Source organism: Euprymna scolopes, chromosome 30, assembly GCF_053919585.1.
Source record: "Euprymna scolopes isolate OS-2025 chromosome 30, ASM5391958v1, whole genome shotgun sequence".
NCBI lineage: Eukaryota > Metazoa > Mollusca > Cephalopoda > Sepiida > Sepiolidae > Euprymna > Euprymna scolopes.
In genome coordinates, this window is record NC_136511.1 from 26,675,065 (window position 1) to 26,747,153 (window position 72,089).

Here is a 72,089-nt window from a genome sequence, read left to right on the forward strand (position 1 = left end):
TATTAAGGAAATAACGTAAACTTGGGATAAATAAATAAATAAATACACGGGTGTAGGTAATAATGCGAGGTAAAATTAGACGTATTGTAAGATATGCCCTAAAACATGTTGTTGGTTTAATATTTAGGGGTCTGTATTGATTTGCTTTGCTTATCGGATAGGGATTAAGTTATTGCAGCTAGAAAAAAATTAGGGATCTAGATAAAAGTAGGGATGAATTTATATATTGAGAGATTAAAAAAAGAGTATAAAAGTTTAAGGGTTAAATATTATGAGAGTTGTGATTAAGTTATAATGAGTCAGGGGTTCTTATAGTTCCGTTACTTTTATATATATAATATTTAACCCTTAAACTTTTATACTCTTTTTTTAATCTCTCAATCTATTAATTTATTATATCTCTATTCGTATCTTATATATATATATATATATATATATATATATATATATATATATATATATATATATATATATATATATATGGGCGGGCTCGTAACATGGTGCTATGGGCGGTGGTTTTGCTTGACTTTACTTTCAGTGTGAAATGAATTGTGGGTATAGGCAGATATATATATATATATACATACATACAAATACATACATATACATACATGTATATAAACTCAGACATAGCTATACCTGCATACATACGTTCACCCATGCATACACATACATATACATAAATATACAGACACTAAAACCCATACACGTACACACAGAAACATATACATAAACACATATAAGGATAAATATATATATATATACATATATATATATATATATATATATATATATATATAGACCCAATCATGCCGCACATACACATACATATGCATATGAAGATACATGTACGGATCTCCAGTAAGATGTAGATGCACATATACATCAATCCAATCGATCGATCGATCCATCCATACATACATGCATACATACATACATACATACATACGTATACACCTGCACCCACATACACGGATATGTTGTGATGTATCCTCAAGCCATACATAGCGTCCCCAGGATAAAAAGGGTCCCTTACCTCGTTCACACACCAGACGAGAAAAGGTATTTGAAAGTGTGAACCGTCTTACCTCAGATAATGCCACTACCATGACAGAGGTCCACTTGGATCAGCCAACAGATCGTGAATTAGATCCTGGCCCCTTACCATCATGTGCAACTACAGGAAAAGGAAACAGAAGAGACCTAAAAAACCCAACCCTGGACAGTTGCACAAAAGAAGGTATTATTATATTGCTACAATTATTCAAAGTTTGAAAAATGGATCAGAACGTCGAATGAGATCCTACAAGAGAAAATCAAGAATTCTGACCTCCCTAAAGACAAAAAGCAGACAACAGTTGCAAAACTGCGATCCCTTGTATCACAAATGAAGAGATACATAAGAGAAGAAGATGAAAATAATATAAAGCATAAATCCCTAAAAGATGCTGAAAATGATTACCTCCCTATTCAGGAAGAGGAGACTGAAAAAAGACTAAAGTCTAGATGGAGTAAAGATAAAAAGTGGACTTTAATTTGGGTTATTGAATACGCTAAGAGCAAATGTGTAAAACAAAAGCAAAGGGCAGAAACCTGGAGAGAAATCTTCTTCTATTTCTGTCCATGGAAGAAGAATGCCCCACGGAGTAATTTAACCTCTCTAAAATATAATATTCTAAAAGAACGAGTTTTTAATGAGGAAGAACTTAAATACATGAGAGATGAAATAACAGTCCTAATAAACACACAGGCTAACTCACTAGAGAAACCTATTCTGTATCCCACCGAATTTGATGAGACCGCAAATGTGAACCCGCAACACCACCACCTTAGATCAGTGCAACAGTTGTCCGTAGCTCCCCAGTGATAACCCTTACAGCACAAAGTCCAACAGAAGTGCATCGATCTATATCAGAAACTCAAATACCTACATAATCCTCTACACCAGCGCACTCTCACTATAAAGCAGGTAACACATCTGCATTTCCATCAACGTGTGAAATAACTCGTTCATCAGGAGTAACTCCATCTTGTGTTTTCTTTCCAGAACCAGATGATGAGCAATTGGAAATAGAAGAAGAACTCTGTAACACAATAGAACAAGTTAAAAATATGAGCATGGAAGAAAGGCCTAGGTTACCTAAAATACAAACCTCAAGATTCTTTAAGTCATTGATCATCAAAGTCAATATTGCTCTTATAAGGTTTGTTCCAGAAGAAATAGACTTTAGGCAGCTAAATAACGTCACATATGCAGTTGTGCTGTACATTAGCAACAAAATAATTCCTCTGAATAAACACCAAAATAGAAATAAAACACCTAATGTAACCAAAGCAACACCAAAATGGAAAGCCAAGCTGATAAAAAAATAAACACCTGTAGAAAGGAACTTAGCCAATTAAAGCAGTTCATGAATAATCCCACAGTGGAAGGTGGACTCAGAAACATCGTGAAAAGAATCTATGCGAAATTTAAAACAAATTGTAAAAATATCAGAAGCATAGTGAAGACACTAGAAGGCAACATACCAGCCATTGCCCAAAGAATTAAACATCGCATGGCAAAGATTAATGCAAATACACAGAATAAGCATTTTGCAAAAAATCCCAGAACTTTCTACAGGAATCTAATAAGAGCGGAAATTAAAATCAAAGATCCCCCATGTAAACAGGAATGAGACGATTACTGGAGACCCTTATTTGAAAAAGAGGAAGTACATAACGAAGAGGCCCAGTGGATTGGGGATATTATCAATGCAAATAAAAATAAAAGAGAAATGCCAGATCCAGAAATAACGCCAGATAAAATAAGATCAAAGCTGGCACGAGCTTCAAATCACAAGAAACCTGGCATCGACAACATATCTAACTTCTGGTTAAAATAGCTAACAGCATTGCATGATCATTATAGCAGATGTTTCACCAGAATGTTGAAATCTTATGAAGCAACACCATCATGGCTATTAAAAGGCGATACAAGCTTAATAGTTAAAAGCACATAAACCAAAAACCCTAGCAAATATCGCCCAATATGCTGCCTAACCACGACTTACAAGCTGTTCACTGGATTAATAGCTGACAGCATATATGAACAACTTTCATCCGGTGATTATCTTGAGGAGGAACAAACAGGATGTAGGAAAAACTGCCTGGGCACCCAAGATCAATTGCTCATCAATAAGACCATTTTGGAAGATTGCAGGAAAAGAAAAAGAAATCTAAATATGGCATGGATAGATTATCAGAAAGCATTTGATAGTGTACCCCATTCGTGGATACTAAAATGCCTTGAATTATATAAAATCCACCCGACCATACGAGAAATTTTAGCTGCCCAAATGAAGGAGTGGCAAACATCCATTACCTTAAATCATAACGGGGGAAGGATATCCATTCCAAATATAAGAATAAAAAAAGGAATCTTCCACGGAGACAGTTTATCTCCTCTACTATTTTGCTTGACAATTGATCCTCTAAGTAAGCTTTTAAAGAACTACCAAGGTGCTAATAACCTAATCTACAGCCGCCAAAGAGAATCCTCCAAGTTAATAAACCATTTATTTTTCATGGATGATCTTAAGCTGTATGCTATCTCGGATAAGAATTTAGATCATTTACTGAAAATTGTCCACACGTTTTTTAATGACATCAAAATGGGGCTCGGGCTGGATAAGTGTGCTATGTGTACTCTGAAAGCTGGCAAGTAGATATCTACGACAAAATATACAGCACGATGAAAATAATGTAATAAGAGAACTGGATGAGCAGGAAACATACAAATACCTCGGCATTGATGAAAATGAGTCCATCCAGCATTCCAAGATGAGAGAGAAACTTAGCCAAGAATATTTACAAAGAAAAATCTGCAAAACTGAAATCACAAATAAGAACAAAGTTACACCAATTAACCAATTTGCCATGCCAGTACTAACATATAGTTTTGGCATTATTGACTGGCCTCAGAAAGACATAAATTGGCTTGACACAAAGAAAAGGAAAATGTTAACCTTGTACCGAGTTATTTATCGAAATCAGTGCATGCCTCGTTTGTACCTACCCAGGCGAGAAGGAGGTATGGGACTCTCGGAAGTCAATCATCAACACAGAGCCACAATCGTCAGCATAGGTCAGTACATAATAAGTTCCTGTAACCCCAAGCTTATGAAAATTAAATACCATTATCAGAATCGAGCAAGTAGTACAACATCTATAACACAACTTGCCACTCATTTTGGAAAAGATTGCCTTACAAATGATACTGAGAACCCAAACAAGCCTGCCACTGACATAACCCATAAAAGTCGGAAAAATACACTAGCCAGTTCCATAGCGTTAAAACAGAAAGAATGGACCAACCATAAACGGGCAAAATACCTACCGACTGAAATATCCCTAGAATATATTGATAGGGATGGTTCCCTGGACTGGCTCAAAAGAGGATCCCTCCATTACGACCAAGAGAGGTTGATATTAGCTGCACAAGACCAGGGCCTCATGAGAAACGCCTTCAAAAAGATGTGTGGTCTAAGCAACATTAATAAATGCAGGTTCTGTACCACTGAGGTTGAGAGTGTGGACCACCTGATTTCTGGTTGTGAAGTCGTACTTGAAGATGGTTATTATACAGATCGCCATAACGGAGTTTGCAAATACCTTCACTGGAAGATATATAAGAAATTCAACATTCAGTGTAGTAAAAAAATCCTGGAAACATATACCCGAACGCACAGTTGGGAATGGCAACTACACTATTCACTATGACTACATAATCCCGACTACTACATATCTAGAAAACGCAGCTGTTAAACCAGATATAGTGATTTGGGACAGAGCAACCAAAAAAGTGACCGTAATAAAGGTCAGTGTACCCAATGATACAGGGCTTAACAGAGCTGAGAGGGAAAATATAAGAAAGTATCAAGGACTTATGTATGATATGAAACGAAATTGGAAATTAAAAGACGTTTCACTTATACCAGTAACAATAGGAGCAACTGGGCTTATGAAAAAGAACTTTTAAAAATACATAGCAAGCATACCAAGTGAACCAAGTGCTAGTAAAATACAAACGATTGCACTGAAAGGGACGGCTAGAATCCTGAAAAGATCTCTTGGTTTGACTCACTAAAATAGGGGTAAATGTCAGATATCTGGTTGGATGTCCCATCCCCTAGAAGAAAAAGTTTAAGAAAAATGAAAAAAAAAAGATATACAACTATATAAATATATATATATTCATAAAAATATGAATATACACACATATATAAAAATATGTGCATATTTACACTAAGTAAGTAAAGTAAAGTTAGGATAAATTAATAAATATACTCTCCTGACCTTGCCCCTCTGGATTTCATCTCTTCCCAGCCATGACGTTTTTTTTCCAGATGATGCAGCCTTGATTTCTGAAGTCTTGTCGTGGTTGGAGGACCAACCTGGGAAGGTCTATAAAAACGCTCTCCAGAGCTGCATCAAACGATGGAAGAAATGCATAAATGTGTGTGGTTCCTATGTAGAGAAAAATTAATAATTGTGCCAAGTTTCGTTGCTCTACTGCTATAGAAAGTGAGGCAAGGGCATTACTTATTGCACGCCCCTCGTTGGTTTCAATCTATTTCTCAATTTTTTTTTAAATATTGGCATCTTTACTGATAATACGACTCTCGCTTCTAATGCTTATTTTAGACAATATTTTCGAATCATTCAAATATACTGTTTTTTTTTTTTTACCGGGGAATCAAAGCCCGGAGGCCACTTGAGACTAATGCTTATTGAATTTAAAGTAGTCAATGGGAAAATATCGTAGTAATCGTTAGTAGTGAAAATTGATAAATCGGATTACTTAATGGGACGGTTAATCAAGAAGTTGTTTATGTTAGACTTGAAGACTACTAAATTGTAATTAGCTGGAAAACAGGCAAACGGGAGAGAGTTCCATAGGTGTGCAGTTCGAGGAAAGAAGTTTTGTTCATAGACTCTTGTTTTAGATTTAGGCACAGATAAAATGTAGGAAAATTATTGACAGTGGTTTAAGGTAGACGAGTATTTTACGTGAAAGTGTGACGAAGACGAACCATAGATTTAAGCTCAGACGAACACTTGGCATGAAAATAAGGATTTGGAAAAGCGGTTACAGCGAGGAAAAAGGGCATCCCCCAACAGGCTAAGAAGTATATTTTGAACTCTGTCAAGGTATTTGGTTGTAGATTAATCCTATGACATGACTACTTCAATTCTATGAAGATTTAGCTTGTGTCATTCAATCGTTGGCGTGTGTCTTTTGTTCCTGAGAATTTCATAGATGTTTTTTTTCTTGAACAGAAATCGACTTTTAACACTATCGTCTCTCTATCCCATCAAATATATCTTGGGGTTTCATATATTACACATATTATTATCACTATTGCTCTTACTAATTATGTATATCCGACGCTATTCGCTATCTCTACAAATCTGCTATTAGATTGCATATAGACTACTCCTGTCGTATTTGGCTGGTAAATATTTGTTTCATTTGAGAGTTACCTTGAAGATGCTGAAACACTTTCTCCTTCTCTGCAACGTCTTTCTCGCAGACATGATGTTGTTCATTTTAGTATTTTCTAATCTAAATACTGTTAGCGCATGTGTTCTTCAGAATCGTCGGCTCTGTTCACTAGTTCCGTTTCGTTTAATTTGACTCGATTTCTCTGACCTATAGTCTTTGTCTTCGCAAGACTAAAGCTAATAAGCATCATCCGTCGTTCATTCATTTTACTTCCGTACATGAAACACCTTTTAGGCTATAGCTGTTTCGACCTCTTAAAGAATACGTTCTATTAAATTAATTACGACATTGCTTTTATTCTATTTTACCCCCCCAAAAATACACAGTGCCACTTTGAAGTAGGGGACTATTATCTGGGAAATGACTTGCAGGGGTATTATGAAGGGAGATGAGTAGCAAGATGTATGTTCACGTTAAACTTGAACTTCTGCATGTCAGTACAGTTGGGAAAGCACACTCCCGGAAAGGAGTTTAAAATTGTAGCAGTTCTGGGGTAGAAACTATTGGAATAGAAGGCTTTCTCACACCTAGCTAGGGATCTCTATAGTGAAGGGGTGGGATTTAGCTGCTTATCACGTTTGTCGCGCGTATTAACGTTGAGGGAGTAAAAATGCTTGTAATTCGGCAGAGTATTCACCATTAAAGTACTTGCAGATCAGGCAGAGGAATGAAAAGTCGTCGATAGGGTAGAGGCTGAAGACGACGGGTCAGGACCTATCAAGTTGGCGACTCTTTTTAACTCTGGAGTGAAAACAAGGAGTGAAAGACAAGTAGCAGATGCACCAACCCAAATGTGACAACAGTACTCCATACACGCGCGGCATAACTGGGAATTAACTCTAGGCAATATATTTCCAGTAGCTTCCATATACAAACCCGTTTTTCTTCTTCTATTTATCTCTGATTCTGTTCTTTCACCTGTGTTTTGCCATCTTTAAATGTATTCCAGCGTGTTGGCTACTAGCATAATGGAAACATACAAGCGAACCAGAATTTGAAATCTATATTATAAATCCTGACAAGAATTGCACTTCGTGGTCTTTGGAACAAAATAACATTAATATGCCTTTAAAAGTACGTTGCCTGAGGGGTATAACTTTTTCTAGAAACGATCGATGTATTTTAAATTTAACCGAGCACAAAATATTTAAGCGCTTAACTTCTTGTTCGTTATAAACACACGCAGACGTTACATTCTTAACTAGTATAACATGTTATAAAATCACGGACATTTTTTCTTTCCTTTTTATTTTCTTTGTTTTTCGGTGTAGCTTGCTTGCTTAAAATCATATGTACACGAACACATAAAAAAGAAAATGATAAAAAAGAGAAAGAGAAAATATAATCGCTTTCCTTAAATACCGTTACAAATAACTGAGAGTGTCAAACAAAACATCTCATTAAAATTTTGACCTCTGTCTCTTTCTCTTACTAAGACATGTTAGATAGACGGGGAGATACGAAGAAAATACATAGATATGAAAAACATTTCAAAATACATAATTCGCAAAGCTAACGCACTTGATATTAGTGTATTTCTCGTGCGTGCCTAAATGCCGTCAGTTGTCTCTCTGTAATACTCATCTTTCTTGACTGAGACAATCCAAGAATTCGGAAGGATATCGATTATCCGTATCGCCTTATAGTTGAAAGCTTCTTATAAAGCTCATGGCATAAATTGAGCCGAATCAGTAATTTCATTTACAAGTTCCCAACCGTGAATTAATTCGAACATCTCACAAATGTGCTTTCATCCAGAAAAGCATAAGTTCTTTTGACTGCGTTCTGCGGGAATATGGTGTGAAAATTTAACTGCGATCAGAGACGAATATAACACGTCCTTGGGCAGTAAAGTCGAGTTTGGAAATAAAACGGCGCGGTTTTCTCGTTTCACAAGTGTATATAAAATGGGGAAAACCGTTCAAAGGGAACTCTTGATATGAAACTGTGTAAGTACTCAAGGTAATGCGAATTCCAACAGAGACAAGGTCGTGATAATCAATTATGGTGTAAAATCTAGAGTTTAATTATACGAGGACGGTTGATCAAGAAAATATTTCCATAGGACTTAAAAATAACCATCTTAGAGTAAGTTGGAAAGCAGACCCAGGTATTGTGTTTTACAGACGAACAGTTCGAGGAAAGAAATTTTGCTTGTGGAATTTTCCTTTCAAGTAGTATTTTTTGCGAATGATTTTCATAGGGAGGCACCGATATTTATTCTACAAAAAATCTATAAAAAACAGCTCTATCCTATTTAAGTTTAACACCTCTTGCTATTGACTAACTATCGTTTTTTAAGGTTTTGATGTAATTCTTTGTAAGAATTAGGTCAACATAGGAATTTAAAAGCCAAATTCACGCATACGAAAATAACCAATTTCCTGAAAAATCCTTAGAAATCGATATCGATTTTCTCTGACGCGTAATAATATTGGCTTTATTAGCTGCTAGCATCATATTTATCAGTTGCAATTTAGCATCATCGGTAAAATAAAAAAAATCTGATCAAATAGCCCATGAATTATGGGGGGGGGTGATCGAACGTGTACTACCATGCGAAAAGTGTTTTGCAATTGTACGCGGTTAGGCCAAGAAAGGATCAACGGTTATCACTGTAAAATGACGTCATGCCAAGATCAATGAAGCAAGATATGTTGAACAGAAGACTGTCGATAATGAACAAGAGCTTTTACAAGGTGGGGCATCATCATCATCATCATCATTTAGCCATAAGAATCGCATTACGGATTCATTTAAAACATTTATTGAAAACGTGATTTCAGGTATCTTGTATATGGAGTTGAACTGACATCTATTAAACGTAACAGCGTCCAGCCTCAATCACTGCCTCAATACGATTCCGGGACTGGGATCATGCCTTTTTGACAAGCGCCGGCTGGAGCTCGGCAAATACTCGACGGATGGCAACACTCAGACTGCCATTTGGTGTCGTGCGAGGTTATGTTGGTAATGTTCTCGACGTATAATCACAGAAAGTATTCAAACAAATACAGCTCGGGGGAGGAAGTGGCAGCATGAGAAGGGTATAAAACGTAGCACTCCTTCTGAAGCCAAGCCTGGGGCTCTTCGGATATGTGGGCCGGCGCGGAGGCCTGCTGCTACACTCAGGGTTTAACAGCGGCAACCTCATTGCACCAGGGGATTACCACACTCTACTACAAATACGCCTTATGATATGAATACCTAATTCTCATTCAGGTTCAAAGGAACAGCCACAGAGGGGTCAGAATATACCTTGCTAAAGTCTGATTGTGACAACTGGTGAATTTCAAAAATGCAATCTGAACGTGTGAACATCTTAAAATATTATCTGCAATGAAATTATGTTTTAAACTTGAAAGCAACGCCATGAACACGTATGAAATGCTTCAAATTGCTTTTAGATCATCTTGCTTAAAGTCAAAATCAGTTTGGAGTATCACAAAAGATTCAAGGACGGCAGGGAGTCTGTGACAGATGATGTGAGGTGTCGAACTCAACCCACTCTTGTGTCTATTCAGACAATAAATCACCAATTGGATATCAGTGTGGGAACTGTACACAATTATCCTCAAGAAACTGTAGGTGCAGAATATTTGCGCAAATCATCCAGTCCAGAACTCCATCCTTGCCACAGACTATTTATCAACATGAGCATCAAGTCAAGTTCTCATCTTCCTTTTAGGCCAAAACCTTGCTCATTTAAACTTTCGCTTATTCCTTAAGCACAAGGAAACCCCCAGAACAAGTCGTTATGAGAAAATTAAGAAAATGAAATGTGATGTGATGAGGGTTATTGACACGCTCACACAAATCACTTTCATGTGACCTATCATAAGTTTTGTAAACGGTACAAAATCTGCATCGCAGCTTCAGGAGTACTTAAAATGGGACTAGAATTTCATTTGTGTACTATCAAGAAAAATGTCCATACTACAAAAAGTCTGGAAAAGAATCCAAAGCATTTCGTATATTTCTGCTGATGGAACCTTGGTCGGTGAACGAGTAATTACAGCGGTGATCGAATGCATACTACAAGAAGTCTTCTACAGTTGTACTCAGTGAAGCCTATCCGTTTCCAAGGTATATCAGCTAGTCATTAGATCAGTGTGTTTCCTTGAGTCTTGAGCCAAAATATCTCTCCAGATTTTAAATTTTCTTCCGCAATATCGATTAACAGCGCAAAGAAGCTCCTCTCCCCACAACAATGATTTGCTATTGATTTTTTGCTGGTAGGAACAATTGGCCTACACTGGAATTTGTATAGCACAAAGTTTTAACCTGCCGCCAACAGTTTTTCTCCTGTTAGGCCTCTGTTATTTACTAGCTACTCGAAAGCTTACATTCAGTTGAGTTCAGCAGTCGAATTTCACACACATTTTTACCTTAAGTCAATTAAATGACGAAATAACTTATATATATATATATATATATATATATATATATATATATATATATATATATATATATATATATATATGTATATATATATAAATATATACATACAATGAAAAGCAAAAGTATTTAGCACATTTTTTCCAATTTCTCCAACAATATCAAGTTAATTTGAACCACATTTACAGTCACTCTTTATATAGATTTAATATATCTAAAAATAAAACGAAAAGGAGTATATATTTAGATGACAAATATTTATTTACAAAAACTCAAATCACCCATATGCAAAGTATTTAATATATTTAATAATATTTAGTTTTATATCCTTTGTTCTGCCTTACTGCCTCCAAAGACTTTCTATAACTGTCTACTAGTTTATTACAAGCATTTGTTGGTATTTTCAACACTTCCTCTCTGCAAATGTCTCCAAATGTTTGAATGCATGCACCCTTAACTTAAAAAAGTCTACTAATTTTCGATTGGATTTTGCTTGAATGACTTGCCAGGCAATTGTAGAACATCAATCTCATTTTTTACAACTATTTCATAGTTATTTTGGCTAGTGTCTTGGACAATTGTCTTGCTGAGAGATAAAGTCTTGGCCTAATCCTTACTCTGTGGAACTCTTAAACAGATGTGCTGTTAAAATCTTTGTGTATGTTGGTGCGTTCATTTTCCTTTCTATGGTTTCTATTCCTTCAACTACGTTTGCAGAAAAGCAGCCCCAAATACTCACCCCCAGGTTTTACAATAGGAATGATATTATATAGTTTAAATATTGTGCACTTTTTTCGCGATACAGGAGTCAGCATGTTACTTCCGAAAAGCTTAATTTTTGTTTCATCATTTATTCTAGAAGTCATCCAATTGATATTTATAAATAGATTTAAAACCATCCCTCGCATGTCTAGGACTAAACAATTTAGTCTTTCACGGTGATCAGAATACAGACCTGCACGATTCAATGAGGTCTTGATTATGTTCTTGCATATACCAATATCGTTTTCCTGCAAATCCTTTTGAATGTCTGAAAAAGTCAGAAATGTTTCTTTCTTCACATTACGAGCAATGTATCAAGAAGTAACATCATTTCATTTGCGTAACCGATCGCTTCTTAGAAGAGTTTTAGTATTACCACCCGTTGTTTTCCATTTTCTTACGACAATCTCAACTGTACTCACCACCAAATTTAGTTCTGAAATTATTTTCCTCTGTCGATCATTATACCTTGCTATGATTTCCTGGGGCATATCGTTAGTCAATTCCTTACTTTTATTAATTTTGAAGCAATAATGATAGAGGCAACCTGCGCAGTGTCTGAGAGCTGTTATCAACTAAATAATAAGAAGCCAGAACCTTGGGGTGCTTTTTAATTTGTCGAAATTTAATAGCAAGATTAAATGACTGCTGAAGAATGAACCCCTGATTAGTTGGTATTATAGCAAGATTAGATAACTGCTTAAGCATGCAATTTGACAGTGTGTTAAATACTTTTTCCTATGTGGAATTTCATTTTTGTTAATAAATATTTGTCAACTAAGTATATCCCTATTTCTATTTTATTTTAGATACATAATATCTGTTCAAAGATTGAGTGTAAATTTCATTCAAATTGACTTGATATGCATTGAGAAATACGAAAAAAAAAACAATGTGCTGAATACGTTTGTCACCCACTGAATATATATATATATATATATATATATATATATATATATATATATATATATATATATATATATATATATACAATAATAGTTACAATTTTATGAATAAGTGACTAATTGGTTTTGTAGTTAACTATTATAACGTTTATCTTTGTTACTGAGCAAATTAATCTTAGCCTAACAGAATGAATATGTAAATCGAGGCTTCCTATTTTAACACTATTTCCCCAAAAAAATTGTTTTATAACGTAAATATTGACAATTACACGTTTAAAATAACATAAAATCTTAATGCTATTTCATACATGTATCACATATTTCGAATTCTTACGATTACATCTTATTCGAAAAAAGAATAAAATTGATCTTTTCAGGTCATAGCATACTAAGTTATTTTAATTAAAAAATATTATTTTTAAAAATTCATTCTGTTCGTTCCAAATGACATATGGTCAGGAATGAATGAACACTTCGTTAATTGATAGAAAATATAAGAAGGGCACAAGCAAAAATTAAACGCACTCTGCGTGGCATCCGTCTACACTACCGAAAAAGTTGGATTAGATTGTAAATCTACTAAACGAAAACATTGCCATAGTATAAAGTACTTAATATTGTTAGGTCAACTTTAGATATATACAGACAACAGAATATCATGTAGAAGAACGAAATTTACACAGATGCATTGAAAAAGTACTTAAAACAAAGGGCAAAAGCGTCGATGAGAATGTGACCTCAACAACCAATCGAGACCGACAGAGCAACGCCCAGTTTGTAATGGACGCATGTGGCAAGAAAAGTAGGAGGGAAACGCTTAGCCTAAAGGATAACTAATACGCTGATGATGAAGACAGTGATGATCAACACTATCTTCATCCTAATTTTAATGATAACCAAAACAATGATCACGATGGTGATGGCGATGATGACAATAGTGATGATAATACCAATGATGCCGAAGATGATGGTAATAACGGAGATGATGACATGATGATGCTGATTCCCTGCAACTTTCTACGAACGTCTCTATTCAAATTAACAATAATCTGAAGTGAAGTGAAGAATATGCAGATAATACAATGATATTTAAACATCCCTCGAAATCGAACGCTGGTATTGATCTTTAATCTGCTTTTCCATTCAATGGGTTGTTTTCGAAAAGGTCAAGGTCGCTTTCAAATGCTGATTTTTATTCACTAACAAAAAAATTATGTGAACAAAAAGGTTGCTGTTTTCATAAAGCAAATCATATTGTGCAATATTCCTGAAACGCGGGTATGATATAATATATCCATGCAAACATCGTTCTTTCAAGAGTATAGCTGTATAAGGAAAAGAAGATACACACACAAATATATATATATATATATATATATATATATATATATATATATATATATATATATAATAGATACTCAATTCGAAATGACGTAGGGAAACATATTAAAGATATTTGCAGCTTCTCTCCTAATTTTAGGATTTTAATCATATCAAATTCCACTTAATTTCCTTTTGACGGGTTGATCGTTGTTTTTTCGTCTGATAAATTAAGGCCAAAGTAGATCCACTGATTGGTATATTTAGTAAGTGATTGATTTTTCGCTGCGAAACAGATACTGTCAAGAAGAGTAAACTTCAACTTAATAAAGGGAATAAATTATAAGATGGTCAACATCTACTTTATTTTAGTACTTTTACTTTTAGTACTCTTGCATAATTTGACCGATTTTTTAAGGAATTCCCGTCAAGCATAGATCGGGCGAGACCAGCAATCATCGATTTCAGCCGAGCGTTGTTCAAATGTTGAAACGCTACATCGACTTTTTATTTAAATCACAGCCAAGAGGGTATTTCGTGACCGTACCAAATCACAACGCTGAAATCCTGCTTCCAATATTAAACAAATATATTCTGCTGGAGACTACAGTCGTATATCCGACTGTTGGAAGGCTTATAACAAAGGAGAAGGAGTCCAGCAACCACCGTATAGTGAATCAAATGAATGCATTTTGTAGATCTAGCGACGAAGGTTACAATGAAGCACGTGGAAGGAATGTGAGAAGGAAGCAAAAAAGAGAAACAAGAAGAAAAAATGCGGGAGCAACTAATAGCTACTGGGTACATATTTATTGAATTTATGTGGAAATAAAGACTTCGGAAACGATCCCTTGTCTCCATCATAAATTACATTTCCGCAAATTAGCCGCTATTTGGGGAGCCTCCTTACATTTTCTCTCTCCATCATCTTCCCACCTCTTTACCGTCGATGTCCGTTAAACAGTCGAACAAAGTAAAAGAGCCCTAAGAAAATATCCACATCTCGGGAAAATTCTTATGCCGGCAATGAATAGCCGTAAAAAAATATATATATAAAGGTTTGTTTTGAAAAAAAACTGCATGTTTTCCTGTACTTTCATCTAACAGTTTACGTTTTCGTGAATACATTTTTATATATTCTATTTTCAAAAGAATATATACGAAATTTCTGTGTACCCGTCACACAAAAGAACTTGACTGAACAAAAAGTCTTAAAAAAACATAAAAACTTGTACTTACAGCCAACAATTTACGGTTAGAAATAGTAAAACTTCCATCTTTTAGTGAAGAAAAAAACTTTTTGTTGATAAAAATAAAAAAAAACAAATTAGAAATAAAATGAAATAAATAAAAATATTTCCAATCCATTAAAATTTGGTTTTTCTAAATTTTATTATTTGCATTTGTATCTTTTCCGGTTTGTTTGTTTTTTTAAATTAATCTGGTTGTTACAACGCTCGGCTTAAACACATTATTGCCGGTCTTGCCGATGCATGGCGGGAATTTCTGAAAATCCTGGTCAAATTATTCAAGAGCTCTATGCTTTTTAAATTTTAATCATCATGTTGGTATATTTAGCCAATCATATATATATATATATATATATATATATATATATATATATATATATATATATATATATATATATATATATATACAGATATATGCAGATATAGTGATTTTTTGGATACATATGAAAATAAGTTTTCGTTTAATATTCACACCTTGATTAGTAAGTAGTCTCTATTGTCACCGCTGTTTTATAACTGTTTTATATTTATAATTTTAAAGTCATATATGGTGGAAGATTATGCAAGATATCTTAAGGTTTTATAGGTTTAGTTTTTACATCGTAGAAATGCTTCTGTCATGATCATTTGATTACTCTTTTAGAAATAAGAGTAATAGACAATATTTGTATATATATCTATATCTATATATATATATATATACATACATATATATATATATATATATATATATATATATATGCATTAAAAACAATTACATATTCACCGGCATTTACCGCAGACACTCAACTACATTACATATTCACGGGCATTTACTCACAGACACTCGACAATATTCGCACTTTAAAAGTCATCGCCCCAAAAGTTCTTAAATCCATACTCTACTCCCTGGCACACAGAATCTGCAGCATAGTCAAAAGGCAGAATGTTCCATTTTTTCAGCTTCTGCCAATAAACATGGAGCAATCACCATTAGTGTAAGTGTTTTGTATCAAATTCGAATGCAATTAATAAACCATAATACTAAAAAAGGAGATTCATATTCTTGTTGCTAAGCTAAGCGATTTTGTATATCAAAAACTGCAAAAGTATAAGATATGTTATATCGCATAGGATAAACGAATCTCTTGGCAAAGGCTTCCTCTCTAGGGCAATTGCTCTTGACATATCAAAAGTCTTCGAACAGGTATGGCATAAGGACCTCCCTCACGAGATTTCCAGCTACGGTATAACTGGAAATGTTTTCTCAATCATAAAACCATTTCTCTTTGATAGACTCATAAGTGTAGTGGTTGATGGACAGAAATCGGAGGCCCTCAATATTAATGCTGGAACCCCTCTGGAGGCATGCTGGGCCCAACTCTCTTCCTGCTATACATTAATGGTCTCCCAAAAACACATGATTAAATCATTCGTTGACACGACCATCTATGGCAATACATCAAAGGCCGTAAATGACAAAGTTCTATCTGATTCCCTCCCCTCTGATCTTGGGCGAGTGGTACATTTGGGGAGAAGTTGGCTGGTTACTTTTAATGCATCTAAAACCAAGCTCCAATCTTTATATCATCAACGCTCTGATCCCAATCTGGCAGCAATTGAAATGGATGGCTCTCATCTAGAGGAAGCTCCATGTTTTGATAAGCTTCTGGGTTTGACCTTTACTCCTGCCCTTAAATAGAACACGTACATCAAGTCAGTTGCCAAGGTAGCTGGAAAAATCGTAGGACCCATCTACCGCTCCAGAAGATATCTCACCCCTGAGTCAATTCTCTATCCATTTAAAAGACAAGTACGTCCAAGGATGGAGTACTGCTGCCACATCTGGGCATGCCATACTAAAAACAGGCTATACTGCCTTGACAGTACAAAATAGACTTCGTGGTCTAGTGAGTAATGCCCTTTTCTCTTCCCTGCAACCTCTCTCCCACAGGAGAGACGTTGCGATCCTGTCTTTGTTTTTTCGTTACTACCACGACAGGTGTTCGTCTGAGCTCAAATCTCTAGTCCCCCCCTCGCCAATATTTCACGACAAACACCCGACTAACTGAAATCACTGTCAAATTTTTTTCCCACTCCTTATCTGTTCCAAACTCAAAACATATATTTCATGAACAAAGCTTATTTCTTAGAAATACTCGCCTGCGGAACTCTCTTCCGTTTGCCTGTTTCCCACCTGACTACAACCTGGATGTCTTCATGCCCAATATAAACAAATTCCTAATGAACCGCCCCTTGAATAAGACACTTTATCAAATCTCTAATACTAACGTACTGTACACACAATAACCCTTATCCCCGAGTGGGCTCCAGGCCTTGATAAGTGGAGACTACCAAGTAAAAAAGAAAATAAATAAATAATTATGAACGATATTCGATATTAGTTAAAACATATTTTCGATTGATTTTATCTAAATAAAAACAATATGTAAATACAATGATCGTAGTTATATTTCATGCCAGTACGTACCAGCAGTTTTTATTCCATTAATTTTCACAGATCTCTTTCTTGTTGCTATGGCGAGGTAGAATCTAGATATAATAAAATATTGATATGCCTACGTACTGTACTAACACAACTCATAAGCGACTATAAAGTAATTTGATAGTTTTGATTGAAATCTTTCACTACTTTCACTACTAATACTACTATTGCTACTACTACATATACTGCTACTACATCTTCCACTTTTGCTATCATTGTAATAATATAATACAACAAAGGGGGTAACAGATAACAGCAGTATAAACAGTCGATTAAAAACATTTCTAAAAACAGATTATAGCATTCAAACAATCCATCAGCTTACAAACGATAGTAATCTTCGTTATTTTGGTTCTGACTGAAATACAACTAATTTATTTTATCTGTATCACTTGGTGTTCTCCGAGTTTTGTAAGATCTGGTGTGACACACACTCGAGGGAGTTTTAAAAGAGTAAATTTATGGGTTAAATAAAATTCACAAATGGTGTCTTATCGCACATGAATCTTGCTTAGACGAGATAATATGAGGCGTTTTTTTTTTGGGGGGGGGTATATCTTCAGAGTGAGCGCCAATGTATGTAGTAACTGAATCGCGAACTAATTCATACGAATGCAAAAAATGCGAACGGTTACGATAGTATACGCTATTTTTCTCCGTTTTGATGGAGTCTGCTTTCTTTCTAATTCTCCAGAGCTTCAAAGCTTGAAAGAGACACATAAACTCGCGTATATTTTCAACTAATGAAAATGTGATTAACGACTCAAACACGCAAATGCGAAAGTAATAGCCCAGTTGAAGTTGGAAACTCTCATAATGGGAACGGAAACCCTATTCAGACATAACTATTGCACTTGCACGAAGGAATTCGAAGCTCTACTCAACACAGCAACAAGGTCCTTACGCCAGGGATAAGATCCTGAAAAGCTGCATTGCTCAGTATCCAGCTTCTCTCCGCAAGCCCATATATAAGCACAAAAGTAAACACCACACATACACAATGCTATACCTCGAAATACTCAAATACATACATATTCATACAATGAATATTCGGAGTTCTAATTTATATTCAATAAAAATTAGCCAAACGTCAGTTTTAATGTTGCAGAGGTTTTCTCTTTGATCATCCGGTTGTTTTTAGATCTGGGCATGAAAGTACCAGTCAAAAATCCGTTCTTGACAATCAGCCCGACAGTTGATGCGCTATTTATGTCGCACAGTACAAGTCGGCCTGAGGAACGCTGCCTAGGTATTACCAACAAGGGTTAATCTCGCAGGCTTTGCCAGCCAGTTTTCGGGTGAAGCAAGTTTAGTTTTTCTAATCTGGATGAATCTACGAAGCAGACTATTTTTTTTTAGGCAGAGCACCTCTTCTTTAGGGACACTGGCTTGATATCCAAACATTCCACCTTGACATCATTGTGAAGTGCGCAGCAAGTTAATCTCTACCCAAACATTATAAAACTTATTATTAACATGAATATAACATCAGGATGACTTATATAAAAACAGTCTCTTATAAACCTTCATATTTCTAATTATTTTAATCATACCCTTTTGCACGTGTTTTACGTAACTATTGTTATCTACGGTATCTTATATTTATGTTTACTTTTAGTATACATACATTTTTAAACAAACACACACACATTCATATATATATATATATATATATATATATATATATATATATATATATATATATATATGAATCATTCCACGGATTTCTGCCTATTGGATTAATTTGGACTATCTTACGCGATTCCCTTGAATTTTACTGGTGGAAATGGAAATTTAATCAACTTTTTTGGCTTTTACCGATAATATATGTATTACCTTTCACCTGAAATCACCTTTTTCTTCACTCTTTACTAAATAAGATTTATGACTTACTTGTAGTTTCATTAAATACTTTTGAAAGAACAATCCGATCCCGAATGTTGCTAAATCCTACGCTCTCCTACCCACCGGAGCTGGGTTTTGCCGATTATGGTGGTGATGGCATGGAGCCCCGCGCGCTTCAATACTTCTGTGTCAGGAATTCTGTCTTGCCTGCGGATGTTGAGAAGATTACGGAGGCATCTGAGGTGGAAGCCATTCAGCTGTTTTTCATGTCTTTTATATGTCGTCCAAGTTTCACAGCCGTAGGGTAGGGTTGTCAGGACAACTGTCGGTATACTTTCAGTTTGGTTGCGAGTGTAATGCCTCTCCTCTTCCACACATTGTCTCTAAGTCTTCCAAATGCATTGCTTGCTTGCTGTGGAGGTCCTATGGTTAACCTCAATGTCAATGTTGGCGGTGCGGGAGAGGATGCTGCCAGGGTAGGTGAATTGCTCGACAGCAGGAATCCTCTGCCCTTTGACAGTGATGCCGGGTTCGTGGTATGCATCTCCTGGGGTGGGTTGGTAAAAAACTTTTCTCTTCTTTGTATTGATGGAGAGACCAAAGTTTTCACAACTGGTGGAGAATCCGTCCATTTGATGTTGCATCTCTGTTTCATTTGGGGCGTTAAGGGCGCAGTCATCGGCAAAGAGAAGGTCTCTGATGATGGTTTCCCTCACTCTCGTGACTGCCTGACTTCGCCTGATGTTAAACAAGTTCCCCTCACATCTGTACATGATGCCAGAGTGACTGTCTTGTAAAGCGTCCTGAAGCATGGCAGAGAAAACCATGCTCAAGCGCGTCGGAGCTAAGACACAGCCCTGCTTGACACCGTATGCTATATATATACAAGAATAAAAAACATTGGAAATTCAAAAGGATATAGGGATGGTATGCCAAAAAGTATACAAACAAGATAGCTATGAATGGCTAGGCACATGGAAATAGAATTGCATCCAAAGTATAGCCCTATAGCTTTTCTTCAATCTTCATTCCGTGCATTCATTACGGTTGTAAAAAGCTATAGGGCTATACTTTGGATGCAATTCTATTTCCATGTGCCTAGCCATTCATAGCTATCTTGTTTGTATACTTTTTGGCATACCATCCCTATATCCTTTTGCGTTTCCAATACTTTTTTATTCTTGTTAATTAGTATTTTTACTTACAGTCTTATTTTTAAACTTACATTCATGATAGTATTGTCTTTTTTAGGAGGCGGCTCATTGCCGCTTGCATTAGTAGCAGGTCGCTTCCTGCTGAGTTTTAGGTATTCGGGTTTTGGGCCTTAGAAGTGGCCTCTTGGTCCTCCATCGGTTCTATATTACATAGAGAGTGCTACCGCCTCTCTGATAAAACAGTTAGAGAATTATAAAGTTCTAAAATGTTCATACCCTCACTATTAAATTTTTCTTGGTTCATTCTTTGGCGTTTTGGCAAAGATTTGGCAGTTTTTGATATTTATATTTATAATAGTTTGTGCATGAGGCAGCTTTTTCCCCCTTGGGATCCCTGTTATACCGTGCTTTTGAGTCAGCACGTGAGGCAGCCTTCTTTTTTCTGGGTCTTTGTTATAAAGAGCACGTGAAGCAGCTTTTTCCCTCGGAATCCCTGTTATACCGTGTTTTTGAGTCAGCACGTGAGGCAGCCTTCTTTTTTCTGGTTCATTGTTATAAAGAGCACGTGAGGCAGCTTTTCCCCCTCGGAATCCCTGTTATACCATGCTTTTGAGTCAGCACGTTAGGCAGCCTTCTTTGCCTCAGGATTTGCATGATACTTAATTTTTATTATTTCAGCATTTTTCTGATAGTATTATTTTTGCTCAGATAATACCTTTACTTTGTTTTTTTCATAGTCTATATTTCTCTGAGCTTTTTTACTACGTGCTGACTTTGGCAATTTTTATTAAATGTAAACATACAACACTTATGTGTATCTTACTATAATATCACTTATCTTATAGTAAGACAACTCTCGTAGAATTGAGATACTGCCCCGTCACCAATAGTTAGTGTGGAACGGTATATACACCAATAGTGTAGTTGTTATCTTTATATGAAGTCCTAATCAATGACAGTGTGAGGTTACTTGGTTAATTTATTGTAGTTCATTTTAGAAAACTTACTTGTTTATATTGGTAGATTGTGTATAGTAGCCACAATATCTAGTCATTTTTGTGGCTAGGGCATGGATTTTGATTCTTTTTGGTCAGCTTCCAGTGAGTTCTTAGAAGATGACTTTCTTGCAGTTACTTTTGCGGTTAATTTAACTTATTTCCTTTGGCGTTCGGTGAGTTCTTAGAAGAACTGGTCTGATCTACTTTTCTTAGCAAACGAAGAGATTCAGCTGCATTTAACAATGGTTGCTATAGTGTATTTTTGCGCATGCGTGAGAATTTCAAGTTTCCTTATTATTTTTCAATAGTTTGACAGTAGTCATGTGTATTTCTGCCAAGAGCGACAGACGTCAGTGTTAGATGTGATCGTCTAGAGGTTAGGACCCCACGTTGTGGCCGTGCTTACCTAGGTTAAAATCCTGGTCACAGCATTGACATTTTGTACATATTTTACAGTCCAAAATCTGAAGAATTATTTGTTTTTATAACATTGTTTTTTGACGTCGTACTTGCTGATAGGTTACTCTTATAACAATTTTGATCAACTGAGATAAAGATTTCGTGGTTTCATTAACGCTGGTGGGTTACTGTTTAAAAAAAAACCTTAACGTTCACCTCAAATATTCAGCGTCCAAGAAATATAGGCCACTGGCAAACTGGAACGTCTGTGAGCATCCGGTGTATTATTTGGAGCTGTCCATTTTGAGAGAAGTTTCGTGTTCGAAGTGGTCTGTCTCCATTGGGTATATAGTGTTTAAAACTTGTTATTGCACGTAATCTTATTTAATTATGGAGTTATCTAAAAAGCGATGGGTCACTGCACTTCTCCGTTTAAAGAGAAGTCGATTGATGCTTGAACTGTTGTCAGAGACCGTTCGTACACCGAGATACCTCGTCTCAAAAGAAAGAAGAAAGAAGAAGAATAAAGAAGAAAGAAGAACAATTGCCCATTTTTGTACCCTTTTTTGTGCTCTTTTTTGACATTTTAACCGACGTTCTCAGACTCGCTGGATTCGTAAGACGCTTCTCTGTAAGAATATATGCTTTTTTGAAACTTATAAGTTGATTTTAGTTGAGATTTGGATAGTTTTGTTTTGTAGGCGTATATAGGCGTGTACGGGCCATCCCTATATAGAGAGTGCTACCGCCTCTCTGATATAAACACTCACACACACACACACATATATATATATATATATATATATATATATATATATATATATGTGTGTGTGTGTGTGTGCGTATGTGTGTATACCACCCCTTTTACTTGACTGGTCTGGAGATGTTCTCATGTTTTTTTTTTTATTATTATTGGAATATGTCTGATTAGTCTCGTAAAGCGATAATTCCAAAATCCAATTAAAATGCCTGATAACATTTTGAATACCCAAAATTAGCGTCAATAAATTTTTAAGTCAGTAAATCCTTTTATTCATCCATCATCTTAATTTTAGAAATAAACAGTACATACTTAATTCAATTATAATTTTTGACCAGAAAACAAAGATAACACACTCTCTCTCTCTTTTTCTCTTTCTCCCTCTCTCTTTATTTATATATATATATATATATATATATATATATATATATATATATATATATATATATATATATATATAGTCACTCCATAAATTTAAACATTCATGACGTGTAATGTTGAAATTTTAATTCAAAAATTTTAATTAATCTACAGGGTGGGCCAAAATTAGGGCCCTATCTTTAAATTTGAATCCACAAAATAAAAGTTAAACTCACCAAACTTTATGTGTGTGTAGACTGACCCTTCCGAGATTTTTTTGAAATAAACAAAGCAAATTTTGGCCGAAAAACACTTCTTAAAACTTACATGAATTTATGAATTTTAAAAAACAGGGCCCTTATTTTGGCCCACCCTGTATGTCAGACAAAGAATACATTTGAATATTATAATATTTCAAATGCATTATTGGTCTTACATAGAATAATTAAATCTTTTGACTGATATTTAACCATTTCACGCAGGAAATCGTTCATTTTATTGAATGCTTGAAATTTGATTTGTTTGATCTATCTTGTATATCGAGCAATTTTTTTATTTAGATGGGAAAATACTTATAGAATATTACTGTCAATAATATAATCACAGGTTTCCATACCAGTTGATTGGTAGATAATTTTATTCTGAAGTATATATATATATATATATATATATATATATATACATATATATATATATGTATATATATATATATATATATATATATATATATAGAGAGAGAGAGAGAGAGAGATAGATATACTTATAAAACTCAAATGATCTTGTAACGATGTATGTAACCCACTTTACGACATCCGGTTGGGCATGCGCGCAAACCCTGCGCACTGAAATATTTAGGTTATTATTTCAAAATTTTTATCTAACATGGGAAGAGTGGGGTTTATAATAATTGAAACGTAATACAGAACTGAATGATCTAAAGAAAAAAGCAGACAGTATTAACAATTGTTTATTTGGATAACTTTAACGCGAAACAAAGTCCAATTGGGACGCTGACATATTAACGTTATTATTGCGAAATTATTATTTAACGTGGGAAACGTGGTGTTTAAAATAAACAAAAAACAAATGAACAATTGGGACGCTGAAATATTAACGTTATTATTTCGAAATTATTATCAAACGGTTGAAGAGTGTGGTTTAGAATAATTTTAACGTAATACAGAAACGAACGATGTAAAAAAATGTAGATATATCAAAATTTGAATTTGACTATAATAAATATTATTGTATCTGTTCAGTGCACATTTACGAATAAGTATGGCCAACCACTTATAATTCAGTAACTATAAATTACTTATTTAAAAAATAAGCAATTATAATAAACAGAACGACTCCTACAAATCTATGTATATGCTTTTTTCATTTTAATTTACTTTCATAGAAATGTTTCTGTTATGTAAAAAAAAGAACTATTTTATTCATGTCACAAGTGTCACGCTCATACATTAATTCATTAGCTAATATAACATACTGACCCAACGGGTCACGGGTAGTTTATATATATATATATATATATATATATATACATATACATATATATATATATATATATATATATATATAAGAGAAAGAAAATTGTAACTGTAAGTTGAACTTAACAATACAAATTTATTGTTCGACTGAATACTCCATAAAACGATTTACAATTGTAAATTATTTTTTTGAGTATTAAATCGAACAATAAATTTTGATTGTAAAGTTCAATTTACAGTTTTAATTTTCTTCCTCTCATAATAAGCGTTACTCTCTATTGTCTGTTGTGCTTTTTAAATTCGGTTAGGATAAAATTATCTATATATAAACCCTATTAATTATATTAGTTTGAAGTTTACCATTGCGCATATCAGGTAAACACTACATCCCTATAGTTTCTTTGATTTATATATATATATATATATATATATATATATATATATATATATATATATACATCCACTGCATTGTTCATGTACCAATAAATTAAGCCAAAAAAGGGTGACTTAAAAGGTAAGTTAAATGTATATATATATATATATATATATATATATATATATATATATATATATATAGATATACACATATATATACATATATATAAATATATATATATATATATGAAAGAAAAATAACAATTAAATTTACCAAAATTATCCAAGATAATAAAACAAAAGTATATTATAAATATTAAAGGATTAATATTTATAAAGTAATTTCAACCATCTTTAAAAGCTCGATAAAACCAAATAGGATATAGATCTTATAATAAGAGCAAACAGTTAATAAACCATGTTATAAAACACTTTTAAAAAGAGTTACAAACATATTTAATCTGAAAAGGAAACACTTAATAAGTGGATAGTCCTTAATCCGCGGAGTTACGAAGAAATAATTTCTCTTCTCATCAGAGGGTAGCAATTAGAAAAATGCGGGATCGGAATTAGCATACAAAAGTATTTGATGAAACTGTGAGTAAGTCAAAGATCTTCATGTATTTTTTGAAACATCTATTTTTATATGTATAAATTATATACACATACATATATACTTATACACATACACACATATACATGTGGATATGTGATCAAGATGCATTCATTTGTATTTTATGTGGGAACGAAGAGTGCTCTTCAGACCAACCCTGCTCTTACTCAATCTGTTGCAAAGGTCACACTTAAGCTGAGATTGAGGGATACCAACTGGTGCTGCTCTACTGTGATCGCTCATATGAGGCTTCAGGCCTCCACTCAGTTTACAGGCCACAGAGTAAACAGAACATCTGTGCCCTGCAATTTTTCCCCATGAAAGAAAGATTGATTTCCATGAGAAAGCTTGTGGCTAGCTAGGCCATCTCCGGATAAAGTCATTTTACCGCATAAATCACCGGTGTGGTAATGCACGAAATCTTCCGACAGACCTGATATATCTTACAGATTTTTTCTCCCGGATATCACGCTTCATTTTGCATGCTCATATTTTTTCTTCACAAAACTATCACAGCCATGATAGACCAAGGAGCGCCACTTTTTACGATCATTGGAAGCACTTTCCCAACTGAACACTTCAATACCAACAGCTTTAAGATTATCTTTAATGTTATCCTTAAAGCGTTCCCTTGTTGCGGACGCTTTCCTTGAGTAATTTCACCACAGAACAGGCGCTTTGGCAATCTATCATCGGCTATCCTTATCAGATGTCTTGCCTACCTCATCTGCTTGCGTAATATCAACTTCGAGATACAAAGTACGTCAGATCGCATGAGAACATCCATATCAGGTATAAAAGTGCTCAACCTGATGCCGATAAAGTGTCTCACGAATTTCTGGTGCACTCTCTCAATGACTTTTATGTTTCCAGGTCTCAGAAGGGTAAAGCAGCGATGGTAAATTACAAGATTGATAGACACTGATCATGGTATGAATAGATATAGCCCTGTCAGACCATATTCGCTTCTCTAAGCCACCAAAAGCCTTAGTGGCACGCTGTATCCTATAGTTGACCTCAGCATCCAGGATCCCATCTCTGGCGAGAGTACTACCTAAATACACAAATGTGTCAACCACGGCAAGTCTCTGGTTGGTGACAAAATATTTGGTTCCAAACTATCGGGTGGAGGTGTGAACATGACCTTAGTATTCTTGAGACTAATAGTAAGCCAAAAAGACGCACACGCCCCCGAATACAGATCCATGATACCCTGCGTATGCCTCTCACCATGGGCTACAAAATAGGCGTCATCCGCATAAAGCATTTCACGAACCAGGTGCTGAAAGGCACTTGTAGAAGCATGAAAACGACGAAGATCAAATACCCTACCTGTGGTTGTAAAACGCAAATACACACCTAGAGAACAATCCCTAAAAGCATATGATAACATAGTTGCAAAATAAATTGAAAAAAGTGTACATGCTTGGATATCACCCTGCTTCACACCATTGTCGACCGAAATGGGTTCCGATAGGACTCCGTTGAAGTTCAGGCAAACCGTCATATTAGTGTGGAGCTGCCTGAGTAATCGGAGAAAATTAGGTGGGCATCCCAACTTGCCCATAATTATCCATAGGGCACTTCTGTTCACGGTATCAAAAACCTTAGTCCACTCAGCAAAAACCTGATGAAGCGGAACATGTGTTTACTACGTTTCTCCTGCAACTGCTGAGCACAGAAGATCCTGTCCGTGGTTCCTCTGCCCGGATGAAAGCCACTTTGGCTTTCTGGAATGACGGATAACCAAATATACTTTAACAATCTATTGAGGAGCACTCTGGAAAATACTTTGCCAACTGCTTCCAACAAACTTATCCCACGATAACTTCCACAGTCGATCCTGGGCCACTTTCCCTTGTACAGTGATATAAGAATTGCATCAACCCAATCCTGATACACGGGAGCACTCTTTCCAGACATCAGTGATAATGTTACATGATAAGGGCTGTCCCCTTTTCATGTACGTATAAAAATGGAGAGATTAATAAAAATGAAAATAAAATGAGAGAAAGCAGAAATCGAACCCTGGATATAAGTTTTAAAGAACAATAGGTTTAAATGGATGTCCAGTAAATTGTTAATTCTGATGAAATAAATAATAAATAAACTATTCATTGTTAAAAGAATGTGATAACAAAATATGGGTTAAATGAATTAGATATGTGAAAACAACAAAGAAAAAATAGATTATTGGAAAATCATAATGTTCGGAAACGGGCAAGTCACGCATGTGGATGGCACGTGAGTTTGGTCATGTTGGCTGGGCATGCATAGATTTCTAAATATAGAAAGAGTTAGTTAGTTAGTAAGTGAGTCAGCGAGAAACTCAGAGGGAGTTTTAGAACGGCAGACGATAGTCTGGAGTTTGGAATTCGAACGTCTAGGAAGCGAGACGGTCACTTTTAAACTTAATATGTGAAGATTTGAATTCTTGATGATGAAAACCTCGGCCGGTCGTGAAGAAATACACCCAGCATGTGTTTTGATAAAGCTCGTCTTTGTGTTTTTATTCTATCAAAAAGGTAAAGTGAAAATTGTATTATATGTCTATATATCTGTGTTATAAAATGTCAAGTCTCGATATCTCATATCGACAATGTGAACTCTACATCTCATATCTACACTAAGACTGTCTGAACACTATCTCCTCACTCAAAGAGCTTCTCCTTCTTCAACACATCTAAGTATGAATATTTTAATATATATGAATCGTTATAAACGAACAATCTCTCTTACAACAACATCTCTCTCTCTTCAAGATACATCACTTGTAATAAGACTTTCTCTCAACGGCAAACACTCTAATAAGACTCTTTCTAAGCATCACTTATAATAAGACTCTCTTTTAATGAAACCCCTATATAAAAATAAGATGAAGAATTTCATGAAGAATTTCATCACCCCCATGTAAGAGGGCATCCAGAGGAATACCACCAAGCCCTAGAGCCCTGCCAACGTTCACTTCCTTGATTGCATCTTAAATTCCATTCTCAGAAGGAACCACATGCATGTTATGGATAAGCTTCTGTTGTGTTAAAAATTCATTGATGATGTCCTCATCAACATTAGAGGGGTTGTCAAAGAGATCAGAATAATGCTCGGTCCAACGAATGAGATTCTTGTTAGGATCCTTTATAAGGGTAATTTCATCACTTGCAAGTATGGGAGATATAGATAGTGTTTGAACACCAAAAGTTTTTTATGGAAATTGGACATGCGCGTGAGGTCTCTACAATCAAATGCTATCTGGATTTGATTGGCGAGTTTAGCCCACCACTGATTCTTCATTTTGACGTCGCTTTTGGAGAACACCCTTGTGCGCTTTAAGTGACTGTTGGAGGGACTCTCGACCTCCACTAGAGGCAGACAACCTCTAAAGGTGCAACTCATTTTTAGCAAACCAATCCTACTGTTTAGATTTGCGGAAGCCTAGGACATCCACACTTATTTTATGGATTGTATTTTTAAAATGTGCCCAGGACCCATCCAAATAATCAGAATTAACTCCGGATCGAAGCGTTTCACGTACACTTGAATCATCCACCTTGGACACATCAACCCGCCTGAGAATCCTAACACCACCCAACATACACTTCGTCCATATATAGATTTTCAACATCCCGCGTACCAAAAAGTGATCTGTGCCGCATTCATCTCCACGCATAACACGCACACTGCAGACGTCCCGCTAATCTGTTTTCCTGGAAATAATGTAATCAATCAAATGACCTTGTTTTGAACGAGGATGGGTCCAGGTAAACCTATGTACCTTTTTATGACCGAAGAAAGTGTTACAGATAGATATAAACTAAGTGCATAGATGGAGAAGATGCAGACCATTACTGTTGATCCTACTTACACCAAACCGGCCGAGTGAGTCCCAGGTATGATGATCCCTTCTAACCCTTGCATTGAGATCACCCATGAGTAAGACCTTCTCAGACAAAGGAATATAGGAAATGGTACGACTGAGATCTCGGTAAAACGTCGTGATGGTGTCTTCATCATGACCCATGATAGGGGCATACACAGATAAAATCGTCATATACCTCCTGTATGCAAGAGGGAAGCGCATCATCATAATTCTGTCACTTACACAGATTGGCTATTCAACCCTCGTCACCAAATCAGAACGCACAGCAAAGCCAATTCCACCTTCTTGTCTCAGCCACGATTGTTTTTCATTCCAAAAAAAGGTCTATCCCGAGCCCACTTCCACCAATTGATCCTCAGCACTAAATCGTGTTTCAGACGATGCCGCAATATCTATGCTGTACCTAGCGAGCTCTCTTTTTACAATAGCCGTCCTACGCTCAGGGCTTTCACTGTGCAGGACATCTAGCAAAGTTTTCACATTCCACGTAAGGTTATTCCTTTCTTGATAAAATGTTGATTTTCCCTTTTCATTATTTTTCTTCAACTTTATCTTGTTTCACATGGAAATATGGAGTAGCCGCCTACCGCAGGAAGCTGACTAGCTTATAAAAGGGTAGGAAATTTATAGGTCGCCTTTTCTAGACACTTCCAAAATTCATGGGTGAGCAGTGTATCCCTAGAAAAGGCTGCTCAGCCGCCAGATCATCCACCGAAGTTGCTTCCACCCTGTAAGCGATTTAGTCGACGATGTTAGATAAATCACTGGCCGCCTATGTGCAGATTTGCAGCTATGCACTTCCAGCCCGCTAAGCCTGCGCACGTCGCCACTCACCTATCGCCATAGGACTTTTACTATTTTTCTTCTTCTTGGAAATATATCTGCACATAACGATCGCGACACAACACGCTTGTGCTGCACATATTGTAACCTCTCGCACCCTACCACTGGTTGCACAGTGACAAACTGAAATAGTGAGATAACTGAGCAGTGGCATAGTGTGCATGTTTTATTATCACGGAGTTTTAACCTCTCCGGCAGCTGGACATATACACACATACATACATACATACGTACATACATATATCTCCATATATATATATATATATATATATATATATATATATATATATATATATAGTGACAATCTAAAACAATTATTGGTAACCCGTTCATCATAAAGATTCATTGACAAAATGCTAGTTTATGTTGGTATTTAATCTTATCCGCATTTGCGTTGATGAGGAGACAAGATTAAAAATTAAAAAAAACATTCATTGTCAATATAAATAAAATAACTATCGTTTCTGAAAGGATCGTACACTAAATTTGAGTTTGTTTTGTTTTTCCTTTTCAAACTGATATATTATTTACATATTAATATAGCTCTAGAATGAATATACAAATTGAGGTTATCATATATCTACAGTATGAGCAATTTTCCTTTAAAGTATGTGTACATTAAATTAAACTTTGCTCTTCTAGACTTCCGGTCTAATTCGTTTATATATATATATATATATATATATATATATATATATATATATATATATATATATATATAAATTTATTTTTATTATTTTCAAAACAGTAATCTACGTACAACCGTGTTTCGAGTTAATTAATTCTAAACAGCGTAGCTCAACTGTTTTTAGGGGTCGAACTTAAAACCATGTTTCCATAGTCCGGCGCCTTAACCGTACGGCCACGACCCCTAGATGTATTTACTGTTGATTTTTATCGCTTATAAATTTAGATTTTTTTGTTGTTGCTTTTTTGTAAACGATAGATTCTGTTTATATTGGCTTCGCCTCGAAGCACGGTTTTGTTGTGTATTTATTTTAGAAAGTCGCCCATAATTTTTGGGGGCGTATATATAACTTCTTTTTTTAAATTTATTGTTATTATTTTTAAACATTAATCAACACACACGCGTGTTTCGAGTTATTCATCTCTCATCAGCGAAGCTCAACTCTTTCTAGGGATTGAACTTCAGACCATGTTTCCATAGTCCGGCGCCTTAACCGTTAGGCCACGAACCATAGATAAATTTATTGTTTTTTTATCGCTTATAAATTAGAAATCTAAATTTCTTCTTCTTCTTCTTCTTCATCTTCTTCTTCTTCTTCTTCTTCTTCTTCTTATTATTATTATTATTATTATTATTATTATTATTATTAGTTCAACAACGTTCGTAAACCAACAAGATCCCAAATCTATAATATTTTGGCAGGAATGTTTTTATTATTAATATATCATATTATCTTGTATATATGTATTGATGATCAGAATAATCAGCTTTGTTGTTTTATTTTTTTCTCATGTTGCGGTTATCGCTCTAGAATGTAAAATGTTACGTCAGGTGTTCTTGACGGTTTTTTTTCATTTTTAAAATGTAAAATCACGAAATAATAATTTTTGTATGTAATTTGCTCCCTTGCAAATTGAAATTGGAATCGGGGATCCCGTGACACATCATCAAAATTCGACTACGATAGAACTAGGAAAAACGCTGGCGCAATGGGTAAAATACTTTAAGATGTCTCTTATGAAACAGATATAGTGTTTTATTATGTTTCTTTTTATTTTTTATTTTTATTTTTTGCAAAATTATTGCTTTCGATAAACATGCGAAGAATCTTACTGATGTAAATTATGAGCATGGTGAGTTAGTAGATTATTTTAGTGATGGAGACAGGTATTTGAGGGTATAGTTGTTACTAACTTTATTATAAACTAGCTCTACCTGCACAGCTTGCAGAACTTAGGTAATTGGAAAAATAATTCAAAAAATATTCATTGCTATCTGACATGTTATCAGACGGCTGTTAGAATATGAAAGGGTGGTAACACAGAAGGTTAAGAGGAAAAACGTTAAATAGACATGTAAAACATAACACTGTATTACAGTATTTTCCCGGCAATACTCTCTCTTATATAATCATCAGCATCATCATCATCATCATCATCATCATCATCACCATCATCATCATCCTCATCCTCATCATCATCATCATCATCACCACCACCACCGACATCATCATTATCATCCTCATCATGGCGTCACCTTGCCCGGATCAATGCCACTCTTCCTCTGCAGCATTCCCTGTATTCCACTAGCTGGCTAAGATCGTCAGGTTCACAGTTGGTGTCGTGAGCTATACGCTGGATATACATGGATTTTAGTCGTCCATTGCTTGCGCGTCTGTGTCGTGGATTCCATGGCAATACATCAATCACCAAGTCATGCTTGCCACTCAGACAATGACCGGCAAATCGTAGGTGTCTCTCCCTGATGGCATTAGATATGTCAGGTAGGTGGTCATAAAGTTCCTGCTTCGAGAGATGATTTTGCCAAGATATATTTAATACTGTTCGTAGCACACGGGGGTATGTGCTGTTTAGTTTTCTTTCTAATTTCTTGGTTAGTGTCCAGGCTGTAGCACCGTAATTAAGGACAGACTCTAACATCACCCTGAAGTCTCACTTAATTAAACAAGTATACATATTTGTAAATAAAACAGTAGATATAACTATGTTCGCGTGTCTGTATGGAATTATTCAAGGGACAAACTCTTAAATCCTTGATCACATATCATTGCAGTGACCCTTAAAGTTTACATAAACGCTTCATTATATTTTAAAGCAGAATGAACCTTGCTAACAAATCACTTTATCTAAACTAAAATGGTATCCAGATTTATTGTTCGTTCACGTCTTCGCATTTTTATAGGCGGTTTAGTCAGCGGCCGTGCGGGCTGTCCACAAAGTTCGTTGAGCACGTATCTTCGATAAAAAATGACATCATTAACCTTGCTACAAAAATGTTATCAATGACTTACATTTTATAAACGATTAATAAAAAGGTTATTTTCATTTTGATTGCGGTATGGTCTTGTCCCGAGGTAATTCAAGACTCGGCCTTTTTTTTCCTTTTGAAAAGATATTACTATATTGCTATTCGTCCGGGAAAATACAGAAAGGGCTACTTCGACATTTTTGAGGAGAGGAATAATCGCGTTTTTAGTATATTCTTTGTTCAATCCCACTATCCGAGTTTTGTATCATAACAAATACATTTTCAAAGTAAAAAAAATATAATTCGGGACCCGTCCGATTTTGACCGGTCGAATAAATACGAAATCTGCCTGAATTAAAATATAGTGAACTATATTTTAATCCAGACAAATTTCATTTTTTATTCTTACGGAAGACATACACTATTATATATTATATTATACCTTATATATACTACTGATTACAATATATTACAAAAATAAATTAGGGACCGCTAGCTAGAATCGAAACAGAAATATCTAGCGCCAAATCCAAGTGTCCTACCGCTTGAGCTATCTAAAGAAAAATGAGAAATATTTAAAATTAAACCACCTCAAGTTATAAGTGATTTTCTGCATGCGCAATATAATAGAAGTATTTCAAGTTAAACTGATCATTTTGCAATTAAACTTGCCGACATGTTTTTGTGCGCATTGTTAATTCACATCGGTGTGCGGTTATTATCTCCTCTTTATTTTAGTATTAAGTCACCAGTAGTCTTAGAGTTTATCGATTACATATTTTACACAGAGATACGCAAAAACATGTACTGTTTTATTTATACATACATAACGTCATAATCGCCAATAATATTTCTTCCCTCTACGTTGGTGCATCGTTACCGTTGTAATAAAAATATACAGATAACAAAGGAAAATACGTATACATGTTATATAAACCCGCCATTAAATAAAGGGGGGAAATCGTAATTGTTTTAAAACAATCAAAAAGAATTGGATAGAACGAAAAACGCTTTAGAAAATATATAAAGTAAAGGTATTATAACGAAATCTCCTGGGAAAACACATCATTTGAAAGGAAATTACAATTTTCCGCAAGAACTTTCTTGCCAACGTAATATTTAGATTGGAATACGCTTTACTGGTGGACACTTTATGTTACACCGGCCAAGGGAAATAATAAAATAATAGAATATTTCACACACACACACGCATCCCCCCACACACACATACAAACAGCTACTTGTTTATTTATATAGATAACGTTATAATCGCCATCGTTGTTAAGCACTTCTTTAAACTATGTTGGTTCATCGTTATCATTGTAATAAGAATATACCAATAAACATAGATAATAACGTTTACATCTTACGTAAACGGCCATTAAACAATATATTTAAAAAGAACAAATGAACCGTGCAAACAATTCATCTTATCTATACGAAAATGTCAGCAAGATTCATTGTTTGTTCGCGTTTTAAATACCAGGCGTAGATTAAGTAATTCTTGCCACGGCTTGATTTCAGTGTTCGCTTTTATTAATGAGCTTACTAGCTGACCACCGCGCGTTGCCCGGCGTTTCGCGGTGTTGGCCGGTACAATGCGCTTAAATAGTGTATCTTAATTTATGCAGATTACGGTATTAATATTACAGAATCAATCCTTTATTGATTACTATATATTAGGAGGCTAATAAAAACTAATTTGCAAAATAACAACAAAAAACAACAACAACAATAATAATAATAGTAGTAGTAGTAGTAGTAGTAGTAGTAATAATGTAAATAATAATATCAATAATAATAACAATAATAAAAACAATAATAATAAGAAGAATAATAACAATAATAATAATAATTATAATAATAACAGCAACAACAATAACAACAACAACAATAATAATAATAATAATAATCATAATAATAATAATAATAATAATAATGATAATAATAATAATATTCATCAAATTGCGTCTGTGTTTGTTTACAATATCACATCAGTGTATATTTGGGTTCGACGTTGAATGCAATAAAAAGACACTACTTATTAATGTTTCGTTTTTAGATCTGTAAAAAAGAAATGATTTGCAGCGATATTAAATGGTCCCTCTTTATTATTCGTTAAAATAACTCATGAGTAAGAAAAAATAAAACACAATAGTGAGGTACATCCGAGCTCGAACAGGGGATTATTCGACCATTAGTCGAATACTCTACAATTAAGATATACCATTAGATGGCAATAATTCTATATTTTAAAGAAGAAATAGCTGACATTTTATAGATTCTATTGATTAGTGTAACGGAAAATGTTCCTCTGTTAAAATTCTTCTTCTCTTTTTGTCAAAAAGAGAGGAAGGCTATATTTAAAATCAGATTATTTCGATTTTCGAAAATTATTTGCTGAGATATTATCAGTTCCCTTGAGTTGTGTAACGTAAAATATTCCCCCGCAAATAATCTGTTTTTTTCTATAAGAAAGAAAGACTATTTTTTGAATCAGACTCTTTCTATTTTCTAAAATGATATGCTGAGATTGTATTATTTCCAATGGACGGTGAAATATAAAATATTCCCCGTAAAAATCCTTTTTTTTTTCTATCTATAAAACAGAAACCCTATTTTTAAGATCAGATAGAGGATTTTCAAAAATGAATTGTTGAGAATTTGATTTCTCTTGTTTGGTGTAACGTACAATATTCCCCTGTAAAAGAAATCTTCTCTTTTATCTATAAGAGAGTAAAGACTATTTTTAAGATTAGAATGTTTCGATTTTCGAAAATGATTTGCTGAGATTTTATTATTTCTCTAGGTAAGTTTTACGTAAAATATTTCCCTGTAAAAACTTTCTTTTTTATCAATGAGACAAAATACTATTTTTACGATCGGATGAATTTCTGTAGTTAGAGATCTTGCAGAAACCAATTGTACAAATGGTATTCTGCTGAATATGGAAGGTTCTATTCACAGTGTGTGCGACCGAAAACTAAAATTGGGAATTACTTAGCCCATCTATCCAATCATGACTGACGGAACGAGAACATGCTATTCTTGTGAAGTAAATAAAGGTTCCATTCGAAATTCGGACCAAATTCCCGAGTTCGACAGAAACATTCCCGAATTCGACAAAATACACCTGAAGAAGGTCCGAGGTTACATCACCTGAATTGCTGTGAAAATTATACTCCGGATGAAAACAGTAGTCTGATATATCAAAATAGCACAGTCATTGTTGCTGTCTAAAAAATATACGCAACAGGCAAACAATCCATCTTTTCCAAACCAAAATCTCAGCAAGATACACTGTTTGTTCGTATCCTTAGTACGACGTGTACATTGAATCAGTAACCCTTGCCACGGCTCGTTTAATTTTTAAACTTATTCACTACGTTATTTCACTCCTTAGTGTTATCTCATTTTTTTCGCGTGCGTAATGGCTTATATATCAAATAAGCTATTTGCTTCCGGCGTTATGTCTTTTCGTTATTTCAAAAAAGCTAAAGCTAAATATACACAGTTTTATAAACTTTTTTTTTTCTGAGGCTCATACATCATCATTAATGCGTAGTGTTTCTTTCAAAGTTGGAAAACTAACTTAAGCGCACCAAAGACAGTCAAATCAAATAAGTAACACACACTGTATCGAAACAATGACAAAACTTTCAAGTAGATGCATTTAACTTTTTAGCCATTTAGCAATGTTCTCGTATTATTTTTAGCTTCTGACTTCTTTAGTAATCTTGGTTGTTATTAGCACCAGGAATCGGACGTAGTAATATCTCCGTCTATCACGTTGGGGAAAAAAATCATTTCCATGCATTTCATCATGTATTAGGTTGTTGCCTAAGCGCCCGCCGTTGGCTACTTCACTCGCCTTTTACCTCGATTAAGGCGAAAAGAGGGGGGCGTTGAATATGTATTTTAAAATAATCTATTAAGTAATCCATTTAACGGTTCTGAAGAATCACGAAGGCATTATATGAGCAAATAACGAAAAACATTACCTTGTAGAATAGAATACGTGCTTTCTAATGATATATAATCTAATTTTTTATTTACTTGACAATGCATTTGACGGTTCTGAAAAAGAATTTAAAAATTATATTAGCAAAAAACGATAACCATTATCTTGTAGAACCAAATTCGTGATTTCTAATGATATATACCACGTTGGAAAATATCAAAACATGTTTTAGAACCAATATTTTATTAAATAGCTGGAGCTTATGCAACAAGCTTATATATGTATGTATATATATATATATATATATGAACAAATGATTAATAAAATATGTTAAAAGATATCTTTTAATGATTTGGAATTCATTCCATTTGCGCTTTTTTCCAAGGAACTCTGCCTTTTGGATGATTTTGGACCATTTGGAATTTACCCAGTGGATTGAAATTTTAAATTCGACCGTTTTGGATTTTACCATTTTTGGATTTTTTCCCTTCACCGGACTATCCATTCATGTGAAATCTTTTTATTATTTTTTCTTTTGCCTCCGGTTCCCCTTACCTCACCCTTTTTTAACCAAGTAAGATCTTTGACTTACTTGTAGTTTCATTAAATACTTTTATATGCAAAATCCGATCATGCATTTTGCTAATTCCTGCCCTCTGATTAGAAGGAGAGTATTTCTTCGAAACTCCGCGGATTAAGGGCTATCCACTTATATTGTGCTTTCTTTTTTTTTTTTAATTAAATATGTCTTTAACTCTTTTTCAAGATGTCTTTTAACATATTTTATTAATCATTTGTTCATATTATAAGCTCTATTTTCTTTTTCGGTTTTATTGAGCTTTTTATATCTGACTGAGTTTATTTTACTTGTAAATATTAACTCTTTAATATTTATAATGTATTTAAAGTTTACCATTTGGATTACCTTAGTACACTTATTGTAACTTTTATTATATATATATATATATATATATATATATATATATATATATATATATATATATATATATAGAGAGAGAGAGAGAGAGAGAGAGAGAGAAATAGAGATAGAGAGAAAGAGAGAGAGACAGAGACAGAGAGAGACACACACAAACAGACAGGCAGACATAGAGAAATAGTCAATACAGCGGAAACAAAATGTTTACCAAATATAATCCAAATTAAACTTCAATATAATATAAATATTAATATTTATATATTAATGAATTGATTTCAAACCAAAGAAAATGATAAATACAGACACAATAGAAAGTGGAGATTATTATAAGATAAAAGAAATTAAAACTGCCGATCTAAATTTACATATAAATGTATTATTCGACATAATATTCCAAAAACAATTTTCTTAATTCCGCGTACTTTCAAAGAATGTCACGGTTGCTCTTCTCATCAGAGGAAAGTGAGTAATTGGCGAATTATAAGTGTAACAAAGCTAGAATTTGCTGGGTGATATTTATGCTATTATTTAAATTGTAATTCATTATTGAGAAGACTATTATTTGTTATGTTTTATTTATTGCGGACAAGTATCCTCATCTTTTATTAGTTGTTTAACGACATGTCATCCAACTTTTCCTCTGGTCTTCGTCAGGTGGTAACCGCGACGGATAGGAACTCTGAATATCCTAACTGCATTTACTGCTATTACTGCCTTCCATAGTTGTTTTATTTATTGCACCCCTCACGCAGTTGATAGAGGTTGATTCACCACGGTCCCAGGTGAGAATTGTCTGAAGATAACGGTTTCAATCATAACCAAAATCGTCTAGGCGTTTATTTTGCTAAAACATAGTGAGACGACAACAACAACTGAAGGCAGTAATTGCAGTGAATGCAGTCAGGATATTCAGAGTTCCTATCAGTCGCGGTTACCACCTGACGAAGGCCAGAGAAATAGTTGGTCGATACGTCGGAAAACGACCCAGAAAAGATGAAGATAATTGTCCGCAATGAATAAAATTAATATTAATGGAATATAGTTATAAATTGCAAAAATTGTTTGTCAGTTAAAAATATATACATGAAAAAATAGAAAAAGACAAACCAGGAATAACTTTTTAGCGTGGATAATGCTTCCTTAATTTGTGATCAGAGAGGCGAAAGAAGTATCCTTTAAAAACAAATAGCTAGAATATTACATCCAATTGTTTAAAGTTCAAAGTGCGAAAAATCCGGTTGGAATGATGTGTGTTCAATGTAGCTAAATGTTCATAAAAGAAATTGAGTTTGTAGAGAAAGCAAAAAGTTAATATTCAATGAAAGAAAATAAAACAATTAGATAGAAAACTAACAAACATCCACTTTTATCGTTGCCTAAAAAAGCAATGGATAGTTCTGAAATTGATAATTGAAGTTTAGGTAAGTTAAAATTAGAATTGCACAAATTATAGGTGTAAATCTAGAAATAGGAAGAAAGACAAAGGCAATCATTTGTTTTCATTTGCCTTTTGCCCGATATGGTGGCTGCGGGTTATTATATTTAGATCGAAAATTATTTATTTATTGATTTATTTATTTTTCAAATGTGAACTTATTATTTACTATGCATATATGTATATATATATATATATATATATATATATATATATATATATATATATATATATATATATATACAAAGGTACCCCCAAAATAGAGGACATTCAATTGTTTTTCTGAGTATTTTACAGTAAACAGGGGGAAAAAGGCCAAATACCCTAGCGTGTTTATGTGATATTTTGAATATAATATACTAGTTATGACAAAGGTTTCATTTCCTTCGGACAAAACACTAAGAAACGGGGCCTAATTAGAGTTGGGGCCGTTTTGTTGCTCACGCTCTATATATATGAAACTGTATGAAAAAATTATACAAGTTTGTAACTTTTTTTATAATTTTTCTATTGAAAACGTACAGGGATACAAAATAATAATATTATGAAAAAACTTAAACTTGCTTTACAAGTACATATTTTAAACCAATCCTTTAATCTTCATCAGTACAAATATATATATATATATATATATATATATATATATATATATATATATATATATATATATATATATATATACTATAGTTACTTAAGGATATGTAAGCAGAACACAGAAGATAATCACTTTTAAAAGACTAGAGAACCAGATGGCAAAATCAGAAATTACATAACAGTAATTTAGGTATATAGTCATCACTCCTCTAACAGTTATTATAGTTTAAAGACATAGCAAACATATTAGTAAAATAATATTAAAAATGAGTGTTTAAGTTGGAAACGGCACAATCTAAATCCTCTGAATTCCAAGCACGCGAAAAAAACATTTATATCATAAAAATATGTAATTAAAAATGTTAAATTTATATTAGGTTGGTGCAAAAATAATGTCGTTTTTTTTACATGTACTTAGACGTCAAAATTCCACATTATTTTTTTCCAACCTAAAATATTATAATAGACTTTCGATCTACTTTGGAGTAATAATTATTTATATTTGCTTGTTGTTTTTGCTTTTGCAATCTTTTGAGATAAGGCTTCATTATGTGTGCGTTTATGCTTTTTGCGGACGGTATACTCGCATCTTTATAGTTCTTAGGAAAAAGCATTAGTTAGAACCTCAAATTCAACCTTCATCGACCCAGAGGCCCGTGACACGGTGGACTGACGCGTTAATAGTTTACAGTTCTATGTAAACATTGTTTGAAGAAAGCGGTTCAATTTTAACCACACAGGCAGATGATTAGTTTGCCAAAACCTGATTACAACTATTAAATGCAGTAATTACTAAGAATAAGTTACATGTTCAGCATCCCTATCCCGTCGCAATTACTCCCCCGAAGAAGGCCAGAGGATGTGTCGTCCGAGACGTCGTGAAACGACTAGGGAGATGAGGGTAACTGTTTTCCAAAAAAGTTTTTAGAGATATATGTCCGCAAACCTACGTCTGTCTTGTAAAGTATAACAATATTATATGGCTGACTTGGATTGCGTCAGGACGATATATATGATATAAATCTGCATCTAATCTATAATGAAAACGCGGCTTTTGTTTATCCGGATTGATAGACTGATTAATTAAAGGTATAAACTGTTCATATCCTTCAGGAAACGCCAAAAAATTCAACTAGTAGTGGTTCGTTAAAGGATGGGCGGCTGCTATTGCGCACAAAACTACTATCTCCATTGCTTCTAACGCACTCACAAAAGAAAAAAGCTGAAAAAGAGTAATGTTGAACGCGAGAGACCTTTATGCTCAGTCTCACAAGTAAAACGTTTTAACCCTTATTTTCAACACAATTAGAAGTATTTCGTGTTCCAGAATAATGAATGTTGTGTGTTGAACGTTTACGACGCTGATGAAGATTATGTCAGCACAGTTAAGAGATTGGTTCGTCCACTTCAAGATGTCAATAACGATATGAGTGGCAAAGTGATATGAGTGGCAAAGTTCGTCCACTTCAAGATGTCATTAAAGATATGAGTGGCAAAGTTCGTCCACTTCAAGATGTCAATAAAGATATGAGTGGCAAAGTTCGTCCACTTCAAGATGTCATTAAAGATATGAGTGGCAAAGTGATATGAGTGGCACAGTTCGTCCACTTCAAGATGTCAATAAAGACATGAGTGGCAAAGTGATATGAGTGCCAAAGTTCGTCCACTTCAAGATGTCAATAAAGATATGAGTGTGCTTATGCACAGTAAACACAAAAAAGTATTGAGACTGTAGCAAAAATAAATATAAAACATAAAATCTACATCGTTTGCTTGGTTTCATTATCGTCGTTGTGGGCTTTAAACGTTTTAGTTTTTGAATTTAAAAAATAAGAGACATTCATTTTAGAACGGGTTTCGTATTTACTATGACACTTTTAAAACAGCAGAAACGATTTTCCATTTGATTGTTTCATTATCACTTTACGAATTCCATGTCAGATGCATTTTCTATTATCTAACAGGTTCTGTTCCCATGCTCTGCAACCAATTTCGTTTTCATCTATATCATTTGGATTTGTTAATGGACGCCGAATTATTCTTTCTATTGGCGATGCATTAATCTGTTAAAAGCTCTTAAAACTTTCTCCGACACAATTACACTTGGTTTGCTTCCCAGAATAAGGAGTTCAGCCTCTAGAGTGAAATACTTTTATTTCGTCAAATGTAGAGTCATTTTCAAGAAATATGCTACGATTGTATTGCATACATGGCCGCGCTTTCGTTGTTTCCGGAAGTTTGTAATGAGTTTGAGCACGTCGTCATTTCATTGCCAAAAATGAAACTAGAAATAGCAAAATAGTAATCTGCACTGACCAGGGTTTTCCATGCAATTACGTTCCTGAATGTTGGATATTTGTGTTATTTATTCGTATTATTTGAGTTTTACGTATTCTTGTTCTCATCTTAAGTGTAATTTTCACAACGTTTTGGTCACAGTAACCTCCGATTTTCTTAGTCCGTATCTTACCGAACTCATAATTTTTTGTGTCCAACTTTGATATCTGCATAGTATTTCTAGCGGAGCCTTTTTATTTAATTCATGGTCGTAGTAGCATGTATAAAACGTGACTCTATTAGCATTATATTGAAAGCCTTAGAAAATTACAGTCTTTTTTTTTACATAAGAATCCCCACTTATCAAGGCGCGGATGCAACCAGACGATAAGAGTTAATAGGTATACATTAGTCAATGTGATTGTAGCTTAGTAAACATAAGTAGTTGAAATTTAGTAAATTGGATTAATTGGGATTGTAGTCAGTTGGAAAGCAGGCAAACGGGGAGTTCCACATGCGTGCCGTTCCAAGAAAGAATCTTTGTTCATAGAATCTACATTTAGGTTTAGGAACACATGAATATTGTGGGAAAATATTAATAGGTTAGACGACTATTTTTCACAAGATCAACCTTTTTACTGAATACACTATCTGGTCGTCTGTTGACTAAGTTCTATTTTATTTATAATGAGTCAAATTTTAGCACGATTGGAACTAATATTTTCCTCCAACAACGCATTTGTATTGTCGACAGGAAAGTAGTTTTACATTGGCTAAAATTGTCGCTACAATCTGACGGTTTACGTATTTTAACTTCAGCAATCAGGGAAGAATGGCGGAGAACAATAAAAAGAGTAGTTGTTTTATTTTCAATAACATTATTCATTTTAATTTATGCCTTTTCATTGACGTGTGCTTATTGATTTGATTTGTCGTAAAACTATCAGTTAGCATCGATTTCACTATGATTGATTTTGCTATTGCATTTCAAATGCACTTTCTATTATCAAATATGCACAATTCTTTGCCGCGCAATTCTATCATTGTGTTTTTATCTTCTTCCGAATTCGCTGTTGCTGGTTGAACAAAATGCGTTTGCTCAGGCTCTAAAATTGTTAACATCTATTTCTGTCGCGGTTAAGAGATATATACATGTTGACAGTACATCTGTAAAAAGATATTGATTTTATTTCACATTGACAAATAGGCTGTTGATTATAAACGATTAGTAGTGTTTTGACATTTCCGAAAATTGCCTGGTGTGGTGCGAGTTTAGCTTGTTACTGTGCGATGAACACTGTCACCCTTTTCTTTTGTGACGATTTTATTTAGAAAACAATGATTTTCCTATCAGAATAGTTAATGTTTTCTTTTATCTATGGTTTAAAACGTTTGACCGATATACTCTCACATATTCTGGATTAAATTAGTCATTCTGCTAGACAATGATGAAACGTTCCGCTTATACACATATAAATCCATTTGTGTGTGTGTGCAAGCAGGCAATTTTATTCTGATCTCTTACAATAAGGTTTATGAATTCGGTATAAAAATAACACAAACGCTCCCTCATAAAAAACACACACTAAAATTCACGAATACCATATGGCTATCGTATCTACAAACATAACACATAAAGATGGCAGTCTTCTTGCAAAGTTTCATCATTTTTGGTTGAAGTGCATGTTGTGAGTCTATACTTAAGCGTCCGTTCATGTTTGCACTAAACCTTATTTAAACTACCAGATTATGTCGAACGTCGCCGAGAATATTTTACAATAGTTACGAAACAAGAAATAGAAACCTTTTTCTGATACAATCTCTAAGAATCAGATTTGTGAAAGTATGCTTATCTTTCTTTTTTTTCTGAAGTTGTAAAATATATCTGATGTATCTGGCCCTGTCGGTGGGGCATTAGAATACACCGACTTGCTCCCTGCAAAGGGTAAAAGTCCCTCAATGGGGGTCCTGGATATGATCTTAAACTATATCCAGTGGTGAGGCCCCAGCTTGCGGGCTTTGGGGAGTGTGGGGCCACCCTTTAATTACCATTGCTCCCAGGTCCACTCTGACCCGGCGTGGTAGTACCTGTTAGGGTTCCAACTATGGGTTAAATAGAAACCGACTTGAAAACAACAAATATATTCTACTAAAAAATTTTTGGATTCGGCATTAAATAACCCGAAAAGGGTTGATATGCCGTAAAATAAAAACAACCAAAACAAAACCAAATCTGATGTATCTTCTGGCTTGCTTTCTCTTAAAAACAAACACCGGTGATATAACAGCGCGCTTACTATTTTTTCACATCGTAACTCATTTGCCTATTTTTCTGATGTATGTATGGTTAAGGTGATACAATTATTTTAAAACATATTTCATTTGCTAAATCTTTTATAAGTTCCGGCTTCAACCATATATAAATTAAAATTTAAGAAACATCAAACAAATAAAAGACATTATAATTATTCAATACATTATATAAAAAACAAAATAGGAAAAAATAATATTTTAACAAAACGGAATTTACTTAACGTCTTAATGCCACTCGCACCATTACAGGGCGAAAGTAAGAATTGTTGATTGCATTATCTATTGCTCCTCTATGTCAGTCATACAAAGAGGATTAGTTAAGTTTATATTTTCGTATTGATCATGATCATTAAGCTTCGTTGTTGGCTTCATAGTTACGGCTATCAACTGCTGAGAAATGTTTCGAATCAGCTTTGTATATACATATATATATATATATATATATATATATATATATATATATATATATATATATATGTATATATATTTAGTAAACACCTTATTGTAATGCAAAGACTTACATTTTTTTTTACTTTTTGTATCTTTTATTTATTTTATCTTGGATTTCTTCATTACAGGCGTTTCGTAAATAAGATTGCAATTTTATGGATTTATGTATTCATTAGATTCTCCTAATCCCATCAACTCATCAGACGTCATTTCCATTCGATGTTACCAACAAAAAGTAAATGTTGTACATGATAAACACCTGGTGTTTTTGTTTGGGGAGAAGAAGTTCTATCCCCACGTTGTTACAAGTCTGATATATATATATATATATATATATATGTGTGTGTGTGTGTGTGTGTGTGTGTGTGTGTGTGTGTGTGTGTGTGTGGGTGTGAGAGAGAGAAAGAGACAGACAGACAAAAGTCTGATATATATATATATATGTGTGTGTGTGTGAGAGAGAGAGAGAGAGAAAGAGACAGACAGACAAAATTATGTAGATAGAGATATTGATAAATATATTCCTTTATATTGATTACACCAAAATCTCGAGTCAAACGTAAAGAAGAAAAAACTTATAAACAATAAAAGGAAAGCAATGAAATAATATCAGATATACTCTTTCGAAACGAACTATAATTAAATATTGTAACGCACACACACAATATATATATATATATATATATATATATATATATATGTGTATGTATATATATAACCAGAGAGAGAGAAAGAGAGAGAGAGATTAGATTGAAGAGTTTAAGTTTAGTAACTAAAGTGAGCAGACGTGCTTCAAAGTCAGAAACCGAGTCTGGAAGGAACATTCATGTACACACATAATGCAGACTCCTTGTGAATACCATTAAGGCAGCTAAAATAAATGCATATTTTAAAAACATAAAGTGTTGTTCTCTTGTTTCACAAGAGAAGACAGTGCAGGTGTCTATAATCGTTTATGGTGTTTGTCGTTGCATGTTTATTACAGAGCCCAGCAGTGAAAATAGAAGATCTCATGAATAAGGAAAAAGTATAAAGCATCATAATTTTATCATTTTCTACTAAAACATATCATCTTCTCTTTGCAATATGACTCAATTTATACGTCAATATCCTCCACTGGTTATGTAACATTGTGCTTTCGCAATATTGCAGGCCCCATCATAAGGAGCAGAAAGCAGACCAAGAATAGTTTTAGCACGTCTTGATAATCGCGTATGGTGGTGATACAGCCAATACCTATGACCAGTTTGTCACTCGACAACACCTTCTAGATGAGACGACCGATAAGCTTTTTCGCTGAACTGCAGGAAGTTTGGTTGAAAAAAGGCATACTACTGAGATGAATATTTTCAGCAGATTGTTTAAGTAATTACGAGAAACTGTAGGCGAAAAAAGATTAGAAACTGTATTAAAACTATTTTTTTTAAAAAAGAGCGACACCGACAAAAAAGACTGTGCAAAATTACGGCTTAAATTTTTAACATGACCTCGGGGTATTTTTTGAAAAACCCTCACTGGAATTTTATAACAATTGTTTTCAAACCTTATTAAAATACTGGAAATTATTTTATCAAATTAGAAAAAAAGAAGAAAACTCAAATAAAGTAAAATGAATAGAAAATGGGGCGCAAAACGGAACGAATGAATAAAAACAACAAAAAAAAAAGGGAAGAAAAAGATTAGAAAAACTTCCTAGGCACGAGGTAGACTTTTTGGGTCCTTCCTCCGTATGTCAGTTCCAGTGGCTATTTTCATAATTTTTCAAACCTTTTTACATATAGCTTTATTAATAATATATTTATTTATGCGTGTATGAAGAGGGTTGTGTCTTGGTTCTATTTTCAATATTTACAAAGACACTTCTTCGGCAACCGGTCAGCATAACCCATTAAGAGTTCCAGTCTTCTATGCACACACATATTTCTCACCCGACCACTTACACACATTATCTTTTGCTCAATTTTTGATATATTGGACATCTTTATTGTAGGTAAACACACACATCAATTTGATAAAGGGAAAATCATTCCAAACTCTCATTTAGGTAAACACATGCACTTTTGTAAAAAAATGAATCCATTAAAAACATATCACACAAACATAAAGAAATAACATCTAAGTAAATCGCGATATATTTAAACAGTCGTGCAAAATTAACGAGTGGTAAGGATTAGGCTCCTTACCATGGGGTGCCGATTTTGAATCTCGCCAGATTCAGCCACTCTAATGAGTCGTGCACGACGAAACACGTGTCAGTGGATAATTATATTTTAAAAACAATATATATGCCGCTGTAAAAAATGCACTTTCGTAAATAATTGAGTTCATTAAAAACGTAACGCAAAAATAAAAACAAAAAAGAACATCTTAGTAAATCGCGATATATCCAAACAGACGTGCGAGATGAGCGAGCAGTAAAGGGCAAGGCTCCTTATGCTGGGGTCCCTAGATTCAGCCAATCTGCTAAATCGTAGACGACGAAACACGTGTCAGTGGATAATTGTGTTTTAAAAACAATATATATATATATATATATATATATATATATATATATATATATATATATATATGTTCTTATTAAGGTTTGAGGTTTTCGAAAGTCAGGAATAATGAAGACAACCATGTTGTTAGATAGTGCTTAAAAAGCGCAAAATGTTTTTGTAATGTTTGAAGGTAAACAGTTTAATATGTTCGCTGTAAATAGCCATCTCTTTTAGTCAATTAGACTTTCCCATGCAACCCGGAATCTCTCGATGCCACAAACTAAAAAATGTTTTTTCTTTGTGGCGTCGAGAGGTTCCGAGTCACCTAAGGAAGTCTCATTGACTGAAACAGATAACTATTGGTAGTAACCATATGTAACTGTTTACCCTCATATATATATATATATATATATATATATATATATATATATATATATATATATATATATATATATATATATGCATAAATGTGCATATATGCGTGGGTGGGTTTCTAATTTTTGTAACGCAAATAATAATATATATTGCGCTCTGAGTTTTGATGTCTTTAAATTAACATAAACACATTTATTTATTTATTGGCGGACGGTTTCGATGTTTTTGCCAAACTATTTTCTGAGCTTCAGCTAGGTTACTGCGACCGGATAAGGATACTGAGTCTCTAAATTGTATCCCCAGTAAAAGGCAAACTGGAGCACTATTAGCACGTTTATCAGCAAGATATATGTACGTATAACACTTAAATTTCTGCACAGAAATTAAGCTTACGTGATATTCTTATGGAATTTTAAGATACGGGATCGTACTTGATATTGAGTTGATTTCATAACGATTAAATGTATTACCCGCATATCCTTGACTAACAAAAGTATACATACTTTTTCAAATCAAAATGTATTCACGTAACTTTTTCGATTAATCAGATCCCAATTTTAGATAGAGCAGTCTGATTTGCTTAGAACAGAGTGGAATTTGTAACAGCCTGTATACATTCAAAGCAAACTGATATAAATCTAGTAAAAGCAACAATTTATGTATCTGGAATAGATATTAGACATGCAAGCGCCAATACCCACGTCTAAACTTTTTGGACACTCTGACTCCGGGTTTTTTCTTCAAATTTTACATCATAACTTTTTTTCTTTACAACCTTTTCATACATGATTTTTGTTTGCAGAAAACTTTCTTTTTTTTTTCATTTAACAGCGTCTAGTGATTGTACAATGGAAAACGATAGAATTAGTTTTTACAATTCTTTGTCAAGATTTGCTGCAGGCATCGGCCCATTTTTAAGATAGATATAGCAGCTACTACTAAAATCAGGTCAGTATTTAACTGTAGCTTGAAGGTCGGTGAGTCTGCTTCTCTTACCGAGGCTGCCTACTCTGGTGTGAATATGACAGAAGACATATTGGACTTGTTGTTGTCTTTTAGATCGAATGAATTTGTATCGCTTGCTGGCTCGCCTTGAACTAGAGGACAAAAATAACAGGTCCTGTTTTTTTGTTAAGGATGGTAATCGCCTTCAATGTTTCCGCCATGTCACTTTGATTTTCGGATTTACCTCGAGTCCCTTTATATTGGGGAGTATCCTGAAGTTTCATAGCGCTGTATCCTTTTAATGAATGTCGAGTTGCGATGGAGAACCACTTTTATGTTAACAACCTGGTGGTAACTGAGTCTCATCCAGCAAAGCTTGTAAAGCTGTATTCTCGGGTTAGGAAGCAAGAAAGGTGGATTTGAGGTGCAGTCATGTAATTCAAACTGCGACAGCCTTAGTAATGAGATGGGAAAAGATGGTGCATGGTACACTGAGTACTCATGAGGTCGGATGGGAGATGGTGCTCGGGTACCGGTACGATCCTATTTCATAAAAGCTCCCCACTTCCTCTGTTAAGTGTGATGCGAGTGCATCTACTAAGAGGCAAATCATTTCGGAATAGGCAAGAGTATTCGATCCTTTATCTCTTTGCCTGCCCGTGACTATAAGGAGTAGGATTTTGGTGGGAGAATTGTGGAAGCGAGGTGTAAAATGGGATGAGGAAGCCCCCCCCCCCGAGTTTCAGACTTCTTGAAGGAAGCTTGCAAAAGACAACAAAATTGAGTGATATTCATTTCTGCAGACAGGCCCATGACGGAAACCGATCTGGAGAATTGTATCTGTTTTGTGACGCTTCTACAGAAGCATATGTCTTTGCAGCCTACTATGTTCAGGACAACAATTCTGCATTGATCTTCGCCAAAGAATGATTTGCTCCAGTGAAGGATAAGACATTACCAACTTTAGAACAAATGGCTGTATTTCTTGCCCTGAAGTGTTTACCCACTATCTTGGTTGGATGCAAGGGTGTCGGCCCTTCTAGGATGTGTGTGGTAACAGATGCATCAAGTAGTACTCTCATGGATTTTGTCAGAAACGATGACTAGTAAAAGTTTCTTTGCTAGAAATAGGCTGAAGAATGTTTTGCTAATGAGCCTGGATTTGGAAACCAACTACGGCATTAGGCCAAACTTCAGATATGCTTCTACCACAGAAAACCCGACAGACTTAATCGTGGATAAACGATGAAAAAGTTCCGGGACAACTTCGACTTTTGGAACCATGCCCCTTCTTGTTTGCTCAGGTGGGTCTTGACTTGGCCGGAGCAGGAGTTGCCCTGTCTTGATGATAGATGCCAGCAGATTGTTCGTTCGTCTACAAATTTAGCTGTGATTGTGGATGAGGAGTGTACTTCGGTGGTCTCCGATGCGGCGATTTTCAACGTTGATCGAGTCGATTGGATTACGAGATGAATTGTTGCCAAGATTTAGAGCACTGTGGTACAAGGAGTACCTCCTTGATCTTAAAGGAAGGATGTCAGGAAGATCTTAGATACCATTATAGAATCGCATTAAAAGAAATGATGTAGTCTTGGTCAATAACTCACGGCCCTTTTTGATGTTGGTACTATACTTGAGGTTCTCCCAGAACAATATGGAGTGGTGAGGACAACTCGTGTCAGAAAGGTCGATGGTTTGGTGAACGTTCATTCGCTAAAGAATTTATATCCGATAGAAAGTTCGCAATCTGATGGTGATCTTGAGACAAGTGAACCGAATCAAGCAGCTGCATCCTCGCCTGTTGCTTCAGGTAGCAATCAAAACCAGGAATCCTCTGGTTCATTTTCGGAAGGAGATGGGACCATTTGGTTGTGTCCTGCCTGCAATAGACCTCCAGGGGGCCAAGATATGATATACTGCGATTCATGTGATAAGTGGTATCATTTTGAATGTGTTGAGATTGACTTGGCTACAGCCGCTAGACAGAAATGGCACTGCAGTGATTGTGCACCTCGAAAGAGATGAAGGGGTAGACCTAGTCTATTCCCTGCTCAATAGGAGTAGTCTTGGGTATGAAAATAAACTACAACCGACAGCGGAGCCTTAGCTAAGGGGCACAATGAGGGTACCATTAACCACTATTACCTCCAGGTGGCCCTTGACTGAGTTGTAGCGCCTGTTATTCCCCCTGCAGGGTCCTGCCAACTTAAAGTTTTTTTTTCTATGGAGATATATAGATATAAAACACACTTTTTTTCTTTTTTTTCTTTTGTAAGGAGAGTGTAGTAAATAATGCATAACTTACCTGGGTGTAGTGGCCGGGGGTGAGGATGCTCTTCCAACAGCCAAGAAGAGCAATAACCTTGTGGATATGTATATTTATAGAGTAAGGTAATTGTTATTAAAACCTTCCTCCTTTGCGAAGAGTAACTTCATTCTTTTTTTTATGTTACTGTGGTTACAAGACCTGAGAAGAAGGTCGCGAATAAGATTGTATTTTTTTCGCAACCGCACTTTAGGTTAGCTGCTCTCAGTTATATGATTTTTTCCAACAAGATAAAGCGGGGGAAATATCCAGATATAATATTTGCATTAAACATTCTCATAAATCATAAATAATAAAAACAGACGTATATCCAAACTACCTTTGTATAAGCGCTTGAAAATAGCTTATGAACAAAAAAAAAACAGTACCTACTGCATATTTAAGCAGATGAATCGATCATTGAAGTTGAGGACTGAAGGGCAAATTAGTAAAAGAAAGAGATGTGGCTCAACAAAAGTATGTTAACCTTTCACTTACTAGTAGCTGTATGAACTGCTAGCTGTCCGTCCGGCACTGTCAGGGTGTAAAATATGTTTAAATATGATATTTTGATTAATGCGGATTTCGTATTCATTGAATTGTGACCTCATATATAGTAATGATGTATTTTTTTTTGTTAAATGACTTGTTCGCTACCAGCGAGAATCGAAACCCAAACTTGTAGCTTTTAATATACTTTTTCCTTTGACGTTAATGCCCGAGACAGGTTTGCTGCAAGTCTAAAAAATTTAACTCCATAACTATTACGTTAGTCGTGCAGATTCGTAAAGCCGTCGTTCGACCTTCACTTGACAATTTTTTTTCACAATTTTGGACCGATTTTCCCCGACTAAAGCCCAACTATAGAGTTTCGCATACCCTACGCGAGTTCGAATAATCTATATATTAAGTATCCTCTGTGTAGACCAACGAAAGAAAGGAGGATATTGTTAGGAATATATATATATATATACATATATATATATATATGTACGCATATGTAAAAATATATAGACATAAGTTTGTGCTTACTTTTAGCTTTTTCTCAAATATTGCGCAAGTATAAATGCAATAGAATAGTTGCATGAATATAATTACACGCAATAATTAACTAAAGATGATCATTTCATGAGAAAACTGTAACAGCTTATAACGAATTAATACAAATGAATGTTTATAAGAATATGCAAATTAGCTCTGATTATTTACAGATGGATGCAATTTCACGACTGTAATATATCAAAATTGTATTTTAGTTTTAAATAAATAGAAAAAAGTTGTTTTTTTAATATGAATTTCAATACCCACAAAAACTAATTTATAGGAGTATATATATATATATATATATATATATATATATATATATATATATATATATATATATAAAGAGAGAGAGAGAGGAGAGAAAGAGGGAGAGAGATTATACATTCATCTTGGCGTTATCTTAGGTTCTGTTTGGTTGCTGATAAACTCAACTCGACATTGTTTTTTATATAAAATGTTTATTTATAAAGAAACAGAAAAAAGAACATTCAATACACAGAGTGTGTAGGCGTGGGTGGCCGGTATAAAGCGAGGAAGAGAAAGAAGAACAGAAGATGCTTCATCTCGCTTCATCAACCACAGAAAATCGATGATGGCTTAGTTGTTAACTGGCAACCTTAATGTGCCATTTTCGAATCCAGTCCATTTCACGGAAACATTCGCTTAGAACTGTTGAAGACTTCACGTGGTCGTGTCACATGGAAAGGGCTGGCCCCTTCACATGTAAATAGAAGAATACTAGATAATAAAAACGAGATTAGGATAAGCCTAGAATCGAACCCTGCAGGCAAGATTAAGAAAAAAATGTTATGAATCAAGTTCACTGTTTATTATTTTCGAAATCTGAATATTAAATATGTCAATAAAAGAATGGACAATGCAAATTAAAATACATTGTTTAAAAAATAAGTTAAATATTGAGGATTATTGAGGATCAATATTATATTGATAAAAAATAAGTTAAATATTGAGGATTATTTTGTTTGCCAAAAGTGTGTTTGGACAAACATATGTAAAGCCACGTGAAAATTATTCACGTTTGAAAACACACTTGTAAAGTCATAATCAAAGGAAATGTCTAAATATAGGATTATATATATATATATATATATATATATATATATATATATATATATATTACTAGTTCATTTAATCAAATAAATTAATATACGAAAGTATAATTTTATACGGAAACTAAGTATTTAGTTCAACAGTTCTCAATACATAAATAGAGATTGGCAGGGAGTTATAAATATGCCATACATATTTTTATAACTTACTATCTCTTTCTCTCTTGCTCTCCCCCTCTCTGTCTCAATATATATATATATATATATATATATATATATTTATATATATATATATATATATATATATATATATATATAGTGTAAAACTTTGTTGAAATTCAAAGACTAACATTTTTCTGTTTTGTAACATTTGTTTATTTCATCTTGGATTCCTTTATTACGGTCGTTGCGTTAATGGTATGGAAGTTTTATGATTCTATGTGTTCATAAAAAATTCCTGTTCTCACCAACTCAGGTGATGTTCCCATTCGATGTTGCCAACAAAAGCTTGATTTTGTACATGAGAAACTTGGTGTTTGGGGAACAGAAATTCCACCCCAACGTTGTTACACGTCGGCCATCTTGGATATATATATATATATATATATATATAATTATGTTTTTACTATAATAATTATTAAATACCTACAGACATTAGTGGTTTATCCTTTCAGGAATCTTCAGTGCAGGGTGTCACGATTAATACCAGTTGAACGATTCGAACCCCGCCTCATGAGACATAACTGGCTCGATTTAGTGAAGACCTAATCCATTCGGCTACCATCGGCCGCATGAAATGACGTCGAATTTAAACATTTTAATTTTAAATATTCATTTACGTCAGTCAGAGAGTGATCTAATCGTTATACGATGATCTATGCATATATATATATATATATATATATTATTATTATTATTATTATTATTATTATTATTATATCTCCATCATTCCAAATAATGCTTCACATCGACGTGTATAAATCGAATTGATTATAGAGGCAGCATCGATTTTCATGTGATTGTGTTTGTGAATTCCCATGCATGTAGCTTCCAAGCGTTAAATTCACTTTCCATGCGCAAATATGCTATTGTCTTAAATGTGGGTCTATTATTTCTTCACGTGTGACATTCGGATTTCTTAATGGACGCATAATTGTAATAACTTTACGAAAACATGACTTAATACTAAATTCTCCTAACATTATAAAAGTTATTTTGTATATTGATCATCACAACTTCTATAATAAGGAATAGTGTTTCTGGACGTATACGATTTCCAAATACACAATTTGTGACGTGGTGCCTCGCTTGCGAAGAGGCCACTTTAAATAGTCTTTAGATCAGAAAAGAAACACAATGACACTTAATATGAATTTTGTATAAAATGTATTGTTTTGTTTGCATGTGAAGCTTACAAGCTCTGGAGATTGAGAAAAAAAGCAGATTTTATTAAAAGTGTGTAAATATTTAAAAATCCTAATTAACTAGCGGATGGGTGGGGGTCGCTTTCTCCGGCCGTAGATTCCGCTTATAAATAATATTTGAATTTGCCCAGATTTCTTTATTATAGAGTTGTGAGTTCTAAAGTTATATAGAAGAATTTCGGCGGCATCAGCTAGAATCGAAACTGAATACCAAACAGTAGCATTTAAAGCTGGTGACGTTAATACAGTACTAAAGGGAAAGGAATATGAGCTGATTAAAAACAAAGAAAAATGTACACCACTCATAATGTTTTTTTATTTTCAATTTTAGCCCGTTTTGGACCCTTTAAAACTATTATAACCGCTTAATAACCCATAAAAGCACGGTCGGCAAAAAATCCAATTATTCGTGGCCCCTAGCGTCGTTCTTCTACTTTTAGTTACGGGAGAAATGGACTTTGAAAATATTGAGAAAAACACGTAGACATATAGACATAATGAGCTTTGAGAATATTATGGAAGTTCCATAATATTAAAGTGAAGGATTAGAAAAATTTAACATAAAAATCACCTCGCTTTTTATCCTCCTCAATATATATATATATATATATATATATATATATATATATATGGGGGGCATGTGTGTGTGTTTGTGTGTGTAGCATATATATATATATAGATATATATATATACATATATATATATATATATATATATATATATTTGTTTTGAGAAAAATAGAAAAACCGAATGAAATTATTAAAATAATCAACGTTTCGTCCTTATTTCAGAGGACATCTTCAGGATAAAAAATGCAAGAAAAGCAAAATTCATAGATCATACGAAAAAGAGAATAGTTTTTGAATCCTACCCATGGCGGGAAGGACACATGTGTACGTATGAGAAGGTTAGGTTGTTCAATGTCTATATATACACTTTTAAAAATGCTTAAGTAAATATGTACATTTTTTTTTTGTAAACTTATTCATTTTGTTGAAATATTTAAGGAAAAACGGTTAGCCAGGATCTGTTTTGATATTTTGTTCTCTGCTTTTTCTTTTCCCTATGCTAGGGGCTAAATGGTAGAATCCTTTTCTTTGCGTAATAGTATTAGTATTTAATATTAGTGCTGATTCTAAAAGTCTTCTTTTAGCTCAATCTATCACGTATTTAATAATTTTCCCATGATCTTAATTAAACGAGTGATCGTGTTCTGCACAATGGCAAAAAAGTGCATTTAGGGTGTTACCATTCCTTATATCTCTTCTGTTTTCGTAAAGTCTTAATTTCGAATTTCGCCGTGTTTCACCAATGTACGCTTGTCGACAGTTGTTACATGGGATGGAATATATACCGGCGTCGGATGTGAGGGTTTTGGGAGAGTGCTCGGTAGTTTTTAATGTCTGTTTTATTGTTGAGGAAGCTGTTTGTATCAAGTGAAAACCAAGTCTATTAATAGTGTCGTAGGTTTTTGTATTTATGGTGTGGGTGGGAATGAAAAGATGTATGTTTAGTAGTGAGGTATTTGTTTCATTTTTCTGTCTGTTTATATTATAGTGTATTTTCGCAGCTTTTTTCTTTGCATAAGAAATGAAATAGGATGGGTACTGTAGTTTTTTTAAAACATTCGTAATGTATTGAAATTCATCATTAAGATATTGAGGGCTGCATATTCTAAAGACACGTAAGAAAAAAACAATAATCATGCCAGTCTTTATTTTATCATTGTGGTGCGAGTAGTAATGAATATAATCGTTTTTGTGTGTGGTATTTCTATGTACTTTGAAACTCAGCTCGGTTTCTGATCTGATGAGGAGTGTGTCTAGAAAAGCTAGGGTGTTGTCTTGTTCGGATCCATGTGTACATTTTATAGATGGTTCCACTGAATTTAATTTATTTCTTATTTGTTCTATTTGTGTGTTTTTATGTAGGAAAATAAGAATGTCATCTATATATCTAAAATATATGGAGTTGTTAGGAAGTCTGTTTTTAAAAGAGTTGGTTTCTAAGAATTTTAAGAATAAGCAGGCTAGTATACCACTAAGGGGGTTACCCATAGGGAGTCCAAATTTCTGTCTGTAGTAAGAATTATTAAAATGAAAGTAGGTTCTATCGGTGATGAGTTTTATGATTTGTATTAGTGTATCTGAGGAAAAAGGTAGGTCGGCTTTAATTTTTATTAAGTACTTGTGAAGAATATATAATATACAGCTGAATGGCTGTGTGTGCGCCTGGCCACGACTAGGCCACCTCTGTGGCATTCGGGCCAAGATCAAAGTGTAGTATATGTTCCGACGGATACTGCAAGCAAAGACCCTATGTGAGGGCGACCCCACAAATAAAACCTTGGTCAATGTAGGGGCAACCCTTCATACCAATTGTCACTATCCAGCTCCTAGTATTCACCGGGGAGTTGGTCCCCATTTCCCCTTCACTCCTCATATTAAAAATCGACCTTGTACCTAATTTGTTCGGTGGGGGAGCAAATAAATACCGTGTGTCTGGTCCCGAATAGGATCCTATGTGGTTGACTATTTAAAAATAAAATAATTACATATAATGATAGAATATGTATCGAGACACATGAATGGGTATGTTTGATCTGGAAGAACGGTGGTTCATTAAAATTGTGGGGTCCGTGTTCAGGCCTGGTTCACAAAGTATGGAAATAAAAAAATTAAAAATTAAAAATAAACGTTTGCAAGAGTTTTTTATAAAGATGTACATAATAATATTTTGATAAGTATATTTTAATTTAAATAGGAGTGGTATAAAAAATTGTTAATGCCTGGCCTGGAATTGAAATAGGCACACACTTCAATAAGGACTTTTCATATCTACCTGCGTAAGTATACTATGATAATTGTGTTTGCTGTTTGAAGAAATATGGTATGATAAAATTATATGGTGTTCGTTCGCACCTGACCTCCATAGAATGGAAATATGTCACAAGGTTTAACAAGGTTTTTTAACATAGATCCACAGAATATTGTGATAAGTGTTTCAGTGTGAATAGGTATGGTATAAGAAATTATGGGGTTTATCTATTTTATTTTAACTTGCATCATATTTTGCTTGGGCTTTGATACCTTCAAATTCGAAGATATGTCTTTACAACCGTTTCTTTATCATAACCTATCATACTTTTATATATCAGATTCCATTTTCTGTAGGCTGTTTTTGAACCCAGTCAAAGACGGACACTTTTGCTAGTATATATATATATATATATATATATATATATATATATATATATATAGTGCAGATGATAATTAATAAAAACTGAGGAAAGTGTTCAATACTGTTGTAGAGCAAATGTGTGTTTTATTTTTTATTACCGTATCTTTCTGTAAGTTACATTATTGATTCGGCAACACGGCCATTTTTTTGGCCGTCTGTAGCGTCCTCAGACTTTACAGAAATGTTCGCTATTTTGGGATTCTGGCTACGTAGTGTGTGAGAGCGTGCAGCTGTGCATACATGTCGATGAATCTGCTCACGAGTATTGGTATCTACATGCGCGCACGCGCTTGAACGTATGCGTGAGGTGCTAGTACGCCTGAATCAATATGCGCATATGAGATCATATGATCGCCTCCTTGAGGGCGGGGGCGTCGATACATGTATGTATCTGTGTATGTGAGCACCCCTGCCTACGCACGTGAACCCAATCTTAGCACCTTAAAGAACATCTGACGCAAGCGAGAACAACGCTCGTGCCTATGCATGCGGGCGCACATATGCACATTTTTTGCACGCCAGAGCGGGCATGTATGTGTACCTGTGACGTTTTCTTTTAAGTATATATGTGTGTACGAGCGCATGTGTGTACCGGTGGCCGTGACCGCTAGCTGACCCTCTCTAAACAATTAACAACAAAATAAAATCTAAAAATAAATAAACCGAACCATAGTCCCCCGCCTCCAAACATAAGCGAGCAACCAACAGCTCAAGACATACTTACCAAAAAATCACATGACAAACGAGACGCTAAAAACTTTAACACTAAGACTCGAATTTTTAAGTAACCCCTTCCTCCCACCCCCACATATTCCCCCCTCATGTATCCTTATGCCCACACCACACCAGAATAGACCTCCCAAACTAAAACATTATCCACATAACAAACGCCCACCTTCCCTCCTTGTTCCCTTCCTCTCTTCCTCTTCCGCACTCCTCGCTCCCCCTGACCTCATTCACTCTTCCACTCTTTCATCCCAAAATAGCGAACATTTCTGTAAAAGTCTGAGGACGCTACAGACGGCCAAAGAACGGCCGTGTGGCCGAAAGAATAATGTAACTTAACAGAAAGATATAGTAATAGAAAATAAAACGTATATATATATATATATATATATATATATATATATATATATATATATTATATTTTTAGAGGGAATTACATCTTGAGTCTAAAGAACAGAGTTTATTTTTGTGTAATAGTAAATGCATGAATACTTTAAAAAGAAAATAGTGAATATTATACTGTAGATATAAAATGAGCTCAATAGGTATAGATATCCTAGAGCTATATAAATATTGATTTAAACGATTCAGAATTGTGAATTAAAAATCAGTTTCAAAACGAAAAATAGAGATGGGGAAGAAGTTAAAGACACGAAAGTAAAACACACATTTTAGTCGTGAGTAAGGCAGATATTTCCGGAAATATTTAAAAAGAAAATAAAGGGAAAGTAAGTTATTTTTCTGTTGATAACTAAAATAAAATAAAATAGAAAATAATAAGTAATGCTAAAAGAGAAAATATTTTTTTTCATAAAATACTATGAATACCACTGTTATTCAAACTGAAAGGAACTGTTACAACTTTATTGAACAAAATGTGATATATTTTTTCCTACATCTTGGTTTATAAAACGCAGAAACTCCACACATAAACACTCATTCAAAAAAGATCCTTAAAAACAGACAACTTTAGTAAATATATTTGCTATCTCAAAGATATGAATCACCCCTGTTAATTTAAAATATAAACCATTAGGCTCTTGTAAAACATATAAGCCTGGTGAAAATGTCTTCACTCTTTGTAGATCTTAAGCCCTGGCGCTGTTAAAATTCGATAACAACATTTATACACTTTAAACAGAAACGAAAGGATATGGTTCTGCTTGTATTCATAAACGTTTGTTTTAATTTAAGAGATTTAAACCCCAACGAAATAGAATAAGCTGCTATTTCATTTGATTTAAACCGTTCATAATTAATGATTTAATAGCTATTATTATTATTTTGATTATTTTATTAGTATTACTTATATTGCTACTTTAATCATTATTATAACTATTATTATTTCTTTATTACAATTATTATAACTATTATAATCTATTTATTATAGTATCACTAAAATTTATATCATTACTATTATTGGCGTTATTTGTTTTTATTATATTCAGCATTTCAATAAATAATCAATCCCTAAAATAATTAGACTTCATCTCCCTTTGCTAAAAAAAGGAATTCTATTTAATTTTTAATAAGTTTGCAGTTGGCTCCCTTGTTAATTTAATATAATTTAACTTGTAAATTTGGAGTTTCAGCGATAAAAACTGATCAACCGTACATTAGAAGAGCGTTTTAAAGTAATATACAGTAAGTTTTCAATCCGGGGACAAACTATAACAGCATGCCAAAAGATAGACCGATTTAACTTAATAAAAAATTATAATTGAGATAAAAACGTATGTTTGCACAGAAATAGACACTAAATTTCACGCACTAGAGTTGATTAGAAAAAAATAGTAAAAATAATGTATAATATAAGGAAAGATAAAAGCTGCAGGGAAAGTAATCGTAGATATAAAAACATACGATGAGAGTGGCCTCCCCATTAAAACAGAGGGATACGGTGAAAATACGAATTCAAACACTGAGCAAAAACGGAATATTAAAGTAAAAACGCGTAGATGTAGAATTTATAATGTAATTGAAAAAAAAAACAAATAGGAAAAAAGGAGAAATTAAAACAAAATAAATAAATAAATAAATAAATAAATAAAAATTAATAAATAAAAATACGAAACTACGGGTTAAAACAGGAAACTATCTTCACATAACACCAACAAATGGCGGAAGTAAGGAAGCATGGCTTTGGAAGACTTTTTACCCGAATACGATGGTCAGAATGTTAAAAATTTACCTTTTGTTGTAAAAATCTAAAATAAAAAATCTGAAGCAGATAGTTGAGACTGGATATTTGTATGAACACATACATCGTAAAATTGCGTTCCCACTATCGACACAGCTGTCATAAAAAAAAACAGGAAATAAACGAAGTTATAAAATTAGAAAACCTGAGTCTTTGAATATTCAACACAATTTTGCACTATATATATATATATATATATATATATATATATAATATATATATATATATTTGTTTCTTTTAACCTTATTCCTAATTTTTTATTTTATTCTATTTTGTTTATAACCATACAATTAATAACTTACTCTCCCTTTACTTTCATTAAAATATTTCCAGGAATATATCTCTTACACACGACTAAAATGCTTCTTTTATTTTGATGGCTTTAAATTCTTCCCCTCCCTCTATTTCTTCGCTGAGGAGACTATGTTTAAAAGGACAAAATATGTATGAAATCATTGTTAATACTATTGTCAATTTCAATAAGATGAACATCGTTTCCGAAAAGATCGTAGAATCGAGTCAATTTTGTTTGTTTTTCCTTTTGAAACTGAGTTTTTAATTCATAATTATGAATCGCCTTACTCAATATATATATATATATATATATATATATATATATATATATATATATATATATATATATTTAAAGTGATGATTGTGTAGTTCCAACGAGAGGAAAAATGTATGTTTACAAGAGTGTAGCCATCAAAAATTGTGCGGTTTTCAGCCTTTTATCATATTTTTATTTTAAAATATTTTATAACGCGTTTCAATCTTTGTTTCGCTCTCTTCAGATATTTTCGTAAAATTGTTTTTTTTTTTTAATGAGAGTTTGAAATGTGATTTTTACGTATGGCGATATTAAATGTGTTTTGCAGAGTGATGTGGTCCCAGATAGTCTGCCCACAACAGTATGTGTTGATAGTCCCCAGTCAGAGTTAAGTTCAAAGCTGCAGGTTCATTTAGTGAAGGTGTTTATTGTTTCTTTATGACTTTCCTTCCCCATGTATAGCACACACTCACACATAATCACACACATACACATGCATACATGTACATATACATATACACAGGCATACGCACGCACGCAGGTATATACACAGATACACAGAAATATATGTAGGAGCATACATATATAAATACCCACCTACACACTCACACACGTTCTCACACACAGTTACCCACTAATATATCATACACATCTTGGTTAAATTTTATTTTTTTGTCTTTTCCAATCAAAATACGCATGCATACATGTACTTAATCATTCAAACATAAGTACACGCACACACAGACACAAGTAAGATGGGGGATTGGTAGGAGATGATATATACACACACACAATCACACACCTACAATCACACACATACACATTGTGATTGTGGAGATTATTGCTTGGAAAAATTATGATGTAGACTTTTTACATATTTTAACAAATTATTATATCACTTTTGTGAACTTTTTAGTAGATTTTACTTATAAATAAGTTTAATATCAATTTTTATATTGATTAACATAATTATAATATTGATTTTTTGCATAGTTTTCTGGCAAATAATTTTAATGTTAGTTCTGGTATACAAATAATTATCATATGCATTTTTTCATCATAATGCAACTTGTAGTATATTTCCAGTAAAATATTTTTATGTTAACATTTTTATGCATGATGCAATTGTAAATAATTATAATGTCACGATTATTACGGGAATTTATTTTATAGTTTACTGACAAAGAATTATAATTTCAATTTTTATATTTTTACTTGCAAATACTTTTTCTATTAAATTTTTCTGTATATTTAAATGGCAAATAATTATATAATTATTGCTAACAATAATAATAATAATAATAATAATAATAATAATAATAATAATAATAATAATAATAAAATAATAATAATTATAATTTTTCTTAAGTTATATTGTGATATGATAATTAGAATGCGAATTATTTTCCATAGTTTACTGACAGACAATTTTGATATGTGTTCCTATAATAAATTATAATGTGATCTTCTGATACCTGGTGCTAATAAATTATTTTTATCTTATGGTTTGGCACATTCTACTAGCATATACTTGAAATGCATTTAATTCGTGTATTTTTAATAATTAATCCTATAAACTTCATTAATTTTATATATTCTAAAAGTTCTACAATGTAACGAAAACTTTGCTTTATCTAGAATATGCCAACGACTGTGGGATGAACCCGTGATAAATTACATGTGATATAGAAAAACAGAATCTGAGTTATATAAAATAGTTTAAAGCAATTGATACAGCAACTGAGAAACCGGTCGATTATCTCCAAACTCGAATGAATAAATTAATATGTAAAACGGTGCAAAAACATCAATTATTTTAAAATGCAGCTACAAACAACGAAATCGAAGATTTTGATATGCGTTTGATGCGCGTTGAAACGAAAAATTGATGAGGCAATGCGATATATTAGAAATGTTTTTCGTACGCGCCAGAATGGCCGTCGACAAAACTGGCAACCAGACTGAAATTCTACGCCACAGTTAAATGAAATATTCATGAATGCGTCAGTGATAGAATATACTTTTTTCATTAATGATTGCATGTTAGCTGAACTGTCGACCGAATTAAGAATTTCAGTTGGGGCGTAAATTCAAAGAGTGTATCTTCATCCCCAAGGAATTAATATCTTTGACCGGCGAAGAATTGGACCAATTCCCAGAATATACGCCAAATTCCTTGCAAATTTTATCGCAAGGAGAGTATTCAATTATCCTTAGGGAACATTGAAATTGTTTGTATATGACCGTTAAACCGTATAAAATGTTCAGTGTTCAACGCGGGAATATATAAGTGCCCCCTCTCCCAGAATTTAAGCTTTTTCTTCTCTTTATACCTCTATTTCTTTATCGATAGATGTATATAGCTATCTATGATAATAAGAAAGAAACACCAATAGCATGAGACCAATAATAAACTTTCGTATATATTTCGAGGGCTTCTTAAAGATGATAAAAATGATTAGGTAAAATTAAATTAAAACCCTGATAAGCGGAAAGATTTTCCTGCTACCTTTCTTTAAAAGTGATCATTTCTTCAAAGAAAAGTAGCAAGAAAATATGGCTCATCATGGTTTGAATTTTCTTTTCCTCAATAATTTAATCATTGTTAAATATATCTCCTGAAAATACAAGCAAGATGTTATATTTTTCCGTCTATCTATCTATCTATCTATCGGCTTCTTTGTCTTTGTTTTTCTTGTTTTCTCTTTTTTTATCTTATATATATATATATATATATATATATATATATATATATATATATATATATACGCATAAGCATGAAGAAAACTAAAGTGGATGAAACGCGGAATATTCAGTGTAGCCTAATCGCTATATTGATTTTATAACTTATATATATGTATATATATATATATATGTGTGTGTGTGTGTGTGTGTGTGGGTGTGTGGGTGTGTGTGGGTGTGTGTGTGTGTGAACACAATAGGAGCTAGAAATGAAGACACATAACTATATATTGGTGGATATAGATTGATTCATTTATTCAATAATACTATTTAATGTGTCTTGGATCTTTCCTTAACTTGTACCCCTTAATTTTATTAAAATTCTAGTCATTATCACCATTATTATTATTATTATTATTATTATTATTATTATTATCATTATTGCTATTATTATTATTATTATTATCATTATTGTCAATATTATTATTGCTACTTTATTATCGTCGTCATCGCTATTCGTATCGCTACTATCATCATCATTTTTATTGTCATTACCATCGTCGTTATTATTGTTGTTATTATTAATAGTGTTATGGTTAATAGTAAAATTCCCTCTAATACTCCACCGCGCTAACCATCCATATCCAAAATTCTAATTTTGTCCTGTAAAACACCGCCAAAGCACTTGTCACCCTAGACGCCTTACACGCCGTTAAATTAGAACCACCATACATCCAGTTAGGTCCCAACTTTAACAATAAATCATATACTAAATACACTTAAGACTATGATAAAGACTATATACACCGTTCTGCATTACACTATATATAATACGCTCCTTCTTTTATTTAGAATTCGATCCCCCAACACCATTTATAATTTTAATTTGTGTTGATCTGTTTCGTTCCTACTGAATCCAACGCTAGACGTCGTATCCCCAGTATGATACCTTGCATCTTCTCTACTGTCCTGATGAGAAACATAACGCTGCGAAATACCTTGGCATGAAGAGTCCCTTCTATCCCCCAACTAATCGAGTGTATTCCCTTCTTGAATAAATGAACCAATCTATATCCACTAATGTATAGTTCTGTGTCTTCATTTCCAGCTCCTATTGTCTTCATATATAAGCTCCATTGATACTTTTTGATCTTTCTAATCTCCAGATCAGTCTCCTTTCATATAATTAAGCTTGCTATTTTCCTCTATCGCTATAAGCTATATATATATATATATATATATATATATATATATATATATATATATATATACATATATATATATATATATATATAGAGAGAGAGAGAGAGAGAGAATAAATGATAAAAAAACAATATTAAAAAATCAATGATACTGATTATCTTATAATTTATTTCATTTAGTTCAATTTACATTTACAATTATTGACAGTATCTGGTTCGTAGCGCAAAATCAATCACTTAATTATTATATCAATCAGTGAATCCATTATGCCCTTAACTCACCAGAAAAAAAACAGCAACAATCAATCCATCAAAAGGAAATAATGTGTGATTTGATACGATTAAAACCCGAAACTTAGAAGAGAAGCTGCAAATGGCGTTAATATATTTCCATTACGCCATTTTGATTGCATGCACACACGCACACACACACGCATATATATATATATATATATATATATATATATATATATATATATATATAAACCATTAAAAAGAATATTTGTTAGTGTCTAAGTATGAGACAGCGATCCCTATGAACTCGATAAAGACTATACCAATTTCTATGAAATTAAACACAGGGTATTTTATGTACGTGGCAGTGTTCTTAGATAGCTTTTGTATTGGAATGTCTTAGACATGTATCGAAAGTAATAATCGAATTAATTCGAGGAAAGAAGGTACTGGCGATTTTGACTAAAGTTTACACCTTACACAGCCTAACATGAAAAGGACATTTGAGCAGTTTTATTACAACACAAGCTACGAGGTCTGACCTATAAAATTAACAGTATGTTCTTTGATATGACAGGGGCACGTTCTCAGTGAATGTTGATTTTTTAAGAATAAATGCTTCATGATACTGTACGTTTTTTTTTTAAATTTTAAACAAAAATTCAAGCCATTATCACTCAGAAGCGGGAAAGGCGTGCATAAAAATTTGAGCATCCACTTTTTTATATGAGAGGGGCGTGATTGAAATGAATGGTCCTGCTTAGAGAGCAATTGAAACAGTATACTCGTCTTTTGCATTTTAAAATGTAATTCAAGCAATTATACATAAAATAATTTTGTACAATCAATAGGAGATTTTCAACAGTGCAATGTAAAGTACAATATATTGTAGATGAATCACTGCAGAACACACATGACATTTCTTTTAGGAGCAACGCGATGGGTAGCTAACTAGAACAGGCAATCAAGTGATTTGATTGAAAACTGGGCGATTTCACCGATTTCGACGACAGTAAAAATATGGGAGTGTGAAACATTCATTGAGCCTTATTCAATCCCGGGTATCATTGGTTCTCTCTGCTAGTACTTACACATCTTTCAAGATAATAATATGAACCTCCGTTAGAAGTAGTCATGTCCAACGAGGGAATATATTACCCATTTTCTGCTTCCCTTCACACACTCAAGTCTCGTTATTTACTTTTTTTATCTATCTATCTATCTTTCTATCTATCTGTTTATTTTTCTATTTTTTGTGTTTCTGCCTCTCCTTCTGTCTCTACTCCAAATTATTGCGACGTATAAAAAAAATATTACCACTGGCGCTGGAAACAGCGTCTGCCAAGAGAATATATGAGCTGTACTTTCACACCGAGACTCACTTCTCGTATTTTTATCTCCCGTTATTTATCTTTACTAGCATGGGTGCCCGGCTTTGCCCGGGTGTTGTACGGTGTGTGTTGAGCAAAAAGAAATGTGGTAGTAGGATGACAGGCTCGAACCCGCATCACGAGGGAGGAAAAGAAGGGGGGACAAACTGACGTCTTTGTTGTTACCAGCACCGTCAAACCGGAAGTGACGTAGGTTTTAATTAAGGCTACACAATCGAAAAGAGAGGATAACTTTCGAAAATATCGAGGAAAAAAGCAACCCCTCCCTGTTGAAACGTGGCCAGTTGAGGGTAGAGAAATTAATGTGTTTCGCCAATTTTTCGCTATTTGGCGTCTGTAGTGACGAGCTTACGAACGATACTTATCTTGTGAAAATCTGTCGCTTCTGTCGAAAGTTTTAGGCAGATATGCAAACATACATACATAGATTTATATATTGATAGCTCAAATATTCGACCAAAACCGATTCAAAAGCCTGCCTTATCTCTGAATAGACTTTCTTTAAAATTTCAAATGTTAGGACCAGAAATTGTCTGAGTAATTTGGTAGAGACCGCAGAGATTTTTTTTTTTAAATTTGCCCCTATTATTGCCTTATTAAGTTCGATCTATGCCCAAGGAACCGATATCTAAAATTTCAATTGTTCATACCTAAAATGAACGGAGGAGTTTGGTAGTGTTCTCAAACGTCAAATCGTTGAACTTTGATCCTTTAACAGCAAAATTTCTGTCCGAAAACCGATCACATGGATTTTCCCAAATCTCAGTAACCTGTCTATCAAATTTCGAGTCTGTAGACTGAACATTGACACAGTCATTGCGAAGGGAAATGTACAGAGACACACAGCCACACAACCACGTTCACTTATATATATATATATATATATATATATATATAATTATATTACTGTAATTATTTTTATTGTCGATACAAGTGTTTTATTTTTACGGAACTTGTCATTGCAAGGATTAACCCGGCCCCGGAGCTATTTGTGAGTTTATTATACAGTAACAAACAACACGGTCAACGTTACTCGCGAGAAATACAAGTGAAATTAATATTTATATAAATGTCCAGACTGCTAGAGCGATTATATGACTATAACCATATTATCTGCACATGGTTTCTTAATTGGTCGGCTTTAATTTAAACTTAGATTGTCCAACAATAAAATGAAATTCTTAAATAGGCTAAAATTATAATGATCATATATATATATATATATATATATATATAAGTGAGAGTGTCTGTCTGTCTATCTGTCTGTGTGTGGTCTGTCCGTGTACATTTCCCTACACAATCCATCGGTCTATAAAAGTGAACGTGTCTGTCAGTCCGTCCGTGTGTCTTATTTCTGTGTACATTCCCCTGAGCAATCACTCTGTAAAGTTTTAGTCTTCAGACTCGAAATTTTATATACAGGGAACTGAGATTTGGGAAGGTCTTTGTAATCCGTTTATAACCAGAAACTGGGGTGATAAGGGGTTAAAGTTCAACGATTTGCCCTTTGAGACCCTACCAAAGTCCTGCGCCAATTTTGGGTTTAAACACTTGAAATTTTTTATATAGGTTCCTTGGACATGGATCTTACTTAATAACTTGATTGGAGCCCAAAACAATAAATGTGACGCGGTCATAATATGGGTCCAAATTGTAAAAAAAATTGGCCTCAGTGGTGTCTACCAAATTATTCAGACAATTTCTGGTCAAAATATTTGAAATTTTACATAGAGAGTATTCAGAGACAGGGAAAGCTTTTTAATCGCTTTGTATCGAAAATTTGAACTATCAATATATAGAAGAATGAATGTAAATTTTGATGTCTGCCAAAAACTTTCAACAGAGGCGATAGATTTTCAGAAGATCAGTACCGTTTAAAGCTTGACCATTCAGACAACTAGTGAAAAATTGGCGAAAAACATTAATTCTTCACCCTCAACTAGGCACTTTTTTACATATAGGGGCAGCATTTTTTCGAAAGTCATCTCCTCTTCTCGATTGTCTAGCCTTAATTAAAACATACGTCCCTCCCGGTGTGAGGGTGGTCGTAACAGCGACGATATCAGGTTTTTCCCCGTTCTTTTCCTCCTTCACGGCACGGGTTCAAGCCTGCCTTCCTACTACCACTTTTTAAAACAATTGTTTTCTTTCCTCAACATACACCCCCAAACAAAAGATTAGAACAATAGTCTAAAGAGCTGATTGTATTTTAATGTAATAGTGAAATTACTAGTTTAATTAAAATACAGGAAAGAAGCAGTGTTCCTTGTAATTTAGATATATAATAAGCTCGATAGGTAAATATCCTAGAGCTAATTTAATATTAGTAATGTGATTCATGATAAAATATTTAAAAATCAAATTATAATTAAATTAAAAATCTGTTTCATAAGAAGGAACAACAACAAAATCAATTATTTGTACGATCGTTTCGGAAAACAGTGTTTTTATTGTGGTAGACATCAAGCATCAAGTTGCGGGCAATAATTATTACATATATTTTTTTTAATAAACAAGGTTTCCTCGTCAGCAAATTGTGAAGAGTTTTTAATAAATTTAAAAGACACCATAAATACACCTAGCATTAAAAGTAAGGCAGATGTAACTTTTAATTTTTCGCCTTTTGAAATCACGAATTATGGTTAAAGTACTGGATTGTGTAGTGGACTTTCGGTCAGCGTTCAAGTTGTGGATAACTTGACAAAGACTAATGTTACTTCTCATGAAAGAGGAGAACTATTTATGGCACAATGGGAGATTCCATTGTGCACCCATCGGCCATTCTATTCCTTGGATTGTGATTGGCTGAATCACCTGATTGGATATGCTTGTACATAAATACAAGCCCTCAGTCCAGCTCAATCTGATGTATGTCTTGTGCATAAGCTGGACCCTTGGTAAGTGTTGCTGCTATTATTATTATTGTTGTTGTTATTGTGTGTTATTGACTAACACAGTTCTTTTGATTATTCTACATCTCCCCTCCTCCCCCCCACGAGTAGGCTGGGTTGTGTGAGAGGGGTATCTCTCTTTTAGGCCTAGTTTGTTGTGTGGTAGTAACCTAGAAAGAGCTCGGGGAATCCTTGATCGAAAGCGTGGGGATATACAGTGATTATCATATTTATTGGCACGGTAAAATAAAAGTTTTGTCTAATAAATTCTACAAAAGGGAGTAAATTAAAGAAAATAACAAAGTATATTATGTATTTTTAACTGGCCTTTCCGATGCAGCAATCGGAGTTTAGAAAAAATAAATAACAAAGGAACAACAAACATAATTGCAAAAAACCCTTGTTCAAAATTATTGGCACGATTTATTTAATAATCAATTGTATAGTCTTTGACCTTGATTACCTTCCTCAGTCGCTTTTCATAGTTTACAACCAAGTTGTTGCACTCTTCAGTAGTAATTTTAGCCCACTCTTCCTGACAATAATCCTCCAATTGAATAAGATTCTTAGGCTTCCTTTGCATTACCCTCAATTTTAATGTTCTCCATAAATTTTCAATTGGATTCAGGTCTGGGCTTTGTGATGGCCACTCCAAAACATTAATATGATTGTCCTCAATCCATTTCTTAGTCAGTTTAGCCGAATGCTTTGGGTCATTATCTTGCATGAACCACCAACGACGACCAAGTGAGAGCTTTTTAGCAGAGTCTTTCAGGTTTTCATCCAATATTTTAACATAATCTTCCTTTTTTATGCTACCTGTGACCTTAACAAGTCGCCCTGGTCCAGAGGCAGCAAATGATCCCCAAAACATCAAACTGCCTCAACCGTGCTTCACTGTGGGTATGGTGTTCTTAGGCAGGAAAGCTTCGCCAGATTTTCTGTAAATATAAGACACTTTATTATGGCCAAATAACTCTATTTTCGTTTCGTCAGTCCATAGAACACGTTTCCAGAATGCAACATCTTTATCAATATGACGTTTTGCAAAGGCTAGCCTTGCTTTCAGGTGCATAGGCTTCAATAAGGAAGTCTTTCTCGGACGACATGCTTTTAAACCAGCTCTCTTCAAAACTCTACCAACTATGTCGAGATACATTCACTCCAGAGGTGCTCTGTTCATCAACAATCTCCCCAACAGAGATCCTTGTTTTTTTTTTTACTTGTCGAACAATTTTCCGTTCATCTCTTGGGGAAAGAATCCTTTTTCTCCCTCTACCCTCTAAACTCATAACGTGGCCTTGCGATTTGAACTTGTTTATTATGGCTCTAACAGTGGATTTGGGAAGGTTTAGCTTCTATGAAATCTTATAATAGCCCTCCCCATTGGTATGGCATGCTACAACAAGCTTCCTGACGTCTTCGCTGTGTTCCTTAGTTTTAACCATGGCGATTGAAAATTATAATTTAGTCACTTATAATAGTTTAAATAAATCGCTATCTAAAAATTACCTGAAAAAAATTATTCACTGAATTAGCGTTAAACAAGCATAATATGGCTATAAAAAAGTTCAGAAAGCACGTAAACCGGAAATTGATTGATATTATACTGATACATAAAGAAAAACAAAGCCGTGCCAATAATTTTGAACAAGGGTTTTTTGCAATTATGTTTGTTGTTCCTTTGTTATTTATTTTTTCTTCTAAAATCCGATTGCTGCATCGGAAAGGCCAGTTAAAAATACATAATATACTTTGTTATTTTCTTTAATTTAATCCCTTTTTTAGAATTTATTAGACAAAATTTAACTTTTATTTTACCGTGCCAATAAATATGATCATCACTGTATGTGTGGTTTGTTGTTGGGGTTTGGTTGCTGTGTATGTGCTATTACAGGGGATAGTGGGAGATGCAAGAATGTAGTATCGCTTAGGGGAATTGTTGGTCCTAGTGCTGCACTTGGTATTGGGGTTGGTGCAGGCTTAAGTTCGCATTTTCTGAGGAAACTGCGGTTCCTAA